Source organism: Cnephaeus nilssonii (genome assembly GCF_951640355.1).
Source record: "Cnephaeus nilssonii genome assembly, chromosome: X".
In the NCBI taxonomy this organism is placed as follows: Eukaryota; Metazoa; Chordata; class Mammalia; order Chiroptera; family Vespertilionidae; genus Cnephaeus; species Cnephaeus nilssonii.
Window position 1 is genome coordinate 82,295,180 of NC_137071.1, and position 72,089 is coordinate 82,367,268.

The following is a 72,089-nucleotide window of genomic DNA, read 5'->3' on the forward strand; positions in this document are numbered from 1 at the left end:
TGGCAGATTAATCCCATTTTCACACTCTCACTAGAATTATAGCAAGTTTTAGGCCAAAAAAGGTACTATTTCATAACTTGTAGACTTGTCTTTTTCTCAATAGTGATGGGCGTAAGAAATGAAGTTATGGGGTAAGAATTAACTTTGTGATTATGGAGGGAGAGTTGGGGAAGAGAAGGAAATAAAATGAAAAGGTAAACAAAGAGAACTTGGGTTGAGAATACAAGAGGTTTGGAAATGTTTGCAGCTGCACAGATGTGGAAGAGTGGGCTATAAGTCACACACATACCAAAAAAATCTTGAGCCTCATTCTTGTGACTTTACTCCTGCTTCCCTTATCCCCTGTCCTTCCCATATGCGTACTTCATCCTAGATTAGTCCTTCTAATCCTTACTGTCATTCAGTTTAAAGCACAAATCATACAGCAAAATGACTGCATTGCATCATCTATAATAATAAAAGTGTAATATGCTAATTAGACCAGACAGCGGACGTTCTTCTGGACGACCTTTTGGACTAAGCCGGGGCTGTGAGGGCCGCGGCTGCGTGGGCCGAGCCCCTTGCATGAATTCCATGCATTGGGCCTCTAGTTTTTATATAAAGAGCGATTTTAATGCTTTGCCAGGATGAAAGCAAGTTGAAATACTGATGTCTTTCTTTGTTGTGTTTCTTATCATAATGCTAAGCTTCTTTAATTGCTTCATTTGATATTTAATTATGAATACAAACTGCAGTAAGTTGTCAAAATACCACAAAAATAATTCCAAATTTAAAACAAAACAAAAAGCTTTGCCAGAGACTGGCTTCCTTTTGAATTATGTCTACAAAAGGGGATTTGCTAAGAAATTAATATTTTCAAGAGGACTATAGGAAGAATGCCTAAATCACTGCTTTAAGCTCATATTTCAAAAAACATTTTAGCACCTTCTATTTACTAGTAAATAAATATTTCAAGCATTATAGAGCTTCAAAAATCTTAGCTATTATCTATTCTAATCCTCTCATATTGTAGATAAGGAAACAGTATGCTTAATGACAAATCTCAGAGCAAGTATGCTTTGACTCTGTTTGCTGGGAATTTCCTCTCTATTCCATCTTATCCTTTCAAAGCACAATCATAATCTTATTTTTACTAAAACAAATCCTATCAATTTCCAAAAGTTGGTTAGTTTTTTTTTAATTATTACACTGCTTGAAAGTAGCTCAGCTATATTTCTTTTAAAATGTGTTTTCACTATATCAGAATTGCCTCCTTCCCAATTATTCTTAATTACTGAAATTTTATCTGTAGTTGAATCTTTTAAAAAATATTTTTATTAATTTCAGAGAAGAAGGGAGAGGGAGAGAGAGATAGAAACATCAATGATGAAAATCATTGATTGGCTGCCTCCCGCACACCCCCCACTGGGGATCAAGCTCACAACCTGGGGCATGTGCCCTGACCAGGAATCTAATGTGACCTCCTGGTTCATAGGTTAACGCTCAACCACTGAGCCACACCAGTCAGACTGTAGTTGAATTTTGAAGCTTTGCTATTTTTCAAAGTAGGAATTTAGTAAACCATGGTAAAGTTTTGTATATATTTGCTGTCCTGGTATTTTTATTACCTCAAAATAGTTAATAAATCAGTGTCTCTACCATGGATATAAAGAAAAAGGATGTTAACTATGAAAAATTATTTTTAGAAAAGTGGATGTCAACACTTTTACTCTGGATGTGAAATCACTTTATATCCATTATCTGATTTGAGTTTTTTAAATTAATTACTCTCCAAAGTGCATGCATTCCTGTGCAATTCAAAATATCAAAATAAACACATGTAGAAGCAAGCCATAATCCTCTCTAATAAAATGGTAATATGCAAATTAACCATCACTCCGCTACATAAGCCACGCCCACCAGCCAAGCCATGCCCACCAGCCAATCAGGGCGAGTATGCAAATTAACCCCAATCCAAGATGGCTACAGCCACAGAGAGCAAGGTTTCCCAGGTAACAGAGTAAGCCAAGCTTTCCATAGCCATTGCAGGCCTAAGCCTCCACTCAAGCTACAAAGTTTCAATTATAGAAGGTAAACAAATTCAAACAAATGGCGGCAGAATGGAGCTTGAGAGAGCAGGCCAGGGTTGCCGGCCGCAACAGGGGAAGCAAAGCTTTCTGCACACCCTGGCTGGGCTCACCCGCTTAAGGCTACAAAGTTTCAATTGTAGAAGGTGAATTAACTGCTACAGAAATGGCTGCCGGAGCCCCAGGCTTGGCTCCGCTCCAGGTTACAAAGTTTCAATTGTAGAAGGAAAATAAATTCCAGATACCAGGGCCTCTGCTTGGGTTGCCAGGGGGCGTGGCCGGCCTGCAAACCACCACAGGCCCCTCGCTCAGGCCGCCCCACACCCCAAGGGAACCCCCACCCTTACCTGTGACACCCTTCAGGGCAAACCAGCTGGCCCCCACCCGTGCACCAGGCCTCTACCCTATCTAATAAGAGTAATATACAGATTGATCATCACTGCAACACACAATATAGCTGCCCCCATGTGGTCAAAGATCCTGCCCCCATGTGGACACAAGATGGCCACCACAAGATGGCCAGCAGGAGAGGGCAGTTGGGAGGCACCCGGCCTGCAAGGGAGGGCAGTTGAGAGGGACCAGGCTTGCAAGGGAGGGCAGTTGGAGGTGATCAACCCTGCAGGAGAGGGCAGTTAGGGGTGACCAGGCCAGCAGAGGAGGGAAGTTGGGGGCAAACAGGCTGGCAGGGGAGCAGTTAAGCATCAACCAGGCTGGCAGCGGAGTGGTTAGGGGGTGATCAGGCTGGCAGGCAGAAGCGGTTAGGGGCAATCAGGAAGGCAGGCAGGCAGGCAGGCAAGCAGTTGGGAGCCAGCAGTCCTGGATTGTGAGAGGGATGTCCGACTGCCCGTTTAGGCCTGATCCCACCAGGATCGGGCCTAAACGGGCAGTAGGACATCCCTCCAGGAGTCCCAGATTGGAGAGGGTACAGGCTGGGCTGAGGGACAACCCCCTGCCGTGCACGAATTTCGTGCACCGGGCTTCTAGTTATGTTTATAAAAATGTAAAACTTTCTGAAATACTTATTGAATGGTTATTTTTTTTGTTTGAATGAGTGTTAATTTATTTACATTCCAGTCAATGCACATGGTCATTTAAGCCCTCCCTCCCTTCAGTGTAGTGTCCTTATGCCTCTTTTTCACTATTCAACATGAATGGTGCCCTTCTTGTTATACCTTTCCTGTCATAGCTTTCCATGTATGTGTTTTATTCTTTAGAGACCTGTAAGATGAATAGCTGGCAGATTTATTGATTATTCCTTTGCATACATTGTATTTCATCGGTTCTAAGATACATGTTGTTTTCCTACATTCAACATCTTTGATATGGCAATGCAGCCTAAAAATCTATGGCATCTTATCATTAACTGGGTGTAAATTGGTTGTCATTGTCTACAGGGTGAGATTTGATCATAATGGTTCATATAGTCATCACTGAAATGTGTTGTTTACTTACTTGGTACTATATACATTGTTTTTTAAATGTCTTCAAAAAGACTATAATGTGATTTCTTATTGAGGCAGCAGTTAATGAGTATGCAGAAAGGGACAGAAAAAAAACAACAACCACAAAACCAGGGATCTTGAACTTGATATTAGTGATTGTAGGAAGCAGAGTAATGCCTACCTGCACCAAGGAGTCCACATCTTAATCCCAAGAACCTATTAATATGTCATCTTATATAGCAAAGGGTAATTAAATTTTCTAATCAGAAGACTTTAAAATAGTGAGATTATCCTGGATTATCAGGGTAAACCTACTGTATTCATAAAGATACTTAAAAGTGAGAGAGAGAGGCAGGAGATGAGTCAGTCAGCGAGAAATATTACAAAAGAGAGAATCAGATGGATGGCAGTGGGAGAATTTAGCCAAACATTGTCATTTGTCAATGGAACCATGAGGCAAAGAATGTGGGCAGCTTCTAGTTGCTGGAAAGGGCAAGAGAGTAGATTGTCCAGTAGAGCCTCCAGAAGGAATGCAGCCCTGCTGACAGCTTGATTTAGCCCATAAAGATCAATGTAAGACTTCTGACCTCCTGAATTATAAGATAAAAAAATTTGTGTTAGTTTAAGCCACTAATTTGGTAGCAACTTATTATAGCAGCAATTGGAAGCTAGTTATAGTAGTGATTAGTAGAGAAATTAATCAAAGATCTTATATGCATATATGCATAACCCATGGACACAGACAATAGGGTGGTGAAGGCCTGGGGTAGGGAGCAGGGGCGGGCTAGAGGGGATCAAGGGGGGAAAACAGGGAGCATATGTAATACTTTCAACAATAAAGATTAAAAAAAATAAATTCCTAAATTTTCTTTCAAAGAACAAACCAAAAATTTTACGAAACTTAAGAAATAAAGATGCCTACATGTATATGCACCCCCCTTACATTGTAGTACATTATGTTTTTATATATATGGAAAATTATTATTTACCACACATCATGTAATGCAACTGAAGGCAGAAGACAGAAAAAATTGCCAAAATTTTTGGAGTGGATAAAAGGAAGTGTAAAGTAACAAGAGACTGATGCAACCAATTCAAATAGTACACAGAACTATCATTGAAGTATTAAGTTATCATTTAATTTACTACAGTTGTTCTTTCTTAAGGGTACATAAAGTAAAGGTGTTTCTTATAACCTTTCACTCAATGAAATCTACCTAATTAAAAGGATAACATGCTAATTGACTGTACCTTCGCAACACCCACCAGCCAATCAGGAGAGACTATGCAAATTAGCCCAACAAATATGGCGGGTTAATTTGCATACATGGGCACAGAGTGGCCGGGGGTGGGGAATTCTGCACCACCCCAGCTGCTCCAGGCCTCTGGGAAGCATGGGGAGGTGGAAAGGCAGCTCTGGGCTGGAGGGGAATGGCGGCTCCGGCCAAAGTGAAGGCGGTGCCAGCAGCCAGGGGAAGGAAAGCCCATTCTTGCATGAATCTTCATGCATCGGGCCTCTAGTAAGTTAATAATAAGGAATTTTTATAGCAAATGATTAATGCAAGTTCATTATGTATATTTTAGAAAATACAGATATATATCAAGAAGAAAAATGAAATCTTCCATAATCTCCCAGTGTTGGTTAGGATAGTCCAGTTTATGTTATAACTAGCAACCTCAATATCTCAGTTTCTAAAATAACAGACTTATTGTTTGCTCATTTTGACCTTTCAATTATGATTTGACAAGAAGAGTCTGCTCATAATAGTTACTCGAGGATGAAGGTTGATGCAGCAGCAACTGAGTCAAACATTACTGTTAGACATGTCAGAGGGCAGAGAGATTTTGGAAAGTCTAACAAGGCCAACTAACTGCGGCATTCCAGAGGTGACATATTATTATTTTGCTCACAACTCACTGTCTAAAAATAGTTATATGGCTCCATATAACCAGAAGGAAGCCTGGAAATTCAATTCTTTCATGTTTTGGCAAAGCCCAAATTTTAACAAACAATTAAAATGATTCAGCATTTAACACTCAAAGATAACCACCATTATTATTAAGATACTAATGTATTTTTATCCAATTTAAAAATGTATATTTATGTCTTACTAATGAAATTGATATTCAATCTATATATATAAATGACTAAGTGACTGAATGACTGAACGACCGGTCGACTGGTCGCTATGATGTGCACTGACCACCAGGGGGCAGATGCTCAACACAGGAGCTGCCCCTGGTGGTCAGTGCACTCTCACAGCGGGAGTGCCACTCAGCTGACCGACCCATCCTGGTGACCCACCAGCTGGGTGGCAGCCATTCACTCCCTCAGTAGTCCTGCAGGTCCAATCTCCAGAGAACAGGCCAGGCATCAACTTTTGCCATTGTAATCATGTGTCTTGGTGTGGGCCTCTTTTTATAAATCTTGTTTGAGACTCTTTCTGCTTCCTGGACTTGGGTGTCTTGTTCCTTCACCAGGTTAGGGAAGTTTTCAGTCATTGTTTCTTCAAATGGGTTCTCAATCCCTTTCTCACGCTCTTCTTCTGGTACTCTTATGATGCAGATGTTGTTATATTTCTTGTTTTCCCAGAGATCCCTTAAACCCATGGTTGGCAAACTGCGGCTCGCAAGCCACATGCAGCTCTTTGGCCCCTTGAGTGTGGCTCTTCCACAAAATACCACGGCCTGGGAAAGTCTATTTTGAAGAAGTGGCATTAGAAGAAGTTTAAGTTTAAAAAAATTGGCTCTCAAAAGAAATTTCAATTGTTGTACTGTTGATATTTGGCTGTTGAGTAATGAGTTTGCCGACCACTGCCTTAAACTATTCTCCTTTTTAATTTTTTGAGTTTTTGCTCCTCTAATTGGTATTTTCTGCTACCTTGTCTTCCAAATCACTGATTCAGTCCTGTGCTTCATCTAACCTGGTGTTGATTCCTTGTAGTGTATTCTTAATTTCAGAAATTTTGTTCTTCATTTCTTACTGGTTCTTTTTTATGATTCATATGTCTACTTTTATGTTTATTATCTCTTTGTTGAAGTTCTTTCTTTCCATTTTGGCTGCCTCTCTATATTTGTTTCTTTGTATTAGGTAGATCTGCTACCTAATACACCCAGTCTTGGTAAGATGGTCTTATGTAGTGGGTGTCCTGTGAGGCTCAGTAGTACAGTTTCCCTGATCACCTAAGTTAGGTGCTCCAAGAATGTCCCTTATGTGGGTTATATCAGTTTTTTGTTGTAGTTAATTCCTGATTGCTGCTTGTCATACTTGTGGTTGACCCTCAGACTGGCTAACTGTGAAGAATGACCCCAACCACAGTGTATGAGCTGGTGTGTGGAGGCTGACCCACAAATGGGATTTTGTCCCATCAGAGTCTGGCTCCTGCCAAGATCTTCCTTTAAGTAGCCACTGGTGGAGCTAATTGGTCTTGCTCTAATGTGGTGTGAAACAGCTCATTGGATGTGTTTGTTCTGGGGCCTCCTGAGAGGGATTCTGGTGCAAGTCAATGCCAGATGCTGTGGGATGATCTGGGATGCCTGGGATGCCTATTAAGAACTACAAAGTGAACCATGGTTGGTGGCTGCCTCTACTGAAACTCGGTACATGTGGGAGGGGCTAACTGGGTACCAAGGCCATCTTCTACCAGAAATGAGCCTGGGACAGGTCTGCAAAGGCCCAAGGCACCCCTAGATTCACCTCTGCCTGTTGCCTTCCTTTTAGGCTCAGTCACTGAAAGAGCTACTGGCAGTCCATGAGTTGTATGAGGTAGGTTCTCAGTGAGTCACCAGTTAGGGGTGAGTGGTGTTCACATTGATACGGACTCAAATTCTGTGCTAGTGCTGGGTCTGCTGCCACTGATCAAATGTCTCAGGGTACACCCAGGCTAACCACTACCTGCCTGGGCCTGCAAACCTTTGTGCTGGGCAGGGTCTCAGAGAGTAGTCAAGATGAGGCCAGTACTATTCATCAGACTAAAACAGATTAACATTTGGCAATGTGGAGGGAGGGCTCTGCACAGGAACTGTGGTATAGCTCCATGAGTGTAAGGGGGAAAAATGGCCTTCACCCCAGAGAAACACAACTAAGTCTCTCCCTGTGTGTCTCTGAGACCCCCTGAATCTGTCCAGATTTCCTTGAGTGCTTTCCAAGAAAAACCGCAGCGGGCCCAGGCTGCCTACAGCTAGCTGATTCCTCGTCATGGTGCAAGCATAGCAGTGCGGTGCTACAGAGAGTCAGGAGGTTAGGGCTTGTGTATATACCAGGTTGATGCATTGGGGTAGGGGGACGGTGCCATTTGGGCATGTGGGGAAAAATGTTCCTTGCCCCCGAGTGAATGAAGTCACATTTCGCCTGGTAAGAACAAAAGAGCAATGTATCCCTAAAGATGCAAAACGGCACTGAAGGTAAATGTAACTTCTGTGATTTTGCTGAGGCTGCCCCTGATAACATATCATTGAAATGTATTAAAGCAAGCAAATGAAGTTGCAGGTGAATTTCAGCACTATATAGATATAGTATGAACACTAGCATTTAATTTTTCCCTTCTGTTTATAGAGTGCTGATATCACCACAAATGGTAAATAACTGAATGGAAATAACTTTTCTTTCTTTATATAAGGCCAGAATACCTAGGTGCAAAATCAAATATTCAGTCTTCCAGCTGGATAGTATATCTCCATGATTACAAATATTAAACTACTTGCAAAGTGCTGAGCTATTGATGACATTTTTTGTGTGTCTTTTTGCAGCGTTTTGACAATGGCAAGGCAAATACTTTGTCCAATTAGCAGCTTTATTCTTCAGCAAACTGCTCAATTACATCATTATCCACCTCCACTTCACTGGGTCCTGCTCATCTACTGACAACTTAGTATAATGGTAAAAATTGTGGGCAATGTGGGTATTGCTAGGGTCTAAATCTTCTTTCAGCTACTCACTAGCTGTGTCACCTTACAGGAGTTAGATAACATTTCCTTGACTATTTCTGAATCTTCAAAATGAAAATAGTAAGCATACCTAATAGAATTGTTGCTGTAGTTAACTCAGATAAATGTAAAGTGCCAGGTATATAATGAGTATTCAATAAATAGTGGTGTGTTTTTTTTGTTATTCCTCATAATAAATCATCCACTGATATCACAGAGCTACCTTAGAATAAGGAAGGGAATGGATGACCCTGGAGGCTGCAAGGTTCCCAAATTCTTCTCTTCTATTTGTTAAATAAGAACTAAAGGTACTTGAATGGTATGAATGCCAAGCCAGATGGGAGGTGGACATGCATGACTTTGCAATTCCCTTCAAGCACATGCTGGCTTGCTAAGATATGTGATCCCATTCTTTCCTATGTTTTTACAACATAAGCAAGGCAAGAGGTCTTCCTTCATTTTGTTTAAAGTGGCTGCATGATTATAAAAAGGGATAATAGCTACTGATAATCTTTTTCTCTATAAAATGCCAGAGGAATTTCTTACTAAGGAACTTTGATTTGGAATTTGGATTTAAGATTTATAACCTAAATGGAACAAGAGGGGAAAAAATAAGCTATTTAGTTTTGTACAGTTCCAGGCAGAAATAATTGTCCTGCAGAGGTATACCTTATGGACACAGCTGTTTATTAGAGAGGTTATTTTTGTACAGGGGTCAGTCCTTAACTAAACTATGAAGGAGGCAATTAAATGTTAATTCTTAGAGTTGTTCTGTCATCATTTTGAGTGATATTTGGCCCCTGTGTAATGCCTCAGCCCCAGGTGTCCAGTGCCTTCCAATTGGCCTGGATTTTCCCAGTCATGAAGGAATGGGATCTGGTAAATTGTCAATATGGTGTCAGATTAATCTATTATCTCTCCCAGAGAATTTTTGAAATCAACTACTCATAAAGGAGAATTCCTTAATGGTGGGAATTGCATTGTAAGGAGTCTAGAGGACAGAAGGGGTACACACACAGATTAGGAGAGTCTAATCTTTATATCCAATGGCATATTGTACTGCATTGTAAGGCCAAATTTACCTTGAGGTCTTATCAAGTAGAAATGGTCAAAAAGCTAAACTGTTCAAGATTCAATAATTATAACTACTATTTCCCAAGTGTCAGTGAGCCTCTGGAGTTGAGATAACCTTGAAAGAGAAATAATGTAAGGTTACAAGAAAAACAACTTCGGTTTACAAGCCTGTCGATCAATTTGACTACTGTGTAAAAAGCTTTCAGTGTTGTTAAGGCACCCACAACTTATCAAGATCAAGGGAATTATATACTTTTAGTTCAAATACTTGTAATCAATTGGAATATATAGTTTTAGGAAGTCACTAACTGAATTTTTATGATCAGAACCCAGTCTTCTAACTTGACAATGCCATTGCCTTTTTTTCTATATAAATCAAGTGTAGCATCTTTTTATACACAATTTTATATAACTAAACTTAATAGGAAGTTCAACATATTTATATTATGCTTATTTTAGTGTATATATATAAAGATCTTATAAAATAATTGCTTACAAACAAATATTTTACAAATAGCAACCATTGTGAGTTAGGAAACATTTTATATTTCCCATTTTCCCCCTGCTTATAGAATTCTGAATACATGTCCAAAACCATTTTACCATGGTCTGTATATCAGGCAAAATAGTTGTGACATGATTTAAAATTTCTATTATGTGAACTAAGTCAACATATATTTGAATGAAAGTACTATGTGGTTTTAAAAGAAATAGGACTGAAAGCTTTACATTTCAAAAGCATGAGATTAGATGGATGGGCCTTGAATTGCTTAAATAGCGTAATTTATTGCAGAAGGAATATATTTAAATATTTTTTTAAAACCTCACTGGATATAGACATGCATTTTTCAAAACTTAAAATGTTGAAGCAGGCCTGGCCGCTGTAGCTCAATGGTTGAGCATTGTCCCATGCACCAAGAGGTCACAGATTTGATTCCCAGTCAGAGCACACGCACAGATTATGGTCTCAATCTCCAGTAGGGTGCGTGCAGGAGGCAGCCAATTAATGTTTCTCTCTCATGGATATTTCTTTCTCTCCCTCTCCCTTCTTCACTCAATAAAAATCAAGTAAAAATACTTTTAAAAGGAGAGTTCTTTATTAATATGTGCTGTACATGTCTCCCTACTCTTAGATAAAAGAACTCACTTTCTCCAAGGAAAGTGAAATACAAGCTTCCCTATTATGGTTCAACTCCTCAGGCAAAATTGTATTCAAATAACACTCATGTAAATTCTGCCCCAAACTACTTTTCCATTTCAGGAAATACATTCCTAGGGAACTGTTGATCTGTCCCTACTTTTACGGGGCAATGCTGCTATGAGAAGAATATCACATGTCAATGAACTCAACTCAGTGTGTAAGAGTAGAAAATATAGTATTTTAAAATTGTATTTATGTAATTTTATATATACAGTTATCCACTGTGTCAAAATAGGTCTGTTTGTACAAAAGAGATAATGTGCTAAGTGATTTACCCAGCCTTACTTTAAGGGACATAATTTGAAGACACTTCTCCCAAGAAGACGTACAAATGGGCCAACAGATACATGACAAGATGCTCAACTTCACCATCTACTAGGGAAATGCAAATCAAAACTACAATTAGATACCACCTTATACCTGTTAGAATGGTTATCATCAACAAGACAAGTAATAAGTGTTGGAGAGGTCCTGGAGAAAAAGGAATGATCATTTGCTGATTTTGGGAATGTAAACTGGTACAGCCACTATGGAAAATAGTATAGTGGTTCCTCGAAAAATAAGAATAGAGTTACCATATGACCCAGAGACCTCTTTTTTGGGCATCTATCACAAATTTTGAAAACATTTATTCACAAAGATATATACACCCCTATGTTCATTGTAGCATTATTCATGGTGGCCAAGACATGGAAACAACCAAAGTGTCCTTTGATAGATGATTGGATAAAGAAGATGTGTTAGATATGTGCTATGGAATACTACTCAGCCATTAGGAATGATGAAATCATGTTATTTGAGACAACCTGGATGGACCTTGAGAACATTATGCTAAGTGCATTAAGTCAGTAAAAGTTAAGAACCATATGATTTCACTCATATGTGGAATATAAAACTGAAACTTGTGGACACAGACAGCAGTGTGGTAGTTACCAGAGGGAAAGAGGGTAGTAACGGGTAAAGAGGGCCAAATATATGGTGATGGAAGATAACTTGACTTAGGTGATAGGCACACAATGCAATATATAACAGATCATGTATCAACAACAGATCATGTATCATAGAAATGTACACTAGAAACCTATCCATCTACACTAATAAAAGAGAAACATGCAAATTGACCGTACCTCCACTATGCCCACTAGCCAATCAGGAGCGAGTATGCAAATTAACCCAACAAAGATGGTGGTGGCCACGGAGCTGGAGTGAGCAGGAGGCTTGGGTTGCCCCCAGCAACGGAGGAAGCCAAGCTTCCCACCTGCCCTGGCTGCCCTCAAGGAGGTGCTGGAGAAAAAAAAAAAAGAAGGGGCTGGGAGCTTGGGTCGCTGGGGGCGTGGCCAGCCTGAAAACGGCCCTCAGCCCCTTACCCAGGCTAGCCACGCCCCCATGGAGTAAGAGTCTCCGCTGGGGGGTCTGGCCAGCCTGCAAACAGCCATAAGCCCCTCACCCAGGCTGGCCAGGCTCCCCAGAGAGACCCCCCCACCCTGAAAATAGCCCTTAGCTCCTTACCCAGGCTGGCCACATCCCCATGGAGTAAGAGTCCCCGCTGGGGATGTGTGGCCAGCCTGAAAACAGCCATCAGCCCCTCACCCAAACTGGCCATGCCCCCATGGGGTGAGCATCCCTGCTGGAGGGCCTGGCCAGTCTGCAAAGAGCCATAAGCCCCTCACCCAGGCTGGCCAGGCACCCCAGCAGGAACCCTCACCTGAAGGGGGTGTGGCCAGCTTGAAAAGAGCCCTCAGCCCCTCACCCAGGCTGGCCATGCCCCCCCAGCAGGGACCCTTACCCCATGGGGGCATGGCCGGCCTGCAAACCACCACAGGCCCCTCGCCCAGGCCACCCCATGCCCCAAGGAAACCCCCACCCTGATCTGGGACACCCTTCAGGGCAAACCAGCCGGCCCCTACCCGTGCACCAGGCCTCTATCTATACTTATAAAAGGGTAATATGCTAATTAGACTGGGAGACCTTTCAAGAGACCTTCCGGACATTCTTCTGAACAAAGCCATGATGGCAAGACCGAGGTAGAGGCGGTTAGTGGCCAAGAAGGGAGGGCAGTTGTGGGTGATCAGGCCAGTGGCGGGGGGTTTGGGGTGATCAGGACAGTGGGGGGGGCAGTTTGTGGTGAGCAGGCCAGCAGGGGGGCAGTGGGGGGCAAGCAGGCCAGTGGGGAGGGAAGGTGAGGGTGAGCAGGCCAGCAGGGGGGGGGGGCAGTTGGGGGTGATCAGGCCAGCGGTAGGGGGCAGTTGGGGGTGAACAGGCCAACAAGCAGAGTGGTTAGGGGCAATCAGGCAGGCAGCCAGGTGAGCGGTTAGGAGTCAGCAGTCCCGGATTGCGAGAGGGATGTCTGACTGCCGGTTTAGGTCCATTCCCTGTAAACCGGCAGTAGACATCCTTTGAGGGGTCCCAGATTAGAGAGGGTGCAGGCTGGGCTGAGAGACAGCCCCCCACACACACATATGAATTTCGTGCACCGGGCCACTACTCCTACCTAATAATAGACAAATATGCAAATTGACCGTACCTTCGCTATGCCCGTGATTGGCCAGGAGGCGCAGGGGGGCAGGACTCGGGGTAGCCGGGGTGGCCGATTGGGCCAGCGGGATGCTGAGCTCATGTCGCCAGCGGCGGCTCAAGCTCAGCGTCTGCGCCATGGCTGTGCTGTGGCACAGAAGGGGCCTCTGGGGCAGCGAGCTCACGACCCATCGCGGACCATCAAAAGTGGGGGAGCTGGGTGCCTGTCCGCTCAGGCACCAGGCCTTTCAGAAGCCTCTGCCGTGCTGGAGGCTTCTGAAAGGCCTGGTGCACCAGCGATCAAAAGCAAAAGCTTGGGAGCTGGGTGCCTGTCCGCTCGGGCACCAGACCTTTCAGAAGCCTTCGCTGCGCTGGAGGCTTCTGAAAGGCTTGGTGCACCAGTGGACAGATACCCAGCTCCCCTGCAATCAAAAGCAAAAGCGTGGGAGCTGGGTGCCTGTCCACTGGCCTGACAAATATGCAAATTGACCGTACCTTCGCTATGCCTGCGATTGGCCAGGAGGCGCAGGGGGGCGGGACTCGGGGTGGCTGGGGTGGCCGATTGGGCCGGCGGGACGCTGAGCTCGCGTCGCCAGCGGCGGCTCGAGCTCAGCGTCTGTGCCATGGCTGTGCTGCGGCACAGAAGGGGCCGCTGGGGCAGCGAGCTCACGACCCATCGCGGACCATCAAAAGCGGGGGAGCTGGGTGCCTGTCTGCTCAGGCACCAGGCCTTTCAGAAGCCTCTGCCGTGCTGGAGGCTTCTGAAAGGCCTGGTGCACCAGTGATCAAAAGCAAAAGCGTGGGAGCTGGGTGCCTGTCCGCTCATGTAGCAACGCCCGGCTTTCTCTCCTTAGCAACTAGCCTCTTTGCAGTTTCTTCAGCCCAGGATTACAATTTGCTTTATAGCCAGGTGGAAACATTTACACTTTAACCAAATGTCTGTGAAGGGTTTTCCCATACCTCATCTCATTTGATCCTCAAAGAAGTCCTAGAGTAGGTAGATAGGAGACTTGGTAGAATCCTATTTTCTTTTCATTAGTTGGAAAACGGAGATTTAGAAAGCTTAGAAACTCGACCCGACTGAAAAGAAGTAAGAAATGGTGGACCTTGAAAATGACTTCAGGTTTTCTCACTGCACAGAATATAGTCAAACATGACTGCGGTTAAATATTTTACCCTTTGTTCTCCCTGCATGATCTACAATAATAATCTGCTTCATGTTGATATTAACTGCTGTGTTCCTGACAATTACCTGAAAGAGAAGTTGGAGTGCTTCACTGGGCTGGAAAAAGTTTAGCTAAATCAGAAAGCAGGTGTAATTAAGCAAGTTATTCTATATATATAAAAGGCTAAGTTGACTCCTGCATGCACGATACATATAAAGCTCTCGCTGGCATCAATCGCACCTGTGGGTTTTGATCTGTCATTGCCGAACATGAATTTGGTTGACACTTCTATTATAGAGAATGGGCGAATAGTGATATTAAAATGTTCCTTCTAATTAATTTCCTTTCAATGTGCACAAATCCATGCACTGGGCCACTAGTATATCATATTAAACAATGTCACCCCAACAAATTTAATAAAAATAAAAAAATAAGGGAGATGATTTAAATAAGCTCAGATAGAAATGTTACCATAGCTTCCATTAGCAATTCAGAAGAAGCAAAGGTTTGACTGAAGCCCACATCTGAACACAAACCATAGAACAGAGGCTTCATTTAGAGAGAAAAATTGCTTCAGACCATTCTGAAAATAGGATGGTCTTTTATTCTTAAAACAAAAGAAGTTAGTTTCCTTTGTATTGTGGGTTTTCACAAAGTAATTGCAGAAAAAACATGTACAAATTCAATTTTGTTATAAAACCATGAATAGGCTGAGAGAGGAAAACAGAGAGTGAATAAAAATAATTTTATAAAGTAAGAAAAGAAAGTGATGCTTAGTTACCATTTATTTTCTTTTTATTTTCAGTTGAGAAACTGAATTAATTGCCTTACCAAAAGGTTTACATTGTCCATGCACATGCATGCACATGTGTAATTAGTTTTGTTACAATAATATTAAATGGTATTTTTCAAGAAGTTCTTAGTTGTTCACTAATAAGAACCATACAGAAGCAGACTATTGAGCAGCAATAATGTAAGGACATACAGAAAACTTACTAAATCAATTAAGTTTTTCCCAATATTGAAAGAAGTTCAGACAACACATCAGACAGGAAGGAACAGGAGAGTTAATATTTGGAGAGGTAGGGAACTTATCACAGTAGGAAGTCACATATCTAAGTGTAATATCTCCCACCCCAGAGAGGATATGAGGTTTCATGTATGTGATTTTTATAATGGATCCATACTTTGTGGTAACATTTCTACTTTAAATAAGATGTAATAGTTTTCATTTTATTAAAAGGACTATTAAAAAGGAAGTTCATAGTTTTATAACATGAAAATATCTATCATTTTCTGTGACTTTTTTTCATAGAATTTCTTTAAGATGTTCAGATGTGAGACTCAGGTCAAAAATTCTAAGAGATAGCCTTTAAAACTTGATCATAGATATGTCTTTCTAAACTGTCACTGATAATTGATACTCAATTACTGCTGATATAACTCAGTTTAGTAACGTGTATGATACTATCTTCAAAACCTTGTGGTAGACCAAAAGCCTAGCAATACAGGAACAGTAAGATGGGTGTCTTATGATTCCTTTTCCTCTATTGCAGGTAACTACTCTGACAATTCCGATGAGTCAGGATACTCTTTGAAATCTGGGGACACCACCAGAAAGCATAAGGTATGTCTATCAAGTGTATATATTAACTACTTGGGGAGTTTCTGCACACAGGTACTTCCATTTTCCCACTAATGTTGACTCTGAAATGTTTATATTTATGCAACGAAAACATTCTTTCTTAGCAGATATTGGGATAATATGAAACACACACACACACACACACACACACACACACACACACACACACACACATTATTTAAAAAATACCATAAGGTGATACTGCAATGAAATTAGGTGTGCATATATTATTTCAAATTAGTGTTTTGGGTTTCTTTGGCTATATTCCCATAAGTGGAATTGCAGGGTTATAAGGCAGTTCCATTGTTAATTTTTTGAGGTAACACCATACTGCTTTCCACAGTGGCTGCACCAATTTGAATGCCCCCCCCCCGCAATAGTAAATGAGAATTCCCTTTTCTCTACATCCTCCCCAAAACTTTTTGTTTGTTAATTTGTTGATGGTAGCTATTCAGACAGGTGTGAGGTGATATCTCATTGTGGTTTTAATGTCCATTTTTCTGATGACTAGTGATGATGAGCATTAATGTCTATTGACCATCTGTATGTACTCTTTGGAGAAGTATCTATTCAGGCCTTTTGCCCACTTCTTTACAATAGCCAAGATTTGGAAGCAGCCCAAGTGCCCATCAGTAAATGAATGGATAAAAAATCTGTGGTGGGGGAGAGAAACCAAGATGGTGGCAAAGGTAAACACCCAAACTGCTGCCTTGCACAATAATTTCAAAACTACAAGTAAAAGACAAAATGGACATCATCCAGAACCACAGGAAGGCTGGCTGAGTGGAAATTCTACAACTAGAAGGAAAGAAAAAAGCACACTGAGACTCACAGGAGCTGCAGAAGGCAGAGGTACAGAGGCACATGCGCGGAGAGGGCTGGCAACTGAGTACGCGACTGTCTTTTTCAAGCCGGAGGGAGACACAAGCTCCCAACTGCTCTGAACTCCAGTTCCGGGAGAGACTCTGGGGACCCAGACTCATACGGGGAGAAACTGGACTGTCTGGCAGCGGGCGAAACTCGAGGGTGGCTTTCTCTCAGAGGTGCTTGCAGTGATTACAGCGGGACACTGAGACCCAGGGGCCTCTTAGGGCAGGGCTGACAGGAAGCCATTGCTGTTTGCTCCACCCTGAGACTCCGCCCCATCCAAGCTGAGCGCAGAGGCATTTGCATATGAATAGCCTGGTCCTTTAAATTATAAACTTACCTAACAAACTACAGCTGAGTCAGTGAGACACAGACCATCTAAAAGAACGCCCAAGGCTCCGCAGCAGCTTGCATTGCTTCACAGCTGAGTCTCATCTGGGCACCCCCAAAACCCAAACGAAGAAGAGGAATCTGCAGATCTCTCTGTAGCTACTGCTGGGTGGCCTCAGGCAGAGGCTAAATTAGCACCTCCTTAGAGATCCAAGAGCCAGTGTACTCAAGGGTCAGAGTGGGACCATCCAGATTACAACTCCTCAGATCCATAAGGGACACACTCAGGGGGTAGACTCAGTGAGCACCAAAGCCCCACTGAAGCAAGTCTTGTCTCATAAGGGTGTCTCCAGGACAGAAGCTCTCCCATCGTAGACACAGCTGATCCTCACAGCCAATTGGCCAGGAGGTCAATTCCTCCCACTGATACCAACAACAATCAAGGCTTAACTACAACAAGACTGTGCATACAGCCCACAAAGGGGTGCACCAAGAGTATCCACCTCAGGAAACCTGGAAGGTTGAGCCACTGGGCCCTATAGGACACCTAGCACACAAAGCCACTCTATCAACTCAGAGAAGCAGCCAAAATGCAGAGACAAAGAAATAGGTCACAAATGAAAGAAATGGAGGAAAGCAAATGACTGGATATAGAGTACAAAACCATGATTATAAAGTTTTTCAAGAATTTTCTAGAAAAGGCCGATAAATTTAGTGAGACCCTCCAGGATATGAAAAAGGAACAATTAGAAATTAAGCATACATTGACTGAAAGAAAAAATAATAGACAGAGATCCAACAGCAGACTAGAGGATCGCAAGAATCAAGTCAAAGATTTGAAATACAAAGAAGCAAAAAACACTCAACTGGAAAAGCCAAAAGAAAAAAGAATCCAAAAATATGAAGATAGTGTAAGGAGCCTCTGGGACAACTTCAAGCGTACCAAGATCCGAATAATGGGGGTGCCAGAAGAGAGAGAGCAAGATACTGAAAACCTATTTGAAGAAATAATGACCAAAAACTTCCCCACCTGGTGAAAGAAATAGACTTACAAGTCCAGGAAGCACAGAGAACCCCAAACATAGGAATCCAAAAAGGACCACACCAAGATACATCATAATTAAAATGCCATGAGCAAAAGACAAAGAGAGAATATTAAAAGCAGCAAGAGAAAAACAGTTAGTTACCTACAAGGGAGCACCCATACGATTGTCAGCTGATTTCTCAACAGAAACTATGCAGGCCAGACAGGAGTGGCAAGAAATATTCAGAGTGATGAATAGCAAGAACCTACAACCAAGATTACTCTACCTAGCAAAGCTATCATTCAGAATTGAAGGTCAGATAAAGAGCTTCACAGATAAGAAAAAGCTAAAGGAGTTCATCACCGCCAAACCAGTATTATATGAAATGCTGAAAGGTATTCTTTAAGAAGATGATGAAGAAGAAAAAGGTAAAGTTAAAAATTAGGAACAACAGCCAAAACCGGTTTGGCTCAGTGGATAGAGCGTCGGCCTGTGGACTGAAAGGTCCCAGGTTCGATTCCGGTCAAGGGCATGTACCTTGGTTGCAGGCACATCCCCAGTAAGGGGTGTGCAGGAGGCAGCTGATCGATGTTTCTGGCTTTCTATCCCTCTCCCTTCCTCTCTGTAAAAAATCAATAAAATATATTTAAAAAAATTAGGAACAACAAATACATATCTATCAACAAGTAAATCTAAAAATCAAGTGAATAAAAAATCTGATGAACAGAATAAAATGGTGAATATAATAGAATCAGGGGCATAGAAAAGGAGTGGACTGACAATTCTCGGGGAGATAGGGGTGTGGGGAGTGCAGGAAGAGACGACAAAAATTGTACACCTATGGATGAGGACAGTGGGGAGGGGGGGATAAGGGCTGAGGATGGGGTTGGAACCAGGTGGAGGGGAGTTATGGGGGAAAAAAGAGGAACAATTGTAATAATCTGAACAATAAAGATTTATTTAACAAAAACAAAAAGAAAATAAAATAGCTGTGGTGCATTTACACAATGGAATACTATTCAGCCATAAAAAGAAGGAAATCTTACCTTTTGCAACAGCATGGATGGACCTAGAGAGTATTATGCTAAGTGAAATAAGCCAGTCAGAGAAAGACAATACTATATGATTTTATTTATATTTGGAATCTAATGAACAAAATAAACTAACAAAGTGGAGAGAAACTCATGGATACAAAGAACAGACTGACAGTTGTCAAAGGCGAGGGGTGTTGGGGGATGGGTAAGAAGGGCAAAGGGATTAAGCAAAGAAAAAAAGAAAATCTCATGGACACAGAACAAAATTCTGTTTTTGTGGTTACTTGTTCAGCCAAACATTATAAATATAGGAAATATGAATGTTGCTGGTAAGTTAAAAAATGCTCATTACTCACCATTTTTTCTCATACTGTCTGATCATATTGTGAAAAATTAATACATGTCTGATCTATCTGGAAAATTATGAATATTCATGTGTACTTAGAAACCAGAAACTGTCACAGAACTAGTGCTTTCTCAAAACTGAATTTTAACTTGGAAATGTATTGGGCCATTGGTCTAGTCATCTAATTCACCAAAATAAATATTTTATTCATATTTGAAAGATATATTTATGCACATAATATATTTTGTTTGAGGATTTGAAAATAATCAAAATTATTGCATTCACTACTATAAAATATTTTTCTCTTTAAATCTGATCTTCTGAGACAATTGAGACTAAAAGTCTACCCCAATTGCTAAGTTTCTATTTCTTAAAAAAAGAATAAAATTCAAGAATTAGAAAAAAAAATGCTATTTTATTATAGTTTATTTTTCTACTTTATTAAAACAAATACTTGCTTTTATAAACTGGTCACTGAAAACCAAATTTAAAAGTGTTAACGTAAAAAACATTTGGTTGTGCCCCAGGAGCTCCAGAATAAGGGAAGTTACAACTTACCCAGACATTTTAAGGGTATGTTATCATAGATGCAAAAAGACAGATAGGCTCAGTTAAGGTAAAGGTTGACCTTCTCAGTGAAGATACCAGCCTAGGATGTAACTACCTACCATAACTGCGTTTAGTTAAAGTTTAATTTCAGACCATCCTTTGGTTACTTTAGGTCTCTTGAGTTTGCAAGACTGCCATGCAGGCCTCCCCTGAGCTTGTCAGGTCAGCATGTGGCCCCTTTCATCCACACATCCCCCTTTTGGTCATAAATCAATCCAAAGGATGCATTGATGACCAAACTTTTGATTGGATAATTTAGTCCCATAGTGCTAGGATTGCTCATTCCTAGTATGTCTTAGTGTCAGCATGTCTTGCTGAACAGGTGGACCACTGAGGATGGGGCAAGACCATAACCTTAGATGGCATTTAAGATCGAATTATTATTATTCAAAAAGGGCAGGTAAATGGGAGGCAGTCAGATTCTATATGTCCTTGTTAAAAAGTATTCTGGATCATTTATAATTTTTGAGCCACCATGATCCGAGTCTTTTGCTGTTTGTCAAGTTTTGTTTTTCTCCATCTAGTATAACATTTGCAGACTAGGAACAAAAGTAACAATACTAAACCAATAACATTGATGAGTAAATGTCTGAGGGGAACAAGCATCTTAGGCTGTTACATGTATTATAATTTTTTATTAAGCTAATTATATGTTTTCCTTCTTCATTCACTGTCAGTTGTACCTTATGATATGTTTGGCCAGATAAATTAAGACTCTCTACTATTTCATTATCTAGAAGCTCTCATTTTCTTCTGGCCAGTTAGTTTCTATAGAAATGACTTCATGGGGAGGAGTTCAATTTCCTAATATATTGGTTTTTCAGTATCAATATTATCACAGATTTTATGAACATCAGGGAGTCGTTCTGCCTATAATTTCAGTACTACACCATATTTTAGTATTATTAAATGTAAACTTGGTGACATTACAGTAAAAATTGCTTAGTATAATAGAAGAGGTTTTTTTTAACCCTTCCCAGCAAAAATGCCCCTTTCCCATATACCATATATTGTTATTCGTTGGGGCAGATACAATAGGCCAGGACTGGGTGACTTCAGTATTCCATATGGATTGGGGGCATAACCATTCACCTTTCTGACTTTCACAATCATACAGTGAGATGGGTTCACATTGTTTATTATTTTTAAATATGGCACATCTACTTCCCATTGGAAGTATTCTGGTATTATTGAGGATGGTCCCCATGCCAGCCAGTTGAACTACTGGGAATTTAAACTTAGGATTTAACTGGCACCTGGGCTTTTAAAACACAATGTCGTAGATCGCATTTCCTATTCAAAATTTTCCAAATTCCTGGGGAACCATATGAGTCCCATAAGTGTCTGGCCTGGGCTTCTGCAGCCATTATAGTTGGCCATTGTTTCATAGCCACTTCAGATTCCTTGCATTAGCATAGACAGTAGGCCCTGTTGAGTTAGGGCATAGGCATGTTCCCATTGTTGGGTTTGTGCATGAGTTTTTATAGTCTGTGGAGTCTGTTCTATCCATTAAACTAAGGCTTTATTGTTTTTCCATGCTGCATCCCACTCTTTTTCCTTCTTCCTGAAACAGCATTCCCTCTATATGACCTATTTGAGATAAAAACCTTTGTCTAATGATTGACGTTCTTCATTAGCTGCAAGTTCAGCTTGTCCCAGGATACTAAGGCCAGCCCCTACTCCTCCAAGTATTCCCCTTTGGCTTCCTTTAGGGAGGGGCCAATGTTGTTGGATCCACCAGGAATGTTGTTGCCATTGGGTAGTTATGGCTTGGGAGCAGTTAGGTAGACTGAGTGGACCCAAAAATGTTGAGTTTCCCATGCCATAGTTAAATGGGTGAAGGTGACCCCCAAATGAGCTAGAGTTTGAGTATTCCATAGGGCTCCTCACAAGCATCCAGGACGCAAAGACGGTGGGGGTAATTATAGACATATCTACCCATCAAATGATCCCAATAATTTCTGAAATGGGATGCATTGATTTCTTTCTTGTTTCACAGACATCCAGCCATAAGAGTATGGCTGGTGAGTCCAAGGACATGATATACTATGACAGATAGGACAGGCTGCTGCAAGCCTTTTGCCATCATATCCAGGTGTTTTTCTTAGCTATTCATCACCCATCTCTATAGCCATACAATATTCATCCAGATTACATCCATATACAATTCTAACCAGTGGAATTATCAGGGAGGTATTCTTGGAGGTATCTGCCTAAAGTGGGTCTTTTATATATAGGAAAAAAAGATATAGCCAGGAAAAAAACAACAACAACAAAGCTTATATTGATAGTAAGAGAAGACCTATGCATGGCTAACAAAGCACTAATTTCACTATCATACCTGATAGTCAGAACATCATTGTGTAGTAGGTGGGAAAGATTAGCAGGTATCCAAGTTAAATTTTTCATATCTAGTAAGGGAGGAGGTCTGGGGAGGTAAATATTGTTTCCACTAGGGAACCATAAGGATAATAATAATATGAAAATCATTTTATGTACATTCAATCAATGACAATCAGATGATATAAAAACAAGGTTCAAGCAATATCAGTTTGTGAACATACAGGCCTTGTTGACGTCGTCTTGGGATAGCTGTCTGCCTCTGTGGTCAGCGACTTCTCATCCTTGAAAAGTCTTTGATCTCCACTGCAGATGGAGATGGGTGTCAGAGATGGGAGTATATGCCCATTCAGTTAGGTGCCTTTTTTAAATGAGAAATGTGAATCCATGAGCTAACTTCTTTAAGTTTAGCTGCACATGGATTAGTTAGTAATATGTGGTAAGGTCCCCTCCAATGAGGTTAGAGAGTCTTTTATTTGGTGTCTTTTTCCAAGACACCAAATCTCCTCTTTGTAAGCCATGATCTTTGAAAACTTCATCTCCCGGGAGCGCACTGTGAAATGAATCTGTTACCAATTTGTTAGTTCCTATAATGCAGAATGTCTGCTCTTTACTTTTCCTTATATTTGGGAAACAAAAGATTTAGAAGTCAACAATATTTTAAACAGAGTCATAAGAATAATTATCCTCAATTCATTTAGTCCCATAGTTATTTTTGTTTATCCTCATTATTTGCCAGTAGTTTTTGAATTCAGTTACTCTTTGAAGTTTTATAAATTTTCATTTAGTTCAAAAATATGACCTGCTTAGAAACCTGCAACTTAGAGTAAGTTTGAGTCCTTTTCATGGATTTTTCTAGACATATAATATACCTACAAATGCATCAGAATAAAGCTGTGCATGAATGACAAAAATTTAAAAGTGGCATGGTTATAGATTTTATAAAAAACTTTGCTTTTCTGTAAAATATAATATTCCAAGACAACAACTTCTTGGTAAGTAATAATCCCTGTAAAATGACATAGAGAATAATATAAAATTTGTATACCTTTAGATTCAATTATAATTTCAGCATATAAAGAATAAATACTACGTAATATTTTAAAATGAGGCACATGGCTTATTGCAAGCAGTGTATTGAGAGTTGAAAATAATTCACAAACTCCCAATATGTGAAATGAAAGTACCGAGAGTATCACTGGCAGACACCCCCATGGGGAATCAATACTCTTGGCTTGCTCAGTGTCCCTGACTGGACACATGCTACCCCCTGAAAGTTTCCTGTTTGAAATTGGCTCTAAATCTTTGCAAGTTCCTTTCCGAAGCAGAGTGCCTTAACAACGCATGTGACCTGTCCCTTGCTCTTTATTGGAGCTCAGGTGCACTGTCTTTCCCGATTGGCTAATTCAAAGGGAGGGGTTGGCCTTTGCTGTTTTAAGATGGTGACCCCCATGGGAGCAGCAAGCCATGTGGCCAACATGGCGGCTGCCAAGTCACACAGTCCAAAATGGAGGCTGTCTAAACTATTCTTTGACAGAAAAGATGATTTGTTTATTCTTACAATAAACAAGGAAAGAGCAAACCGAAATCCCTAAAAGATAGAAAGCCAAAACTACACTGCAGACAAACAGAACTCTCATTAGCTGTTTCTGGTGGCTGAACCCTGAGAGGGAGAGCAAGAAGATCCCCCAAGATTAAGAATTCTTGGCAGCTGTTGGGACGTTCTTGCAATCTCTCTCACGCTTTCAACCCCACCACACATAACTAAGCTTCCCCTAAGCAGGACTTGCCTCTATTTTAAATAAATTAAACAGCAACAAAGAGACACACAAACATCAACATTCTTATACAGGTGCGCAGAACACACTAAAAGTTTACACCAGAGAATGTCCAGCATTAAAATTACCAAAGCAATGTCTTTTGTCCCTGGTTCAGGAACTGCCCTCTCTCAGTATGTACCCAATGGACTATTAAAAAAAATGGGTTGGTCTTTTCTAGTTGCCTCTACCTCCCTTTGTCTGGGGGAATCTTCTATGAAGATAAATCAGAGGCATGTTTCTGACAGGGAAAAATGGGGTGTAGACATTTATTAACTTCAGAGTAGTTCTGAGACAGTCTCTAAATTTTTTTATTAATTTCCATCTTATTGGAAGAAATTTTTTTCTATGCTTTTCCTTAGAAGCTTCTAATTTCAAAATCAAGATATGCTTCCCATATACTCATTCAGTTTAATTTCAGAGCCGGCATTTTCTAATTTCTGCATGCAAAATATTAACATAGGTACCCAAAACAAACTGCATTTTTGGCCATTTCTCAGTTAATATTTTATAGTTAAATCTTCCCATATCTGTAAAGTACTTGCAAGTAAAGGCTTCCTATCAGGAGTGTTAAATGAGGGCTGGGGTTTTGGGAGCTTCTAGCCTTGGAGGCACACTTTCCCATGTTATTTATTTATTTATTTATTTATTTTTTGATATCTGTAGTCTGAGCAAACTTTCTAGACATGTTATGTAGTGGGTCAAATGTGGCCTCAGTTTCTCTCCCAGCTATCTAAAACCACAGGAAAGGTTCGGGGCCCACGCAGACCAAGCCTTATGGTGGCCCACTAGATGAGCCATTTAGTTAAACACAGTCACATTGGGATTTCCATATGGGGCTCCTACATTTCTGACACCTCCACAAAGATTCTTAGTCATCTAAGAACACCCCAGAATCAGGTTATTAAAAGAAAATGTTTCCCCTTTATCTTCAGAGCTGAATGAGTTCATCTCATTTATACGGCGAAGGTTATTTTTGCTCAGACTCTCAGCAATTCCAATTGAAAAGCCAAAATCAAAACCAGCCACCCATTTTTTTTTCCTCCAGTCCCGCCTTAGCCTGGGTTCTGTCAACCCTTAACCTGGGGTTCTGTCAACCCTGGTTCCACCTCGAGGATTTTAAAACACAGCTCAAATAAAGTCAGACCCTCTACCAAAGCAAAGGGAAGGTCCTGGATCCAAGAGACAACTCACTCATGTTCACCCAGTGGGCAGAGAACTGGTGGGCTCAGTGGGCCCTTTGCTGGATCCTAGCACTGAGTCCAAGTCCAAGAGATGGTCCTGGGTGTGTTTTCTTTGGAATCCTGCTACGACTACGCCAAGTAATGTTAACTTAAAAAACCATTGAAACCTGTAAAGAATTTTTGTGACTTTATTTGAGCCAAACTGTCGACATATGCCGGGAAGCAGAACCTCAACGAATTGAGATAATGCTCTGGAGAATGGCGGATTACATCTGTATTTATACATTACAATCAAAGGAGGGACATAGGTGGGTTACATGAAATTCATTGGTGATAGATTAAGGAAGTGGGATAAAGCAAAGCTGGGAAAACCCCTGGGATTGGATAAAAAGTGAAATGATGGACACATACTTAGGTGGGTGCAAGAACAATTAACATGATAATGAAGAAATTTTTGTGGTATCTGTCCTGGTGCCAACCACATTTGGTTGTGCCCCAGGGGCTCCAGAAAAAGGGAAGTTACAAGTTACTCAGACATTTCAAGGGTATGTTATCATAGATGCAAAAAGACAGATAGGCTCAGTTAAGGTAAAGGTTGACCTTCTCAGTGAAGATACCAGCCTAGGATGTAACTGCCCACCATAACTGCGTTTAGTTAAAGTTTAATTTCAGACCATCTTTTGGTTACTTTAGGTCTCTGAGTTTGCAAGACTGCCATGCAGGCCTCCCCTGAGCATGTCAGGTCAGCATGTGGCCCCTTTCGTCCACGAAAGGATTAGATATGTCAGTATATTGGCAATAAAAAATAATCTCAACTCTTTTATGACAGTACCATGCTCTTGTTTTTTTTTTAATCTTTATTGTTGAAAGTATTACATATATCACCTTTTTATAGTGTAGTTTGATATCAGATATGGTGATTCCTACAACTTTGTTCTTCTTTCTCAAGATCCCTGTGGGTATTCAGAGTCTAATCTTAACTCTTTATTGGGTCATTTGAAGCTCAAAAGGTTTTTATTCTTGTGAACTCTATTAATCTTTTTTTTTTTTTCTGTTGTTATTTGTGCATTTGGTGTCATTTCTAAAAATCCATTGCCAAATTCCAGGAATATTTTCAGTTAAGTTTTCTTCTAAGACTTTTGTAGTTTGAAGTCTTACATTTAGATATATGATTGCTCATTAGTTAATTTTTTATATGGTGGAATTGGGTGTCGATCTTCATTTTTTCACATGTGGATATCTAGTTGTTCTATCACCATTTGTTGAAAAGACTATTCTTTCTCCAGTGAGTTTGCATTGGCACCTGTGTCAAAACTCAATTAACTATAAATATATGGGCTTATATCTGAACTCTCACTTGTATTCCATTGATATATATGTTAGTGCTTATGCCAGCACCTCAGTGTACTGATTACTATAGCTCTATAGGAAGTTTTGAAATTGGGAATTTTGAATCCTCCAACTTTGTTTTTATGGTTTCGTTGGGTCTTTGAACATTTGTATAATAGCTGATTTAGTCTTTGTCTAGTATGTCTACCATCTTGACTTCCACAGGGACATTTTCTGATGACTACTTTTTTTCTTTGTATTAGACATTCATTTCTGTTTCTTTGTATATTTTCTAATTTTGTTTGACTACCTGATTTTTCCCCAAAACCATGGAGTTTTTATCCTATCTAATAACAGTAATATGCAAATTGACCATACCTCGGCTACACCCACAAGCCACGCCCACCAGCTAATCAGGAGCTAGTATGCAAATTAACCCAACCAAGATGGCTGCGGCCACGGAGCGAGCAGGAGGCTTGGGTTTCCCCAGCAATGGAGGAAGCCAACCTTCACGCACACCCTGGCTGGCCCTGGACTACACTCAAGGCTACAAAGTTTCAATTATAGAAGATAAATAAAACCCAACAAAAATGGTGGCAGCCACGGAACTGGAGAGAGCAGGAGGCTTGGGTTGCCCCCGGCGATGGAGGAAGCCAAGCTTCCTGGACTTCCTTGGCCTACGCTCAAGTCTACAAAGTTTCAATTATAGAAGATAAATAAATTCCAACAAAAATGGCTGCAGCCACTGAGCAAGCAGGAGGCTTGGGTTTCCCTGGCAATGCAGGAAGCCAAGCTTTCCACCCACACTGGCTGGCCCTGGCCTCCGCTCAAGGCTACAAAGTTTCAATTATAGAAGATAAATAAATCCCAGATACCAGGGCCTCCGCTTGGGTAGCTGCGGGCATGGCTGGCCTGCAAACCACCACAGGCCCCTCTCCCAGGCCACCCCATGCCTCAAGGGAACCCCCACCCTGATCTGGGACACCCTTCAGGGCAAACCAACTGGCCCCCACCCATGCACCAGGCCTCTATCCTATCTAATAAAAGAGTAATATGCAAATTGACCATCACTCCAACACATAAGATGGCTGCCCCCATGTGGATACAAGATGGCCACCACAAGATGTCCAGCAGCAGAGGGCAGTTGGGAAGGACCAGGCCTGCAAGGGAGGGCAGTAGGGTGGCGATCAAGCCTGCAGGGGAGGGCAGTTAGGGGTGACCAGGCTGGCAGAGGAGGGAAGTTGGGGGTGACTGGGCCTGCAGGGAAAGGCAGTTGGGGGGTACCCAGGCCTGCAGGGGAGAGTAGTTGGGGGTTCCAAGCCTGCAGGGGAGGGCAGTTAGGGGAAATCAGGCTGGCAGGGGAGCAGTTAGGCATCAATCAGGCTGACAGAGGAGTGGTTAGGGGGTGATCAGGCTGGCAGGCAGAAGCAGTCAAGGGCAATCAGGAAGGCAGGCAGGCAAGCAGTTGGGAGTCAGCAGTCCTGGATTGTGAGAGGGATGTCCGACTGCACGTTTGGGCCCGATCCTTCCGGGATCAGGCCTAAACGGGCAGTCGGACATCCCTTGAGGGGTTCCAGATTGGAGAGGATGCAGGCTGGGCTGAGGAACACACCCCCCTGTGCAAGAATTTTGTGCACTGGGCCTCTAGTTTATGATAATTAAATAAAAAGATTTGCAGATATTATATTAAACAAACATATTAGAATTGAATTAAAAACATTTCATTATATAAGACATATAAAAGGAAGCTATCAACCATAACTTCAGTAATGATACTAGTTATATATTTTAAATAAAAAATAAATGCTGAGAATGTACATGAACATGTCTTACTCAATAGACATACTAAAAATATGTGGATACTTGACATTTCAAATAATATAATGTGGTCATTGTTCTTGCTATTAACTGTTGTTGTTTTTGTTGTTATTCTTCATTTGTTTAGTGACTTTATTAGACTAATTTGGTGAAGTATGTTTTCTTTGTCATATGCGACCAATAAAATATCTGCTTGGTTAGCTTAGGGTTAGCTAATATCTAGAGATTTCTTTAAATGCCATACATCACTAATTACCCAGCCTTTGTCAAAGGATTTTGTATGTCCTTAACATACCTTCAATACTCCTTCAGTTTAAAATTTTACCTTAGCCTTACTTTCTGCTTATTCAGAGCTTTAAGATTGGAGGTGAGAGTTTAGGGCCTTCTGTTGTTGTTTTTTTGTTGTTTTGTTTTGTTGTGTTTTTTTTTTTTTTTTTGTGTGTGTGTGTGTGTGTGTGTGTGTGTTTATTGTGGTCATACCTACAGCCTTGCACATCCATGGTGTCTTCTAGAGTCCTTTAAATATATTGAGCTTCAAAGCCCACTATAAACATCTCATTCACCAGTTTCATTTTGTTTTAAGATTTTTTAGTCAACCTCTTCTTAAATGCAACTTGTATCACTGTCTCAGGTAACAGTAGTGTTAAAAAATTACCACTACTTTTTCAATAAATTATCTACTTATGAGCTTATTTGCACAGAGAGAGCTCTCACTCAGGTAAATTAAAGACCACGCGTAAATGGAGCTATGCAAGGAACTATCAGACATGTCAAATAGTGACAATTATCAGGAGATAGATTTTGTGGAACTCCAATTTGTTTCTCTTCCTTACAGTGGTTGCTAGAATGCTTGTTTTTGTGGCTTCCATAGTCATGACACTGTTAGTTTTCAAGGTCTCACAGATATAGGGAGCTGTGGATAGCAATAGGGCAAGCTAAAACATCACAGACTGTGCTGTGTTCACTGATTCAACAATGTATCTGCAAGAAATACTCATTGGACTCTTGTGAGGCTGTAGTTCATTTTCAGAGTTTTTAAAAAGCTTATTTTGAATATTTTTCCAGTGTTCTCATTGCTTTATGGAGAAGACTTTGGAAGAGCTTTTTTATTAGGACCTTTGACAGCTGCCTTTGAGTTTGTTCTGATCCACAGAACACTGTCTTCTCTCACACAGTAATACATTCTAATAAATATCCCCAATCCAATGTGGAGAAAAAGTATTTCAACAGTTGAATTATTTGGGAATATAAACAAAGCCATCTCTTCTATTTAAAGTATACCCTCATTTAATTTTTATTTTTTCAGAAAATATTTGCTGCCCCCCATAGATAGCATATCTCATATTGAGGCAGGGAAATATAATTCCATGATGGCAGTAATAGGTTTCTTTTAATCTTTATTTTTGAAAATATTACATAGGTCCTCTCCCCTCCCCCCATTAACCTCTTCCAGCCATCTCCGTTCTCCCCCTCCCCAGGCCCTCACCACCCCATTGTCTGTGTCCACGGGTTATGCATATATGCATACAAGTACATTGGTTGATCTCTTCCCACCCACCCTCCACTGCCTTCCCTCTGAGGTTCAGATAGTTTTCATTTGACAGCACCCTTCCCACCTCATATACATATATACCTATTCACCCCCTCTGGACATTAGTCACCCATGCTAATTCCATTGCAAGCCCCTGAAGCATGGTTTGTTTACTTTTGTTTAAAATTACCTAGAGAGATACAGAATATTTATCATAGTCTACTGAAGTCAGAAGACACATATTTCAAATACTATGATTACCCATTCAGCATTATTCAGATCAAATGGGTCTGATATGTAACATCCTAGCAGGTTAGAAAGACCACCATTCCCAGATTCATTTCAGTTTGTCTATTTTCCAAGGAAATTTTAAGTTATCTTCTTTGAAAGTAACCAAAGAATAACACTCAAGTTTGTTCTCTGAGTGATGTGTTCCAACCCCACATTTTGCAATGCTATTTTCCTTCATAATGACCAACAAGAATGGTCATTACATTTTAAAATTATGCTTGCAGATCTGCAAATTGGGTTTTTTTCTTTGTGTATTCCACAGAGTGTAGATACCTTGGCACCTATGGCAACATGAGAGAATTCTATCTTGCCTGTTGCAAATAGATTTTTGAACTTAAATTCCCATCTCTTTCTCTTTAGATACTTCATTGAGCTGTTCCAGGTTTACTGCTAATTAAATGGGATAGCATTAGAGCTTGCTTTAGCCAAGAAAACCTGGTGTGAGAGTGAACATTAGCAGAGCCATTGTTGTACTTCAAATTCCATTTAAATTACTCTAAATGTGATATTCAAATGTAAAGTGTGAAAATCAAAATTGTTAAAGAGATACTGCAAAACACCATTTTGAGATCTTTGGGGAGTTACTTTACTCCCATATGATTCCATCAGCTGCACCAAATGCATAATGATAGTAGGAAAATCCTAATTTTTTTATTATTTATACAAGGCTTTACTATGCTAGTTTGGGAGTTGACAGACTAAATGTACATTGTTCAAAACTGTGTATTTTTCTATGATTTTTTAGTAGTTCCCAGCAACACAATTCCTCAACAGAGTAAATGAATATAGATAAACTGTGTTAACTAGCAAAAATTATTAACTTAGCAGTAATTCTCACAGGAGAATAGTATCATACACCTCTGGGGGAGTTTGAAGTGTCTGGTAGTATTTTCCATTGTTCATTGACTAAAGTACCACACTAGCATTTAGTGAGTTTTGGCCAGGGGTTCCAAAAGTTCCCAAGAAAAAAAGACTGATCCCACCCCAAATTCTTATATGGCACCCTTTAAGATACAGTGAGAAATGGAATGGCACTCTAGTTATGATTGCCAGTATACTGCAATGATAATGCATTTTCTTCATGCTTACTTGCCTCCAAAATGAAATCCATGGCCACATGCTAGAATTCATTGAGTGCTGCATTAGGATCATTCTATATTTAAAAAATGTTAGATTCGGGGCTGAATAAATTGTGAACTCTTAATAAAGAACAATTGTACCATATCTATATATATATAAAAGCCTAAGTGACCGAACGACTGATCCACCAATCACTATGACGTGCACTGACCACCAGGGGATAGATGCTCAACGCAGGAGCTGCCCTCTGGTGGTCAGTGCGCTTCCACAGTGAAGCACCACTCAGCTGACCAACGGGCACCAGATGTCGGGCTCACGGCTGGCAAGTGCACATGGCTGGCAAGTGCAGCTGCAGCAGCACGAGCCTCTCCTGCCTCAGCAGCAGCACTACTGAGCAGCAGTGGCAGCAGGTGCAACAGGGCTGGGATGAGCTGGAGCAGCGCCCAGCGCAGGCTCAGGCTCCTCCCCGGCCACCTGCTGCTTCCCGCACTACTACTTCCCTTGGGGGATGTCAGACTGCCAGTTTCAGCCCGATCCCTGCAGGGGTCTAGGATTGCGAGAGGGGGCAGGCCAAGCTGAGGGACCCTACCGGTGCATAAATCTGTGCATTGGGCCTCTAGTATATAAATAAAACTTGTAACTCCACCTTATAAACTATTGATGGCCTTTGTTCAAATTTATTACCTTGCCTATAGAAATGTCTCTGTACTATCAAATTAAGAATAGGGTTTGAGATGGCACTGGATTCTTTTCAGTGATTGTAATGATGAGGTGAATTATGCATCCAGGTTGGTGGGAGGCAGAATATAGATTGATCACGGGTACAACGGAACTGGAGAATGGGACAGATAATACACAGAATGTATAAGGAATTATCAACTACTGTGTACTTCTCAAAGAAACATAGAATTGAATATGATATAGGATAGTTAATTGCCCTTATAGTGGATTTAGGTTGGATTGTAAAGCCAAGATTAAACAAATAATAATATCTATATATATAAAAGGCTAAGAGACTGGCTGACCGGTAGATTGGCTGACGAGCCAGTAGGTATGACGTGCACTGACTACTAGGGGGAAGATGCTCAATGCAGGAGCTGCTGAGCAACAGCAACTTTGCAGAGTGCCCTTTCACACTCTGGGACCCCTCGGGGCTGTTGGACTGCATGTTTTGGCCGATCCCTGCAGGCCAGGCTGAGGGACCCCACCTGCCAGAGGGACCCTGCTCACTCCGCAGACGTCCTTTGAGCCCTGGCACCACCCCAAGTATGGCCGGCTGGGGAGGGACTGTGCAAGGTTGGCTTCAGGGTGTGTCCAGCCTGTCTCGCTCAGTCCCACCCCGCCGGCCACCTTCTAATTACTTTTCACTGTGCACGAATCCATGCACAGGGCCTCTAGTGATATAATAAAAAACATGCAAAATGGCCTCATACATTATTAAATGCCGTGGTGCTAAGAATGTGTACTCGAGGAACATAGAGATAGGGATATACTATATACATTTAGGCTTTTTAGCTAAAAATGGAGGTATGATAGCTGTGAACATTTTCTGAGTCTTGAGCACTGAGCACACAGCAGATGGTTAATTAAAATAACATATCTTTGACTTATTAGGAAATGATAACAAGTACATCTTTGATTAACCCAAATCTGTATACAGGTTTTTCTGAGTCAAAATCAGGTTCACTGTTGTTAAAGACACCAAAGCTATTATATTTTAACAGAATACACAAAGATGGTCTGCAACTCAAATTTATCCAGGCCTTACCATCCAGTAATATTGTTGAATTGATAACTATGATCTGTGTTATAAGCTTATGACCTCAATTACTAATGCAGGACCTTCAAATCTCTTAGAAATGTATCCAAACTGAGGTGTCTTACACATGTTCACAAGCCATATTTTTAATTACATTCCCACATATTTTTGAAACACATCCAATAAAAAACTTGAGAATAGCCTGGCTGATGTGGCTCAGTGGTTGAGCGTTGACTTATGCACCAAGAGGTCAGCGGTTCGATTCCCAGTCAGGGCACAAGCCTGAGTTATGGACTCAATCCCCAGTGAGGGGCGTGCAGGAGGCACCTGATCTATATTTCTATCTCTCTCTCTCTCCCTCTTCATTCATCTCTCTCTTAAAAAATCAATTTAAAATGTTTAAAAAACAAAAAAAACAAACCTTGAGGATAGTACCTGGTCACTTTGTCTGCTATGAACTGAATGTTTGTGTGACCCCCAGAATTTATGTGTTAAAATCCTAATCTACATTGTGATAACATATGGAAATAAGATCTTTGGAATGTGATTAGGTCATTAGGGTAGAGCTCCCATGATGGGATTAGTGCCATATAAGAAGAGACATGGGAGAGCTCTCTCTCTCTCTCTCTCTCTCTCTCTCCCTCCCTCTCTCTTTGTTCCTCCCTGAGAGGATACAATGAGAAGATGGCTATCTGTAAACAAGAAGGCTGTTCTTACCAGATATCTAATCTTTTGCCACCTTAATCTTGGACTTCCCAGCCTCCAGAACAGTGAGACATAAATATTTATTTTTTAAGTCACCCTGTCTATGGTAATTTGTTATTGCAGCTCAAATTCACAATTTCATTTTCCCAAATCCATAATATGAATGATAAGGAGCTATTTTCTAATTATTTTCCAGCTGCAAAGGTGTGGGTTGCTAAGGTGATACACTGACCTTTAGAATCTTGAATGAGTCAAAACTGTCATGCTTCTTTCAGAAATTGGAAAATGTCCTTCCTCCTGATATGTGTTATGCTTTGTCATCCAGGCCCTGAAATAATATTACTGATTACCACATTTCTTAGAGCCTCCCTAGAAAACAGCTACTTGAGCTGCTGCCTAAAGCCCATTTCTCTACAAAGCTCAAATGCTAACTCATTTGACAAGATCAAGGGACCAAAAAATGTTACATAACCTCCATTTCTATTTCCTTTCATACACACACACACACACACACACACACACACACACACACACACACACAAACAAAAAAACCTCTCATGACTTTGTGTAAATCATGTTCTCTCAAGCTTGCTCACCAATCATTACCAGATATGCTCAGATGATCTTAATCCCAAGTTAAGTGAAAGCTGTTCTATGGGTACATTGTTGTTGTTGTTATTATGACTCATACTTCATAGACATATGTTGTTTATGTGGACATATTCTGATACCATTTTCTCACTAACTTTCTATGGATTTCAAACCAGACAAATTGTTCCAAATTTGATATTCCTTATGTACAAAATGAGGATAGGATTAAAACTAGATATTATCTAAGCTTGAGGTCTTTTCATTTCTGCTGTTTCATTGTTCTGTGAATTTCAGGACAGAATCAAAGAAGATGTATCCTTAGCCTAAGGTAAATTTCTTTTAATATTCCTTGATAATAATTCACATACTATGCTCATGAGTCAGTCAAACATCAAGATTTTATGGAGCAAGCATCTACTATTTAATTAATAGGCAATAAAGAAGCTACAAATTCGAAGATAGAGATAAAGAGCAAGGCATTTTTTGTGTGTAAAAGACCATAGTAAAAGATTTCTGGAACAGAAGACATCTAAGCAGAGTTCCAAGATAAATAGGAATTTACAGATTTTAAAAGATTGGGGAGATGAGATATTGCAATGAATTCTGTAATTTCACATAGTTCTATTATGGCTATTGGAGGGATGGGAGAAAGTGAAGATGCTGAGAAAAGCTTGGTAAAAAGAAAAAGAGCCTTATATATCATAGCATATAGTTTGTACAGTATTTTACCCAGAAGGTAATGAGGAACAATGACAGGTTTTGAGCAAGAAATAAGATGATCAAATTAGCATTCCAGGGGGAAAACAATTCTGACAGTAGTACAGAGAATGGATTGGAAAAGGATAGGATTGGCAGCAGGTACTCTGGGTAAAAGTTTGTTGGCAACAATTCAGGAATAAATAAGTACATGAACTAAGGCATTAGTAAGGGAAAAGGTGAAGACCAATAAAAAAAAATATATATATATATATAATTGACACGCTGTTTGACATGTTGATATGAGGAGTTTTAGTAAAATAAAGAAGTTCTCACTTCTTACTGAAAAAAATGTATTTCTAATATTAATTTCAGGAATTCAGGGAGAGTTGTGACTGTGGAATGGTGTGGGCAAGGAGTCGAAGGAATGGATTTGAGCCACCTGGGAAACATCTCTGTGAGGCGATGCTGAACCTAGACTAGAAAAAAATATATCTGGACATCATCATCATATAAGATGTAGTTTAAACTCATAGGACTAGATGAAAATGTTCTAGTGCATACTCTGAGTACCATTTTTCAATTTATGGTCTTCACATGTCTTATATCAGCATTCATGAAAATGCTGCATCCTAACTTACTAAATTAAAATCTTTAGGAATGGGCCCTGAATTTCTATATTTTGAAAAAACAATTATTTAGCATACTAAATTTTAAAACTACTGGTTTATGGTAAGAAGCAAAGAGGATCAGGAATAGAAGTATGGTATGTTAGCCAGCCTCCAAATTGGCCCTTAATAAACCCCATCTCCCAGTTGATCAGGTTTGGTCTCTGTCATAAATAAAATATGGCACAAGTGATAATACATGGTATGTTGCTGCCTATGTTAGATTACTGAGGCATTTCATACTTGGAGTTCTCTATGATCATTGGCTTTGGAAGAAGCCACCTAAGGACACTCAGGCAACCTATGAAGAGGCCCACTTAATGGGTAATCGAGGCCTCTGGCCAATAACTGGTAAAGAACTGAGGCCAGCCAATAACCATATAGTGAGCAAGTGAGCTTAGTAGAAGATCCCAAAGCCCAAAGTGCCAGTCAAGATATCTGATAACTGCAGTGCTAGCTGCCATCTCAACAGCGATCTCATGATAATCCTGAACCAGAACCATGAATGTAAACCAGTCCTAGATAACTCCTGATCCTCAGAAACCGTGAGAAAATAAATGCTCATTGTTTTTTTAACTCACTAACTTTTGGAATAATTTGTTATGCAGCAATACATGTGATCATTTCCATCTGAAAAATCACAAGGCAGGATTCAGGTTCATTAACTGAGCTTTTAAGAAGTATGTAAAGGCTTTTTTCTTCCTTATTCAATTAGCATTGTTTTATTGATGAAACAGATTATTGATATTTATTGCCTGTTTCTTTCCTTGGAATTATAGTGATCAGCTCACCCCAGTTTTTAACACTGAGATTTTCTAAATTTTAGTACTAAAAATTTCATATCTAAGGAATCCTCTTTTTCCCATTTAAACCAGGACAGTTTGTCACTCTAATAAAATGAACCACGAAGTCACAGACATTTTCTTGTTTATCACTATACCCCATTATTTAGAACAGAACCTAGCATACAGTTGATGTTTAATAAATATTTTAAATGAAGGAATTAAGGAAATAATACTTGTTTTATCACACCCTATTGTGACTGCATTTGAATGGTACACTGTAGATATACTAAATCTAGATTGGAGGGAAAGTGGGTAGAGGAATGCTAATCATGGGATTTAAACCAATTAAGGCTGACGCTTAATATCGTTTTCCACTTTGATCACAAAGGTCATAGTACGAAGATGTGATTTTATTCTACCTGTGATAAGAGGTGATTGAAGGGTTTGGAAGCAGGAGAATAGAATACTGTGATTTATGATTTTAAAAAGATATTTCTAGATACTCTGTGATAATGGACTGTCAAGGGACAAGTGTTGATTAGCTAAGCATTGACTAGACCAGTGATGGGCAACCTTTTGAGCTTGGTGTGTCAAACTTCGCTAAAAAACTGAGCATAACTCGGGTAGTGTGTCACTTTGAGGAAAAAACTAACTCCAAGACTCTAGTCGCAAATGTTTCATCCTCAGGAGCAGCAAATGTTTCATCCTCGGCATGCGGCCGCGTGTCATCAGAAATGGCTACGCGTGTCAGTGCTGACACGCGTGTCATAGGTTCGCCATCACTGGACTAGACACTATGGAGGATTTGGAAGCAGACATACACAATGTAGTTGGAACACAGAATTAGTTAATAGAAAACCCCTAGTTATCAATAGAAGATAAGCATGCAACCATGCTGTATTAGTGATGAATGCTGTAAATATTATAGAACTTAAAAGGAGGAATATCCTTGTAATTGATATTTTCAGGAAAGCCATGGAAGTGGTGGGAATTGACTTGATTCAAGACAGACCAATAAGTAGGAGAGAGAAGGGATGGTATTCCTGGCAAAAGAAAGTCACAGAAAGAATAATTGAGATAGACTAAAGTGATTAAACTTGAGAGTTATTTTTAGTGAGAGATAGGCTAGTGAATAGTTAGGCCAGTCCTAATTCACATTAGGATGATGTTGGCCATTCATGGATTTGACATGGAGAAAGAGGATTGCAACTATCTGTTTCTCTTATTGATGTGATGGAGTGTGTCTAAATTAAAGGCTATGTGGAGTTAAGGATATCAAAGAAAGAATACCTAAATCTCCTTCCCTCCTTTGACCGATATTGTGATACTGATCAAGCTCACTGATCCTCTTCAGTAGATATCAAAGGTAAGATCTGGGCAGGAGACAACTCTAAGTTGATGAAAACACTCAAGAGTTCTTGTTGCAGAACAGAGATCAGAGGGGGGATTTTGGCTATGAGCAACCCCATGGGAGAGGACTAGATTTGAATATTTAAATTAATGGCCAACAGGCTCTGACATCACTAGGAAGGTACTTGTGACTATTCTACTTAAATTTGACAGTGAAAAATACCCATTAGTGAGCTTGCCAAATGTCTATTATTTATCATCTCATAATGAGTTTTTTAATAATAACTTTAATGAAATTAATAGCCAATAATATCTTTTGAAAAATCACCAGCAGTAATATCTTCTTTAGTATGAAAAGGTCACGATTCCTTAAATAAAGTAAGAGTTTCATTATGAACAATCATTTATTTATTTTTATTTTTAAAAAATATATTTTATTGTTGTTTTTTTACAGAGAGGAAGGGATAGGGATAGAGAGTTAGAAACATAGATGAGAGAGAAACAGATCAGCTGCCTCCTGAACACCCCCTACTGGGGATATGCCCGCAACCAAGGTACATGCCCTTGACCAGAATCGAACCTGGGACCTTTCAGTCTGCAGGCCGACTTTCTATCCACTGAGCCAAACCAGTTAGGGCAATCGTTTTATTTTTACTTAGAAATTTGCTAGCGGAAAATAAATGTTTGAGATCAATAGGGAAAGACAGAGAGAAACATCAATGTGAGAGAAATACATCAATTGGTTGCCTCCTGCATGAGCCCCCATTAGGGGCCGGGCTGAGGAGGAGCCTGCAACCAAGGTGCATGCCTTTGACCAGAATCGAACCTGGGACCCTTGGGTCTGCAGGCCGATACTCTATCCACTGAGCCAAACTGGCTAGGGCAAACATGTCAAACTCAAAGGCTAACACAGGCCAAATAAACAAGGTTTAAGTTTATGTGGACTGCAAAAAAAAAAAAGCTTCAATTTTCATAGAAACGTAGGTTTATTTCAATAGAGACATGTTGAATACAAAGGACTGAAATAAATGAATAATTGTTAACATAAAATAATGGAAAATTTTAATAAAACTTAATATATTTTCTTGAACACTAACTTACCAGACATTGAATAACTGCCAAATTAATAAGCATAATGCAAATAAACCTATATTTCTTGTTCTCTGAAAGCGAAATATTTCCTGTTGCCCACACCAAACAAGTCAGTCCAAGACTAATGAACTAGCAATCAGCTGCTAAAATATTCGCTGCTAGAAATGGTGCTCCTGTGCGTAAAGTGCGTAAGGGAAATAAATGCAACACAATTATAGTAATCAGTCATTAATGAATGTTGTAGTTTGTTATTAATAATGATGTATAACAGGATATTGTAAAAATTAAGTTACAAAACATTTATTAAAATTTATCTTACATACCATTATATTGGCTGAGCCGCAAAAATATTTGTTGTGGGCCACATGCAGACCGTGGGCCACGAGTTTGACATGCTTGGGCTAGGACTTACTCTTTAATTTCAAAATTATTTCAATAATTCATTTGTTTAAAAGTATTCATCTTTATCACTTTTGGGGATGCTACTGAATCACTTTTGTAATTGCTTGTATCTTCTTGACAGTGTTATTCCAGTTCCTCTTTTATATTTTTACTAGTGGCCCAATGCATGAATTCATGCACATTGAAAGGGAATTAATTAGAAGAAATATTTTAATATCACTATTTGCCCTTTCTTTATAACAGAAGTGTCAGAGATTAAAGAAAATTAGAAAAATGTATATGAAAGTAATATATAAATTTATTAATAAATAAACAATAACAACATGATATAACAACAAACACATGATATAAAAACAACAAAAACATGATATAGAAACAACATTGATACAAACAATGACTAATAAATTGATTAAACATATTCTAATATCTCCCTGTATACCACATTAAGAGTAAAACACGTTCAGAGTGCTTGACTAATTTCCCTTGTGATGAAGTATTTACAACTTTAACTTTCACGTCACATGCTCTTCAAACTTGAGAGAAAGCAACATATAACTGACCATGTCCGAAAATGGGTTCAGGTAGGAATATTCCTACTCTGTCTAGAGTTTGTCCTTGTGATTTATTAATTGTCATTGCAAATGCTGGCATCACGGGAAACTGTCTTTGAATTAATTTAAATGGGAGGCCAGTGTCAGATGGGGACAAATCAATTCTTGGAATCAGAACAACCTCTCCTTCCGCAGATCCTGTTAATACTTCAGCTTCAATTATGTTAGGTTGCAATCTTTTGATAATAAATCTAGTACCATTACAAATACCCCATTTACTATTAAGATTTCTCAGTAGCATGATGATTGCACCTACTTTCAATTTTAATTTATGACACAGCATTTCTGAAGGAGTAATACTATTAAGAAATTCAATGGGAAAATTTTCCTTTTCAACATCATCTGTTGAATCGATGGAATCATCACTCAAATAGGTGTGAAAATCTCCATCGAGTATATCCAAAATTTCTTCATTTAATTCATGAACGTGCTCATTTTTAGGACAAAGAATTGCACGTTTAGATATATTTTTAATATTATCTATAGATATACTATTTCCAAAGGTAGCTTCAATAATAGATCTGTTAGAAATCATTTCATGGGGGATTTCAATAATGTCCATCCCTAAATAAAAACTGCTATCAAGTTTACCATCTCCAAGTTTTATTAACCATTCACTATAAGCAGAATCCTCTGATCTCATATTTGTTTTAAGAGACAACTTTCTGAAACATCCCCAAACACTACAATACTTTAAACTCGCTTGTACTATGGCAGATCGCATAGCATGTGGCACAACACTGAGACACTGTCGAAAATCCCCTCCAAGAAGGAGAACTTTCCCACCAAATGCATCATTTAAATTCATAATTTCTCTTAGTAATCTATCTGTGGCATTTAGAACATGACTGGATGCCATGGTGCATTCATCAATAATGAGAAGTTGGGCCTTTTCAATGGTCTTAGCAACTTCACTCTTTATATCAAGTCTAGAAATTGAAGTTTCATTTAATGGAATTGGTCATTTATATTGGGAATGAAAGGTTCTTCCACCGAGAAGTAAATTTGCAGCAATTCCTGTAGACGCTGTGGGTAAAACAGTACTACCATGACCTCTAATATAATGTATTAAAACTTTATAAAGATGTGTTTTTCCACTACCGCCTGGACCATCCAAGATAAAGCATTTGGGCTATACAGTTTGATCTTTGATGGTGGAAGTTATAGTCTGAAAGGCTGCCAACTATTCATCGTTCAGAGAATTTATCAAAACCTCTGCCTGTTGTTGCTCATACGATTCATCACATGTAGTTGTATTCGTCAATAAAGGATAGACTGGAAGTTTGAAATGCAAACATTGCATTCCATGCAATGTGAATACTTCTTGAATTTCATTAAGGGCATGCATTTCACAGTTCACTTAGGCACCTCCTCTTCGGTGTAATTTCCAACAAAAATCTTCAATTAAATGAGATTTGTTCTCATCTCATAATTTGTCTGCATCAGAAGGACATCCAAACATGCATATATATGCAAAAAGTTGCCTTGGTTGTTTGGGCATATTAAGGTTGATCGCATCGTCAATAGTATCTTTCCAGATAGTGTCGTCAATTAATAATCCTTTATGTTTAGCAGCTTCATGAAATGTATCATAAATTACACCTCCTACAGTTTGCAGATAAGCAAAACTTATCACACCTTTTACATGCAGAAGCAAAAGTCTAAAGTAATATCGTTCTGATTCTCTAAAGCTCACAGTGAACAGTCTACCTAATACTTTATTCCCGTCCTTTTGGCGTTTTCTCCACAAAGAATTATTAAACACATAATGTTGTGGAATCTACCAATAATAATAATTACGTGTGTAGGAATCTTCTCTATTCAATAAAAATCAAGCCATCAAAGTCACCTTATGCCGTTTAGCCCTATCTATAACTTCAGCAAAATTATCGGTATGAAAATACAAATTCTGATCATTTGGCAAATGAATAGCTAATCTTGTGATTGCATGAGATTGGTTATGCATTCACATTGCAAAAAGTTTCCAAACAGCCTCCGGAGCGCTCACATACCTGGAATCAATGAAGTTCTGTACTTCGTCATGATTGATCATATTTTTTTTCAGAAATTTGAATATTTGCACAATTGTGCCCTTTATAGATGTATTTAAATAAATATTTGACACTCTTAATCGATGCACAGACTTTTATATGACAGGTATATTTTAGGCACAAATACGTTTATATGACAGTTATATTTAAGGCACAAATACAGGTTATAAGGGACAATCCAAGTGTTATCAACAACTTTATTTCCAACAGACATGGTGCTACCAGATCTTCCTTTGTATTTGGGATATCCATCAATATTTCCAATGGTTGCATTTTGAAATTCTTTCGGATATCCCTTTGAACATTTTCCATTTTCCATACATGGATTATTTGGATTTTGTATTCCAGATGGTCCATGTACCATATTTGATTTTATAATTTGAAAAAGTCGAGCACACTGGTCTTCATCCAGAATTTCTGCCTTAACTATACAGCCAATGTCATATTCCATTTGTAATTTGGATTCACTATCTAATATCAATAATATGTGAGCGTGAGGCAGTCCGCGTTTCTGAAATTCAATGACATGAGTTTTAGCTGTAACTTTGCCAAGTAAATCAAATTTACATATATCATTTAAAAGAGCATTCAGCTTAATATTAAAAACTCTGGCTACCAAGTCAGGTCTGTTTTCAACTTTTTGCCAGCATTGTAAATTGTTTGTAATATCTGCCCATTTTGGGTTGCATGTCATGGTTATGAATAAATCGGGCTTGCCATACTTTGTTACAATTGCCATAGCATCCTGATATAGAGAAACACCATCCTAAGGATGTAAAGTTTCAGTATGGTGATAAACTTGTCCATGTATTCTAAAACAGTATGGCCCATATCTTGATGGCAATGCAATATTTGCAACCATTGAAACAAAAGCAAAAGAACTATTTATTGAACAAATATTTTCCATGAAATTTTGACTGTCAGAATCTTCATTTATCATTAATTTTTTAAAAATATGCCGGGTATTCTGGAAAATATATGTCATTTGGACAAACCTTACCTTTGTTACAACATAGAGTAGATTTTCCATCAGATGGTTTTTCATTAGAGAAATTTAGTGATAGGCAAAATTGACATGTAATAGTCATTCCACCACAACTATGTTTGATAATTGCATCCTCATTTACTACATTTTCACTGTTAAGGCAGTTCCTACCAGTATTGGTAGTACTTGTTGATGACTGTTCTTTAGACATATTCTGTCGCCGCCACCTCCTTCCTTCAGCTTCAGAGGTACGTTTTGCCAATAGTTGGTATTCAGACATTTTCTGTCAATAACACCGGCTTCTTTCAGGGGCAGAAATATGTTGTGCCAATCGTTGGTCTTCAGATACATTCTGTCGCTGATGCTGGCTTCTTTTGGCTTCAGAGATATGTGGTGCCAATAGTTGGCCTTCAGACATATTCTGTTGATGCTGCTGCTTTCTTTCGGCTGCAGAGGTACATTGTGCCAATACTTGGTCTTCAGACATATTCTGTTAACGACAACACTTTCTTTCGGCTGCAGAGATACCTTGTGCCAATAGTTGGCTTTCAGATACATTCTATTGCCAACAATGGCTTCTTTCGGCTTCAGAGGTACTTTGTGCCAATAGTTGGTCTTTATATATATTCCCTCCTCCCTGCTGTCAGGGTCCGGGTTGCAGGTGAATGGGATTCCTGGCTGGCAGGCCGCTGACAGCAAGCTGACCAATGGATGACTCCACAGGGAATGGGGCCCCCTCCTCCCTCCTGTAAGGATCCGGGGTGCAGGTGAATGAGATTCCTGGCTGGCAGGCCACTGACAGCAAGCTGACCAACGGCCAATTCCGTGAGGAATGGGGCTCCCTCCTCCCTCCTGTCGGATCATGGCGGGGTTGTCCTCTGGAGTGCTGGACCAGCCTGGGCAAGGGGCACTTTGCAGGCCAGCCACGTCCCCAATCTGTGTGGGGGGGTTCCCTCATGGTGACCAGTTGTTTGGTTTTTTTGGTCGTGATACCTCTTGGCCTTTTATTATTATGATATTTTTGCTTTCTCTCTCTTCCTCTCTCTCTAAAAATCAATGAAAAGGCTTTTTTAAAAATACCTTATTAAAAAAAATTAAGACATTACCAGTATCTAGCAAACATTTCTCTTTTTTATTGAGTTGATTGGCATTGCATTGGTTAACAACATTATATAGGTTTCAAATGTACAATTCTATAATACATCATCTGTATATTGTATTCTGTGCTCATCATACAAAGTCTAGTCTCCTTCCATCACCATTTATCCCTCATTTACCCTCTTCTACCTCCCTCCAACCTCCCTTTCCTCAGGTAATCACCATACTTTGTCTCTGTCTATGAGTTATTTTCATTTTGATAAATCCCTTCACCTATTTTAAACAGCCCCCCAGACCCCTTCCACTCTGAGAGCTGTCAGTCTGTTTTATATATCTATGAGTCTGTTTCTATTTTGTTTGTTTATTTTGTTCATTAGAGTCCACATAAAAGTTAAATAAATCATATGATATTTGTCTTTCTCTGACTGGCTTATTTCACTTAGCATAATACACCCTAGTACCATCCATGCTGTTATGAAAGATAAAATTTCCTTCTTTTCTAAGACTGAGTAGAATTCCTTTGTGTAAATGTATCACAGCCTTTTATCCACTCATCTACTTGATGGGCACTTGGCGTACTTACAAATCTTGGCTATTATAAATAGTGCTGTAATAAACTTAGGGGTGCATATATTCTTTCGAATCAGTGTTTTGGATTTCTTCAGATATATTCTCAGAGGTGGAATTGCTAGGTCAGAAGGCAGTTCCACTTTTTTTTTTTTTTTTTTTTTTGAGGAAGCTCCATACTGTTTTCCACAATGGCTATAACAATCTGCATTCCCACCAACAGCACATGAGGGTTCCCTTTACTCCACCCAACACTTGTCATTTGAGTATTTGTTGATGATAGCCATTCTGGCAGGTGTGAGGAGATATCTTGTTGTGTGTTTTCTTTTAATTTATCTTTATTTTTAAAATTTTATAGTATTATTAAATCACTCCCGGAGCAACTGGCTCTGACGTGGAGACCGTGCCAACTTTAAGGGGATAGTGGCTGTTATCAGAAGTCTAAAAATCATGGGAATCTACAACAACAATACCCAGGGAACAGCTGCAAACCCAGGAACACTGGAACCCAAGCAGCGTGAATATGCAGACTCAGAGGAGCTCTGCACCTTCTCGTGGAAAGGTCAAATTTCACCTAGGAAAAGGAGAGACAGAACTACATAACCAGATAACCGGAGAAGAGAGATCATGGGGAGACAAAGAAACAGCCCACATATGAAAGAAAAGGAGGCAACACCAGAAAAGGAAGTAAACAAAATGGAGGCAAGCAATATGTCAGAGAAAGAATTCAAAGAAATGGTCATGAGGTCACTGAAAAGAATGGAAGACAAATTCAACAATATGTGTAAGAACCAAGAGGAAATGAAGAAAAACCAAGAATAAATGAAAAATGACATTTCTGCTATAAAGAACTCAATAGAAGGTTTAGAAGATGGCGGCTGGCAGGATGGAGTAGAGAGAGAGAAAGTGAGTGAGTGAGGGTATAAAAGGAGAGTGTGTGGTTGTGCGTGGGGTGTGTGAGAGTGAGTGAGGGAAAGTTAAATCTCGCAGGAGCAGCAGGAGCTGGCAGAAAGCCTCTCCTTGACAAAGAGAGACTACCACTGCTGTGAGCACTCCCGGGACAGCGGGACCCTAGCACAGAGGGAGCCCACGCCATCTTGAGCGGAGAACGGCCTCAGGTAGAAACTCATCAACACCACCAACAAGACAGGCCTTGGAACTGCCCCACGACCCAGCACCCACTCCAACCAATATCCTGCTACCCTAGCTGCAGAATCGCGGAACCTGGGACCTCCACCTCAAAAGACACAGCTTTCCGCAGCTGTAAGTGCAACTCCCCCTCCCCAACAGCAGAACCGCTGGTTCTCGCCCGTTCGCACGAACACGCACTCGTGTGGTCTCATCCCCAGGACACTTCACTCCGGGTTTGCACCCAAGGGTGAGATTCTGTGCAGATGGGGGCCTGCGGCCTCGCAGTGGAAATTCCCTCTTCCTTCTTCCTGGAGGGTTGCCGACATTAACTCCAGCTGCGCACACACTTGCGCATCTTCAGCCCCAGGTCAGTTTACTTCGGGTTTGTACCCCAGGGTGTGATTCTGCGCAGACAGGGGCGCACTCAGTGGAAATTCCAAACTCCCCCATCCTGGAGGGCTGCCCACAGTAACCCCAGCTGCCCCCAGCTGTGCACGCACTCACGCGCTCTCATTCCCAGGACACTTTACTCTGGGTTTGCACCCAAGGGTGAGATTCTGTGCAGAAGGGGGCCCATGGCCCTGCAGTGGAAATTCCCTCTTCCTTCTTCCTGGAGGGTTGCCGACATTAACCCCAGCTGCGCACACACTAGCGCGTTCTCAGCCCCAGGTCACTTTACTTCGGGTTTGCACCCAAGGATGTGATTCTGCGCAGACGGGGGCGTGCTCAGCGGAAATTCCAAACTCCCCCAACCTGGAGGGCTGCCCACATTAACCCCAGCTGCCCCCAGCTGCATACACACTTGTGTGCTCTCATCCCCAGGACACTTCACTCCGGGTTTGCACCCGAGGGTGAGATTCTGTGCAGACGGAGCCCGTGGCCCCGCAGTGGAAATTCCTTCTTCCTTCTTCCTGGAGGGTTGCCCACATTAACCCCAGCTGCGCACATACTTGCGTGTTCTCAGCCCCAGGCCACTTTACTCAGGGTTTGCACCCAAGGGTGTGATTCTGCGCAGAGGGAGGCGCGCGGCCCCTTAGTGGAAATTCTGCATTCCCTCTTCCTGGAGGGTTGCCCACATTAACCCCAGCTACTCAACCTTAGTGCCAGGACCCCTCGGAATGCATCAGAGCTCTGCGACCACAGAGCACGCCTCCACAGATACTAACACACTGAGCCCAACCAACCACAGGGTGCTATGGGAGCCACTGTGAGCTCTCCTTGGGTGTGATCTTGAACAAGCAGGGGGCGCACGGCCCTCCAGCAGTAGAAGCTTTGAACTCACTTACCGTGGACACCAGCCCATAGGCATCCCAATTGCCCGGCTACACTGCCAGGGCCCTTCAGAGCCCTTCAGTGTGCCTCACTGGCAAAAGTATCGAGGGTGCTCCTGTAAAACACCGCTGGGAGTAAGAAACTATCCACCACAGGTGCAACAGAAAAAGCTGGGTCTGCTCACCCCACGACTGCAGATCTCAGGGCACCACAGCAACACCTTTCAAAGACCAGATCCTCTGAGCCCCAAAACCCCAACAGAAGGTACCTGGGGGCCACTGTGAGTCCCTGCTGGGCATGTGTGATTAAAATAAGGGTGCAAGACAGCAAAAATTGAGACACTCCCACACACAGCTGCTGACATCTAGACGCCGCAGTTGTGCCTCTCAAGCTTGCAGGCCTACATCAAGAAAACCCAAATAGTTCGAGTAGGAGCTACACTAGATTAACAAACCCAGGAAAACTGAGATTAATCCAGTAGCACCATCCCCAAAAGAACCTAGGCAGCAAAGCAACTGGATCTACAATTAAAACATTACAGGAAAACATGGGGAGACAAAAAGGAAATCCCCAAAGGAAAGAAAAAGAAGAATCACCAGAAAGAGAGTTAAATGAACTTGAGGCTAGCAGCCTAACAGAGAAAGAATTCAGAGTATTTGTTATAAGGATGTTTAAGCGGATGGATGACAAATACAAACAACTCAATGAGAACTATAAGGAGCTGAATGAAAATGTCACCAACATGAAAAGAAACCAAGAGGAGATGAAGAATGACATAGGTGCAATAAAGAACACAATGGAAGGCCTAAAGAGTAGAGTAGAAGAGGCTGAGGACCCCATCAGCAAATTAGAAGAAAAGGTAGGAAAAAACACACAAACACAGCGGCAATTGGAAAGAAGACTTAAAAAGCAAGAGGAGAGCCTAAGGGAGCTATGTGACTACACAAAACGAAACAACATTCAAATAATAAGGATAAAAGAAGGAGAGGAAGAGAAACAAGGAATAGAAAACCTGTTTGAAGAAATAATGACAGAAAACTTTCCTGATATTGGCAAGAAAAAAACTATCCAAGTCCAAGAAGTACACAGAGTCCCAAACAAATTTAACCCCAAAGACCGACACCAAGACACATCATAATTAAATTGACAAACACCAACGACAAAGCAAGAATATTAAAGGCTGCCAGAGAGAGACAGAAAGTTACCTACAAGGGATCTCCTATTAGAATATCAACTGATTTCTCAACAGAAACACACCAGAAGGGAATGGAATGAAATATACAAAGTGGTGCAAAGCAAGGGACTGAATCCAAGAATACTATACCCAGCAAGGCTATCATTCAAAATTGAAGGTGGAATTAGAAGCTTCACAGATAAAAAAGGGCTAAGAGAGTTCATCACTACCAAGCCAGCAATGCAAGAAATGATAAAGGCACTGCTGTAAAAAGAAGAAAGAGAAAGGAAAGAAGAAAAACAAACACTAAGAAAAATATGACAACAAACAGGTACTTATCAATAGTAACATTAAACGTAAATGGATTAAATGCACCAATCAAAAGACATAGGGTAGCTGAATGGAAAAGAAAACATGACCCATATATTTGCTGTCTACAATAGACCCATCTTAGAGCAAAGGATTCACACAGACTGAGAGTGAAGGGATGGAAAAACATTTTTCAGGCAAATGGAAATGGGAAAAAAGCTGGGGTTGCGATACTTATATCAGATAAAATAGACCTCAAAGTAAAGGCCATAATAAGAGATAAGGAAGGTCACTACATAATACTAAAGGGAGCAATTCAACAAGAAGATATAACTCTGATAAACATTTATGCACCCAATGCAGGAGTGCCCAAATACATAAAAAATCTCCTGGAAGATATCAAGGGAGAGATCAACATCAATACAATCATAGTAGGGGACTTTAATAAACTACTGACATCAATGGATAAATCCTCTGGACAAAAAATCAGCAAAGAAACAGCAATTCTAAATGACACACTAGATCAGATGGACCTAATTGACATCTTCAGAGTATTTCACCCCAAAGTCATGGAATATACGTTCTTCTCAAGTGCACATGGGACTTTCTCAAAAATAGACCACATATTGGGTAACAAGCAAAGTCTCCCTAAATTCAAAAAGATTGAAATCATATCAAGCATTTTCTCAGACCACAATGGCATAATATTAGAAATAAACTACAATAAAAACACTCCAAAAAATTCAAACATTGGAAACTGAATAGCATGCTACTAAACAATGATTGGGTTATCAATGAGATCAAAGAAGAAATTAAAAACATCCTGAAGACTAATGACAATAAAATCACAACATTGCAAATCCTATGGGACACAATGAAAGCAGTCCTGAGAGGGAAGTGTATAGCTATACAGGCCTACCTCAAAAAACAAGAAAAAATGATAATAGATGATCTAACTCAACAACTCAAAGAATTAGAAATGGAGCAACAAGAAAAGCCCACAGTGAGCAGAAGAAAGGAAATAATAAAGATCAGAGCAGAAATGAATGACATAGAGACCAAAAAAACAATACACAAGATCAACAAAACCAAGAGTTGGTTCTTTGAAAGAATAAACAGTATTGATGAACCTCTAGCCAGGCTCACCAAGAAGTAAAGAGAGAGGACCCAAATAAACAAAATCAGAAATGAAAGAGGTGAAATAACAACAGACCCCACAGAAATACAAAGGATTGTCAAAAAATACTATGAACAACTCTATTCCAACAAACTGGAGGAAATGGACACATTCCTAGAAAAACACAATCTTCCAAAACTTACTAAGGAAGAGACTAAAAATCTCAATTGGCTGATAACTATGGAAGAAATTGAAGCTGTCATCAAAAAGCTTCCAGCTAACAAAAGCCCGGGGCCAGATGGCTTCACAGGGGAGTTTTACAAAACATTCAAGGAAGAGCTAAAACCTATCCTCCTCAGACTATTCCAGAAAATTCAAGAAGAAGGAACACTTCCAAGCTCCTTCTATGAAGCCAGCATCATCCTAATACCAAAACCAGATAAAGATAACACAATGAAAGAGAATTACAGGCCAATATCCCTCATGAACATAGATGCGAAAATCCTCAACAAAATTCTAGCAAATCGAATCCAGCAGTACATCAGAAAGATCATACACCACGACCAAGTAGGATTTATCCCTGGGATGCAAGGATGGTACAATATTCGCAAATCAATAAACGTGATACATCACATAAACAAATTAAGAGATAAAAACCATATAGTCATATCAATTGATGCAGAAAAAGCATTTGACAAAATCCAACACCCTTACTAGATAAAATCTCTCAGCAAGCTGGGAATAGAAGGATCATACCTCAACATAATAAAAGCCATATATGACAAACCCACAGCCAACATCATACTCAATGGGCAAAAACTAAAAACATTTCCCCTAAGAACAGGAACAAGACAGGGATGCCTGCCGAAACCGGTTTGGCTCAGTGGATAGAGCGTCGGCCTGCGGACTCAAGGGTCCCAGGTTCGATTCCGGTCAAGGGCATGTACCTTAGTTGCGGGCACATCCCCAGTGGGGGCTGTGCAAGAGGCAGCTGATCGATGTTTCTCTCTCATCGATGTTTCTAACTCTCTATCCCTCTCTCTTCCTCTCTGTAAAAAATCAATAAAATATATTAAAAAATAAAAAATAAAAAAAGAGACAGGGATGCCCACTCTCACCACTCCTGTTCAACATAGTGTTGGAAATACTAGCCATTGCAATCAGACAAGAAGAAATAAAAGGCATCCAAATTGGAAAAGAAGAAGTAAAACTGTCCTTATTTGCAGATGACATGATACTGTACATAGAAAACCCTAAAGACTCCATCAAAAAATTATTAGACTTAATAAATGAATTCGGCAGAGTAGCAGGATACAAAATAAATGCTAAGGAATCTATGGCATTTCTATACACCAATAATGAACTTAAAGAAAGAGAGACTAAAAAAGCAATACCATTTACTATCACGCCAAAATAATTAAGATACCTAGGAATAAACTTAACTAAGGAGGTAAAAGACCTATACGCGGAAAACTATACAACACTGAAAAAAGAGATGGAGGAAGACATAAACAGATTGAAGAACATACCATGTTCATGGATTGGTAGAATCAACATCATCAAAATGTCCATACTACCCAAAGCAATCTATAATTTCAATGCATTTCCCATTAAAATACCAATGGCATACTTCACACACCTAGAACGAACTTTCCAAAAATTCATCTGGAATAAAAAAAGACCCCGAATAGCTACAGCAATCCTGAAAAAGAAGAACAAAGTAGGAGGGATCTCAATACCAGATTTCAAGCTATATTACAAAGCCACTGTTCTCAAAACTGCCTGGTATTGGCACAAGAGCAGACATATAGATCAATGGAATAGAATAGAGAACCCAGAAATCGATCCAAATCACTATGCTCAATTAATATTTGACAAAGGAGGCATGAACATACAATGGAGTCAAGACAGTCTCTTCAATAAATGGTGTTGAGAAAATTGGACAGATACATGCAAAAAAATGAAACTAGACCACCAACTTACACCATACACAAAAATAAACTCAAAATGGATCAAGGACTTAAATAAAAGACAGGAAACCATAAAAATACTAGAGGAATCTACAGGCAGAAAAATCTCTGACATATGCCAAAAGAACTTCTTTGCTGATACTGCTCCTAGGGCAATGGAAGCTAAAGAGAAAATAAACAAGTGGGACTCCATCAAAATAAAAAGCTTTTGCACAGCAAAGGAAACCATCAATAAAACAACAAGAAAGCCCACTGCATGGGAGAACATATTTGCCAATGATGTCAACGATAAGGGTTTAATCTCCAACATTTACAGGGAACTCATGCAGCTTAACAAAAAGAAGATAAACAACCCAATCAAAAAATGGGCAACTGATCTAAATAGACACTTTTCGAAAGAAGACAGAATGAAGGCCAAGAGACATATGAAAACTTGTTCAACGTCACTAATAATCAGAGAGATGCAAATCAAAACAACAATGCGGTACCATCTCACACCTGTCAGAATGGCCATTATCAACAAGTCAACAAATGACAAGTGCTGGCGAGGATGTGGAGAAAAAGGAACCCTCGTGCACTGCTGTTGGGAATGCAGACTGGTGCAGCCACTGTGGAGAACACTATGGAGTTTCCTTAAAAAACTAAAAATAGAACTCCCATTTGACCCAGTGATCCCACTTCTAGGAATATATCCCAAGAAACTGGAAACATCAATCAGAAAGGATATATGCACCCATATGTTCATAGCAGCACAATTCACCATAGCTAAGATTTGGAAACAGCCTAGGTGCCAGTCAGCAGATGAGTGGATTAAAAAACCGTGGTACATCTACACAATGGAATACTACGCTGTGGTAAAAAAGACGGAGCTCTTACCATTTGCAACAATATGGATGGAGATGGAGAACATTATGATTAGTGAAATAAGCCAGGCAGAGAAAGATAAACATCACATGATCTCACTCATTTGTGGAATATAATGAACAACATAAACTGATGGGGAAAAAATAGACCCAGAAACAGAGAAACATCAATCAGAACGTCAAACCTCAGGGAAGAAATTGTGAGGTAACCAGAAACCCAAGAATGCCTGAGAACGCCTTTCTAGACACTCTAGCAATCATCAGATGTATGGTAATTTTACCTGGGATAAGGGGGTAAGTATTTTGGTCTTATGCTCCTGACCCTTCAATGTAAGACCCCTTACGTGGGCTGATCCCCTGACTAATGTAGTTACCAATAATACCAAACACCTTGGTCATCCAGGAAGCCCATGGGTGGGGCAAGAAAGTATAAATACACAGGGGTCTCCACCCAGCTTCCCTTTTGTATGACACAAAATCAAAATAATGCCCCTTTGTGTGTACAATTAAAGAGAGGTTTCTGGCTTGTGTGGACTCCAAAGAAAGGGTGTCACTACTATCACTACTTGCCCCTAGAAAATATAGAAAATATTCCTTTATTAACTTTTGTTTGAGAATATGTTTGTATATTTTCAGAAAACAACTCCGAGACCATGTGGATTCTAGCAACAGAGAGGAATCGACAGGACTACTCTAGCCATGAAGACAGAAGAGAAGCAGTCCAGAGATGGAAGATGCTGACGTGGTCTTCCCATACTAGCAGTTAGCAGCTGTGCATCACTGCAGGTTGCCCAGGACCAAACAGAGAGAGTCGGACCTGCATTACCACCATTTGTCCACCATCCAGAACTGTAATGTCAGTGCTGACATGTACACATAAGGAACTGTTGGACATTGTAATTCGGTCTCAAAATAACTGTTGGCCCAGAAAGAAACTCACTACAGACTGATTCATTTCCTGTCACCATAACCATTATTGCTTGTCTCATTTTCGGTTCTTATAAGTGTATTTCTAATAGCACATGATCTCACTCATCTAGTGGAAATAATGAACAACATAGACTGATGAACAAGAATAGACCCAGAAACAAGGAGGCACAGATCAGACTGTCGGGCCTCAGAGGGAGGGTAGGGGAGGGTGGGGGTAAAGGGGAGAGATCAACCAAAGGACTTGTGTGCAAGCATATACGCCTAACCAGCAGTTGGGGGCAACAGGGGGGTGGGGGCATGTGTGGGGAGGGGTGTGGGATGGGAATGGGGACATGAGGACAAATACGTGATACCTTAATCAATAAAAAAATTTAAATAAATAAATAAATAAAATTTAAAAAATTTAAAAAAGAAAAAAAGAACTCAATAGAAAGCATCAACAGTGGACTAGAAGAAACAGAGGACCGCATCAGTGAACTAGAAGACAAGGTAGAAAAAATACCCAAGCAGAGCAGCATAGAGTAAAATAACTTAAAAAACAGGAGGAGACCCTAAGTTAACTTTGGAACAACATGAAACGAAACAACATCCGCATAATAGGGATGCTAGAAGGAGAGGAAAATGAGCAAGGAATAGAAAATCTGTTTGAAGAAATAATGACAGAAAACTTCTGAGATAGGGAAGAAAAAACTCACACAAATCCAAGTAGCTCATAGAGTCCCAAACAAAATGAACCCCAAAAGTCCAACGCCAAGGCACATTATAATTAAATTGGCAAACACCAACGACAAAGTGAGAATCTTAAAAGCAGTCAGAAAGAGAGAGAAAGTTACCTACAAAGAATCCCGCATCAGACTAGCAACTGATTTTTCAACAGAAATACATCATGTAAGATGGGAATGGAATTAAATATACAAAGTCATGCAAAGTAAGGGTCTGAATTCAAGAATATTGTACCCAGCAAGGCTATCAATAAAAATCGAAGGTGAAATCAGGAGCTTCACAAACAAAAACAGACTAAGGGAATTTATCACCACCAAACCAACAATGCAAGAAATGCTAAAGGGTCTGCTGTAAAAAGAAGAAATAGGAAGCGAAGAAGGAGCTCAGGTGTAAAGAATAAAAATGAGGACAAACAAGTACCTATCAATAATAACTTTATTTTTTTAAATTTAGTAAATCTTTATTGTTCAGATTATTACAATTGTTCCTCTTTTTTCCCACATAGCTCCCCTCCACCCGGTTTCCACCCCACCCTCTGCCCTTACCCCCCCCCCCCACTGTCCTCATCCATAGGTGTACGATTTTTTTCCAGTCTCTTCCCACAACCCCACACCCCTTTCTCCCTGAGAATTGTCAGTCCACTCCCTTTCTATACCCCTGATTCTATAATATTCACCAGTTTATTCTGTTCATCAGATTTTTTATTCACTTGATTTTTAGATTCACTTGTTGATAGATATGTATTTGTTGTTCCTAATTTTTAACTTTACCTTTTTCTTCTTCTTCATCTTCTTAAAGAATACCTTTCAGCATTTCATATAATACTGGTTTGGTGGTGATGAACTCCTTTAGCTTTTTCTTATCTGTGAAGCTCTTTATCTGACCTTCAATTCTGAATGATAGCTTTGCTGGGTAGAGTAATCTTGGTTGTAGGTTGTTGCTATTCAGCGCTTTGAATATTTCTTGCCACTCCCATCTGGCCTGCATAGTTTCTGTTGAGAAATCAGCTGACAGTCGTATGGGTGCTCCCTTGTAGGTAACTAACTGTTTTTCTCTTGCTGCTTTTAATATTCTCTCTTTGTCTTTTGCTCTTTGCATTTTAATTATGATATGTCTTGGTGTGATCCTCTTTGGATTACTTTTGTTTGGGGTTCTCTGCACTTCCTGGACTTGTAAGTCTATTTCTTTCACCAGGTGGGGAAGTTTTTGGTCATTATTTCTTCAAATAGGTTTTCAGTATCTTGCTCTCTCTCTTCTTCTGGCACCCCCATAATTCTGATGTTGGTATGCTTGAAGTTGTCCCAGAGGCTCCTTACACTATCTTCATATTTTTGGGTTATTTTCTCTTTTGGCCTTTCCGGTTGAGTGTTTATTGCTTCTTTGTATTTCAAATCTTTGACTTGATTCTTGTGATCCTTTAGTCTGCTGTTAGATCTCTGTATAATATTTTTTTTTATTTCAGTCAGTATATGCTTAGTTTCTAGTTGGTCCTTTTTCATATCCTGGAGGGTGTCACTAAATTTATTGGCCTTTTCTAAAAATTCTTGAAAAACCTTATAAACGTGGTTTTGAACTCTATATCCAGTCATTTGTTTTCCTCCATTTCTTTTATTTGTGACCTGTTTCTTTGTCTCTGCATTTTGTCTGCTTCCCTGAGTTGATAGAGTGGCTTTGTGTGCTAGGTGTCCTATAGGGCCCAGTGGCTCAGCCTCCCTAATTACCTGAGGTGGACAGTCTTGGTGCACCCCTTTGTGGGCTGTGTGCACAGTCTTGTTGTAGTTAAGCCTTGATTGTTGTTGGTATCACTGGGAGGAATTGACCTCCAGGCCAATCGGCTGTGAGGATCAGCTGTGTCTACGCTGGGAGAACTTATGTGCTGGAGACAACCTTATGATACAAGACGTGCAAAAGCTTCTTTCCTCAGCTTGGATGGGGTGGAGTCTCAGGGTGGTGCAAACAGCATTGGTTTCCTGTCAGCCCTGCCCTAATAGGCCCCTGTGTCTCAGTGTCCCATGATAATTGCTGCAAGCACCTCTGAGAGAAAGCCGCCCTCGAGTTCCGCCCACTGCCAGAGAGTCCAGTTTCTTTCTGTATAGTCTGGGTCCCCAGAGTCTCACCCGGAACTGGAGTTCAGTGCAATCAGGAGCTTGTGTCTCCCTCCCACTTGAGAAAGCCTGCTGCGTACTCAGTTGCTCCCCCCCCCCCACGCGCACGCACCTCAGTACCTCTGCCGTCCGCAGTTCCTCTGAATCTCAGTGTGCTTTTCTCTTTCTTGACAGTCCAGTTTCACCCCATATGAGTCTGGGTCCCCAGAGTCTCGCCAAGAACTGGAGTTCAGTGCAGTTGGGAGCTCTTGTCTCCCTCTCGCTTGAGAAAGCCAGCCGTGCACTCAGTTGCCAGTCCTCTCTGAGCTTGTGTCTCAGTACCTCTGCCTCCTGCAGCTCCTCTGAGTCTCAGTGTGCTTTTCTCTTTCCTTCTAGTTGTAGAATTTCCACTCAGCCAGCCTTCTTGTGGTTCTGGATGATGTCTGTTTTGTCTTTTAATTGTAGTTTTGAAATTGTTGTGTGAGGCAGCATTTTAGCTGTTTACCTATGCTGCCATCTTGGTTTCTCCCCCCAATAATAACTTTAAATGTAAATGGATTAAATGCCCCAATCAAAAGACATAGGGTAGCTAAGTGAATCAGAAAACATGAACTATATATCTCCTATCTACAGGAAACCCACCTCAGAAAAACGGACACACACAGACTGATGGTGAAAGGATGGAAAAAGGTTTTCCAGGAGAATGGAAATGAAAAAAAAAATCTGGGATAGCAATACTTATATCTGAGAAATTAGATCTCAAAGTGAAGGACATAACAAGAGATAAGGAAAGGAATTTCATAATACTTAAGGGAGAAATCCAACAAGAAGAAATAACACTGGTAAACATATACACAACCAACACAGGAGCACCAAAATACATTAAAAAAAACTTCAGGAGGATATCAAAGGAGAGATTGACAGCAATACAGTCATAGTAGGGAATTTTAATACCCCACTATCACCATTGGACAAATCCTCTAAACAAAAAAATCAGCAAAGAAACAGCAATCCTAAATGACTCACTAGATCAGGTGGAATTAATTGACATCTTCAGAACATTTCACCCCAAATCCACAGAATATACATTCTTTTTCAGTGCACATAGGTCATTTTAAAAGATAGACCATATATTGGGTCACAGGCAAAGTCTCTTCAAATTCAAGAAGATAGAAATCATATCAAGAATTTTCTTAGATCACAATGGTATAAAACTAGAAATCAACTAAAATAAAAACAATCAAAAGAAATCAAACACCTGGAGACTAAATAGCATGCTATTAAACAGTGACTGGGTTACCAGAGAGATCAAAGAAGAAATAAAAAACATCATTGCAACAAATGACAATGAAAACACAACACTCCAAATCTATGCGACACAATGAAAGTAGTCTTGAGAGGAAAGTTCATAGCTCTACAAGCCTACAGCAAAAAACAAGAAAAAATGGTAATAAATTACCTAACACTACATCTCAAAGAGTTAGAAAGAGAGCAACAAGAAAAGCCCAATGTAAGCAGAAGCAAGGAAATAATAAAGATCAGAGCAGAGATAAATGAAAGAGACCAATAAAAGAATACATAAGATCAACAAAACCAAGAGCTGGTTCTTTGAAAGTATAAACAGGATTGATGAACCTCTAGCCAGGCTCACCAAGAAGCAAAGAGAGAGGACCCAAATAAACAAAATCAGAAATGAAAGAGGTGAAAAAACAACCGATCCCACAGAAATACAAACGATTATGAAAAAATACTATCAACAACTCTATTCCAACAAAATGGACAACCTAGATGAAATGGACATATTCCTAGAAAAATACAAGCTAGCAAAACTCAACCAAGAAGAATAAAAAACCTGAGTAGGCTGATAACTACCGAAGAAATTGAAACAGCGATCAAAAAGCTTCCAGCAAACAAAAGCCCAGGGCTGGACAGCTTTACAAGGGAATTCTACCAAGCATTCAAAGGAGAACAAAAACCTATCCTCCTCAGACTATTCAAAAAAAATTCAAGAGGAAGGCACACTTCCAAGCTCTTTCTATGAAGCCAGCATTACCCTAATACCAAAACCAGATAAACACACCACAAAAAAGAGAACTACAGGCCAATATCCTTGATGAACATAGATGCCAAAATCCTCAACAAAATTCTAGCAAAACAGATTCATCAATACATTAGAAAGATCATACACCATGACCAAGTGGGATTTATACCGGGGATGCAAGTATGGTACAATATCTGCAAATCAATAAATGTGATACATCACATAAACAAACTGAGAGATAAAAATTACATAATCATATCAATTGATGCAGAAAAAGCATTTGACAAAATCCAACACCCTTTCTTGATAAAAACTCTCAGCAAAGTGGGAATATAGGGATCATACCTCAACATTATAAAAGCCCTATATGACAAACCTGCAGCCAACATCATACTCAATGGGTGAAAACTAAACTCATTTCCCCTAAGAACAGGAACAAGACAAGGATGCCCACTTTCTTTGCTCCTGTTCGACATAGTATTAGAAGTACTAGCAAGAGCGATCAGACAAGAAGAAATAAAAGGCTTCCAAATTGGAAAAGTAGTAAATCTGTCCTTATTCGCAGATGACATGATACTATACATAGAAAACCCCAAAGACTCCATCAAAAAACTACTAGACCTAATAAATGAATTTGGCAATGTAGCAGGATACAAAATTAACGCCCAGAAATCTATGGCCTTTTTATACACCAATAATGAACTCACAGAAAGAGAAATGAAAAAAAAACAATCCCATTTACCATTGCTTCAAAAAATTAAGGTACTTAAGAATAAACTTAACCAAGGACGTAAAAGACCTATATGCGGAAAACTACAGGACATTGAAAAAAGAGATAGAGGAAGACATGAACAAATGGAAGAACATACCATTTTCATGGATTGGTAGAATCAACATCATTAAAATGTCCATATTACCTAAAGCAATCTATAGATTCAATGCAATACCTATTTAAATACCAATGGCATATTTCAAAGATCTAGCACAAACTCTCCAAAAATTCATCTGGAACAAAAAAAGACCCTGAATAGCCATAGCTATCCTGAGAATGAAGAACAAAGTAGGAGGGATCACACTAGGAGACCTCAAACTGTATTACCAAGCCCCGGTTCTCAAAACTGTCTGGTACTGGAACAAGAACAGACAAATAGACCAATGGAACAGAATAGAGGACCCAGAAATGTACCCAAGCCATTATACTCAATTAATATTTGACAAAGGAGGCAAGAGCATACAATGGAGTCAAAACAGCTTATTTAATAAATGGTGCTGGGAAATCTGGTCAGATACATGCAAAAAAATGAAACTAGCTCACCAATTTATACCGTACACAAAAACAAACTCAAAATGGCTAAAGGACTTGAACATAAGACAGGAAACCATAAAAATCCTACAAGACTCCATAGGCAGAAAAATTGCAGACATATGTCGTAGCAATATCTTTACAGACACAGATCCTAGTGCAAGCGAGACTAAGGAGAAAATAAACAAATGGGACTACATCAAAATAAAAAGCTTCTGCACAGCAAGAAAAGCCATCAACAAAACAACAAGAAAGCCCACTGCATGGGAAAACATATTTGCCAATGTTATCACCAATAAGGGCTTAATCTCCAACATTTAATGGGAACTCATACAACTTAACAAAAGGAAGATAAACAACCCAATCAAAAATGGGCAAAGGACCTAAGTAGATACTTTTCAAAAGAGGACATTCAGAAAGCGAAGAGACAAATGAAAACATACTCAAAGTCACTAATCATACAAGAGATGCAAATCAAAACAACATGAGGTACGACTTCACACTTGTCAGAATGGCATCATCAACAAATCAACAAATTACAAGTGCTAGAGAGGATGAGGAGAAAAAAGAACTCTCCTTCACTGCTGGTGGGAATGCAGACTGGTGCAGCCATTGTGGAAAACAGTATGGTGTTTTCTCAAAAATTTAAAAATGGAACTGCCATTTGACCCAGTAATACCACTTCTAGGAATATATCCCAAGAAAACAGAAACACCAATCAGACAGGATATATGCACCCCTATGTTCATAGCAACACAATTTACAATAGCTAAGATTTGGAAGCAGCCTAAATGCTCATCAGCAGATGACTAGATTAGAAAACTATGGTACATATACATAATTGAATACTATGCTGCTATAAAAAAAGAAGGAATTCTTACCATTTGCAGCAGCATGGATGGAACTGGAGAGCATTATGCTACGTGAAATAAGTCAGTTGGAGAAAGAAAAATACCACATGATCTCACTCATTTATGGACAATAAAGAACATTATAACCTGGTGAACAAAAAGATAGATTCAGAGGCAGAGAAGCATCGAACAGATTGTCAAATTACATCGGGAAGGCTGGGGAGTGTTGGGGGGGGGGGTGGTGGTAAGAGATCAACCGAAGGACTTGTATGCATGCTTATAAGCATAACCAATGGACACAAGGCGCTGGGGGCGGGGGTGAGGGCATGTGCCAGAGGGTAGGAGAGGCCAGGGGAAGGTCAATTGGGGGTGGGGGGAAAGAGACATATGTACTACTATTTGTAATACTTTAAACAATAAAAAAGAGAGAAAAATTTATAGTATTATACATTTCTCTGATGATTAGTGACACTGAGCATCTTTTCATAAGTCTATTGTCCATTTGTATGTCCTCCTTGCAGAAGTATCTATTCAACTCCTTTGCCCATTTTTTAATTGGATTGCTTCTATACTTAATTGCCAGCATATTTTCACTCTTAACTCACTTATAATATGGATAGAGCCTGCAAGGGTTTTAAGTTACCTACCACAATATTAAGTATTATTCTTAAATAAAGAAATATTTCAGCCAACCAATAACTATTAACTTTCCATCTGAACACATACAAGTGACAGAATTAGTGAATACTTATGTATTAATTTTGGACATTCAGCACTTGATGACAAAGATGGAGTTGTACCTGGGTAGATCTATGCTTTCCCAGCAGGAACTGCTTCTTGTAACTCTCCATCCAATCAAATCTTCCTGTCATATTTCCTATAATCTGGGACCTATGAACCCCAACTGTCATATTTGAAAGTAGCATAAGACTAATTTTATTTCAGGGTATAAATGGGTGAAAGTGGCTTAATGTGTTAACTTTCATCTTAACTAGAACCTCCTAGAGACTCTGTATTGATACAGAGGATATAATTCAAATGGTACATTCAGACAGATTGTGGAAAGAGAATATGGATAGAGTGATACTCTTGATCACATTACCAACTCTATTTTTGTGGAAGCCAGACCCCAAAAAGATTTTGTGAAAAATGGGTGGGAGGCCAAAGATCAACCAATGAACTTGTATGCATATATGCATAACACATGGACACAGACAATAGGGTAATGAAGGCCTGGGGGGGGGGGGGGTTGGGAGGGGGCAGGGGCCTGGGAGAGGTCAATGGGGGAAAAGGGGGACATATGTAATACTTTCAACAATAAATATTTTTAAATGGCAACTATACAAAAACATTTACATTAAAGTGTAAAATAGATATAAGAATTGAAAGTAATAAGAGATAGCAGGTGATGTGCTTTTATATATGCAATAGCACATGTCTACCCCTACATGACTGATCAGTATTAATGTATCACCATTTGACCATTTAAGAAACATATTGTGAATCAGACTCAGATAAGGAAAAGTATCAGGAAATAGTTAACTCATTAGTTAGTTTAAAGGTTACAGTACCCTAACAAAGACATCCAGAATGTTAGTGGATTCCACAGTAGTATCCACAGTACCAGATGTATGTTAATTTTTACCTGGATATCCAAATGGCTGGACAGATATAAGGGGCAAAAATCCCTTCCATCTTATTCCTCTACTGTCTTCTAGGGTATTGATCTTATTCACAGATTCAAGCTAGCCTTTGAGAAGGATAAAAAATCAAAATCTACAGAAATCAATTCATCTTTTAGGTGAAAATGCATACATTATTTAATACACACATTCTATTTGTTTGAACTTAGTTATATGGTTATGCCTAGCTGCAAAGGAGGGTAGAAAATATAGATTCTAGCTGAGTTTGTGGCCATTTGACCAAAAAGGGGAGAATGGATTTTTTATGCATAACTAGTGGTCTAAAATGGAGAGTTATTTCATTCCATTCTAAAGTGTTTTCACTATCCTATAGACACTGGAAATTACTGAAAGATTTTGCACAGAGTAGTGCTATGAAGAACAGAATGGAGAACAATAGTACTCTGAGAAATCACTTAAAATACTTTCACAATAGTTCAAGGAGAAGCTATACTCCTTATCCAAGGTAGTTGCCTACATATGGCTTAAACTAAATTGTACATCCAAATGCTAAGTGTGTTAAAAATATAGATCTTCTCATTGGAAAGAAGGAATGGAACCCACTAAATATATTTGCATTCTCCCACCTTCTATCTCAAGTCAGAAGACTCTGAACATTTTTCCCTTTGTAACAGATATAGCTAATGACAGATGTGATCTTAGTGGCTCCTCCTTGACCTTTGCAGAACAATGAGTTTGCATTTTTTCCAACTGCAAAAATATTGTGAGAATAACATAAGACCAATACACATTTCCACAAATTCCACATGTGATTCTTAACACTTAAGTTGAGAAACACTATAAAATTCTGAATATGTGGAGATTAGTCATAGCAATGGACATTGACTTATTTGTAATATAGCTTTGAAACAAATTTTATAGGATTAAGGACTAATGGTAGAATAAAATTCTGTGATTGGTAGCAAAAATGTTGATGAGCACCTTGAGGTGGGACCCTTAGAATTTAGGATAATCAATATTTAGACCTGCTTAATATGTGCTAGCAATATTGAAAACGCCTGTCAATCACAACTATATGCCACATAATTCTTATTAACCAACTACAGGCCCGGTGCACGAATTCATGCACCAGTGGGGTCCCTCGGCCTTCCAGCAATTGGGCCAATCGGGGCCCATCTTGCCAGGTCCCAATCAAGCAGATCGGGGCCGGGAGATTGGCCAGCCAGCGGGGAGGACCACGGGAGGTTGGCCAGCTGTGGGAGGTTGGCTGTGGGAGCGCACTGACCACAAAGGGACAGCTCCTGCATTGAGCATCTGTCCCGTGGTGGTCAGTGTGCATCATAGCAACCAATCAACCAGTCATTCGGTTGACAGGTTGTAATGGTCACTTAGGCTTTTATATATATACTAGAGGCTCGGTGCATTAAATTTGTGCACAGGGGAGAGGGTGTCCCTCAGTCCAGCTTGCACCCTTTTCAATCTGGGACCCCTTGGGGGATGTCTGACTGCCAGTTTAGGCCTGATCCTGTGGGTGCTGCCATCTTGTGAAGGCATGGCAGTCAATTAGCATACTCCTCTTTATTTGATAGGCCTAGAGGCCTGGTGCACAAAAATTCATGCACTGGGGGAAGGGAGGTCCCTCAGCCCAGCCTGTGCCCTCTCACAGTCTGGGAGTCCTCAGGGGGTGTTCTACTGACTGTCTGGGGGAGGTGACTAGGCAGGTGATCAGGGGACTGCGCTGCCCCCATCACCCTGCTGTGGCCGCTACTGGCCTCCACTCTACAGGAGGTGACCGGGAGGGTGATCAGCAGACAGTACTGCCCCCATCACACTGCCACGGCCACTGCTGGCCTCCCTCTGTGGGAGGCAACTGGATGGGCTGATCAGGGGATGGTGTCGGTCCCCCATCACCCCTCTGTCACCGCCCCCCCCCCATCGCCATTCCCTCCCTCTGCCCGCTGGCACGTACCTTGGCTGGCCTGGTGCCGCTTGTTCACCAGCCCCGCCCCCTGCCACCTGGTCATTCTGCCATTTGGTCAACTTGCATATTATGCTTTTATTATATAGGACTAGAGGCCTGGTGCATGAAATTTGTGCAAGGGTAGGCCTTACTTCCACTGGCTGCTGGCAGTGGCTTCCCTCTGGGACCCGGAACCTGGGCTTTTCTTACAGCCCTGGCTTCGTCCAGAAGGAAGTCTGGAAGGATGTCCGATATAATTATCATATTACACTTTTATTATTATAGATAGATTACTGGGAACCTTCCCTTAATCTCATCATGGAGATCAAATTTCTTTTTTATGGCAGTTTTGCCACTTATTTTATTTTTAATATATTTTTAATTAATTTCAGAGAAAAGAAGAGAGAGGGAGAGAGATAGAAACATCAGTGAGAGAGAATCATTGATTGGCTGCCTTCTGCGTGCCCCACACTGGGGATTGAGCCCATAACCTGGGCATATGCCCTGACTGGGAGTTGAACCATGACCTCCTGGTTCATAGGACGATGCTCAAACACTGAGCTATGCCAACCGGGCATGAAATCCTATATAATAAAGAGGGAATATGCAAATTGAACATCACACACTAGCACAAAGATGGCCACCCTCATTTGGTCACAAGATGGCCACCACAAGATGGCCGGCAGGGGAGAGCAGTTGTGGGTGATCAGGCCTGCAGGGGAGGGCAGTTAGGGCCAACCAGGCCAGCAGGGAAGGGCAGTTGGGGGCAATCAGGCCAGCAGGGGAGGGCAGTTGGGGGCGATCAGGCCAGCAGGGGAGCAGTTAGGCATTGATCAGACTGGCAGTGAAGTGGTTAGGGGGTGATCAAGCTGGCAGGCACAGTGATTAGGGGCAATCAGGCAGGCAGGCAAGCGAGTGGTTAGGAGCCAGTAGTCCCGAATTGTGAGAGGGCTGTCCGACTGCTGGTTTAGGCCCGATCTGGGATCAGGCCTAAACCAGCAGTCAGACATCCCCTGAGGGGTCCCAGATTGGAGAAGGTGCAGGCTGGGCTGAGGAACACTCCCCCCACCAGTGCACGAATTTCATACACCAGGCCTCTAGACTCTTTATAAACAACATATTCATTGCTTTTCCATGTCCTGTCTCACTTTATAGGAGCCTTCTGTGCCTCTTCCTATTATATCCTACTAGAGGCCCGGTGCATGAAACTTGTGCACGGAGGGGGGTGTCCCACAGGGATCAGGCCTAAACAGGCAGTCGGATATCCCTTTCACAATCCAGGACTGCTGGCTCCCAACTGCTTGCCTGCCTGCCTGATTGCCCCTAACTGCTTCTGCCTGCCAGCCTGATCACCCCATAACCACTCCACTGCCAGCCTGATCAACACCTAACTACTCCCAAGTGCCCTCCCCTGAAGCCTGGTCACCCCAAAATGCCCTCCCCTGCATATTCCCTCTTTATTAGATAGGGTTTTTTATTTAACATATTGGACAGCCCTAACCAGTTTGTCTCAGTGGATGGAGCGTCAGCCTGCCGACTCAAGGGTCACAGGTTTGATTCCAGTCAAGGGCATGTACCTTCGTTGGGGGCACATACCCAGTGGGGAGTGGGCAGGAGGCAGCTGATCGATGTTTCTCTCTCATCGATGTTTCTAGCTCTCTATCCCTCTCCCTTCCTCTCTGTAAAAAATCAATAAAATATATTTTTTAAAAACATATTGGACAGTGTACCTGCCGTGGTCTTGACAAACCAGTAAAAATGTAAAAGTGTCATAAAATAAACTCCTTAAACAGAAATTTCATGAGACCTTGGAAAGGTGATATCATGTGGTTGTTTCTTCTTTTTATCCTTCTCTTCCTTTTTCTTGATGTTTCATCTTTTGTCCTTTCTTTCTTTTCTCCTTTTATTCCTTTTCTGTCCTCTCTTTCTCTTAACTTTTCCGTTGGTAGAATCATCAGTACTTGAATCTGTCTTGCTTCCAGAAGACGAAGAAGAGGGAAACACACCATCATCTGAAGAAAAAGATGATCTATGTTGGGATTGGTGGTGTTTCTGGTTTTGCTCTTTTCCTGGTTTGTCTGTCATTTCTGCCAGCCCCGGCATCTTCAGGACTTGTGCGTGGGCACTTCTTATTCATGTCTACAAAACCTCCCTGCCTTAGTGAAAACTGTAGGGGAAAAGGCCTTCCTGAGTGGGCTCAAGCCCTGCCGGAGGTGCTGAGGAACCAGGGTGGGGAGTACCTGCCACCTCCCTTGCAGCGCCAACCTCCGGACCATGGGGTACTCTCCAGTAATGTAACTGCAATGTCGCCATTTGCCTTCAGAAATTAGTTGTAAGTTACTTCCGATGTGAAGCCCTACCTCAGACATTTCCTTTGCGGTTTCTAAAGATTTTAAACAAAACCCATTTACCTCCCTAACCTGGTCAGAAGTTTATACCCATTGGGAGAGGTTTGCTGGGAAACATGGCCCAGATATCCCCCCCTCATCTCCAATCGCTTGGCTGGGGACAAGGGAAGTTCCAAGGTGGACTCTCCTAAGCTGCGGCTGGGAGCGGATCGCTCCATGGGGGTATGGGTGCTTCCAAGTCTAAGACCCGAGGTTGCAGTTGTGTGTGTGGGGGATCACTCCAGGGGGAGTGAATTTGTTTTTGTTTTTTATAAAGGGTCAGGAGGGCCTCTGGGCAGCATTCTGCTATGCCCCTTACGCTGCCGGCTCTCAGAGGCAGCCCTCCCTAGGACTGCGGGACTCCGGCGGGCCTGAGAGGACTGGGTGCCGCCATCTTGTGGTTATGGGTGCCGCCATTTTTGTTGCAGAGTGATGGTTAATTTACATATTACTCTTTTATTAGATAGGATTTAGTCCTATTTTCTGTCAGGTATAACCATAAACCAATTTACACTTACCTTACAATAGGCTTATTCTTCTCTATCCCTGCCAGCACTATACAAATTTTACTTTTCAACCATACCCTGACCAATTCTCTGCTATGCCCCATCTGCCTTATGCTAATTCATCTTGACATACTGAGTCATGCCTTGTTTTACCCTGCGTTGTTCCAAGTTTCTGAATTCTTCTTTGTGCAGGCATCTCTGCCATACCTTACCTTTCCATTGTTATTTTTCTATTTTTTATTTTATTTATTTCCACTCTAGTCATTGTTAGGGTCACTGAAGGATGAACGCACGAGGCCAAAGGGGGTAAAGAAGTATGAATTTATTAGGTCATCTGGATACCAGATGTGCTGAGCCCAAATGATGCCAACTTCCAGGGATTGGGAGTCAGAGGTTTTATAGGACTCTAGGCAGGCTTTTTCTGGGCAGAGAACTTTCTGTGCAGGTCCAGATTCTGGGAATGTCATCAGGGGAGAGATAATGGTCTTAGCAAGTGGAATGTGGTCTAAGCAAGGGGAATGTCCCTTGTGAAATGGCCTAAAGGTCATTTCCCAGGGAAGGGGGTATCAATTCAATTATTTGATCAGATCTAACAGTCATTACTATTTCTTTTGTTAGCTTGCTTTGGATTTAGTTTGTTCTTCATTTTTTCTGATTTATAAAGGTAAAAGAGTAGGATACTTATTTTTATATCTTTCTTTTTTAATATAGTCATTTACAGCAATAATTTTAGTACTAAGTGTTAGGGTTTTAGCCAGTGATAGGAGCTGTGAAAGAATTCACAACTGAGAGAAGAGATAGATGCAGAAAGGAAGTTTATACTTTCCCCGAAGGGAAAGGGCTGGTGCATTGCTAATCAATACAAGGGCACAAAACAAAGGGCAGCTTCCCCTTTTTAGCCTTGACTGTTGCTAAGCAACAAGGAAGGGAGGAGGATTTGGGACTGAGGTTGAGCAGACATCAGGGGAGTTGTATTTTGTTTTTCAGGAGAAGGTATGGGCAGATGTCCTAGGGAGGTGTCTTATCACTATTTTTCCCAAGCCTGTAAACATGCTTAGAGTAAAAGTTATAGAGTTCAAAAGAGGCTTCTTTGAAGGGGTAAGGTGTAGGGAACTTTCTACTAATTATCCCTGAGTTGTAAACACAGCAGGGAGAAGGGGTATGTATGAAAGAATGTAGCCTTGAAAGAAGCTTCTGAACAGGGATTGTTTGAATTAGAGGAGCTAACAGTCTTGGAGTTTAATTACCCAGTTCTCATAAATTTTGGAAGACCACAGCAAAGAAAAAGAAAGGCCTTTTTCTATCCTAATATTTAGTACTGCTTATTATGCATCCCTTAAGTTTTGATATGTTGTGTTTTTCTTCTCATTCATTTCAAAGTATTTTCTCATTTATCTTTTGATTTCTTCCTTGACCCATTGGTTAGGTAAGGAGTGTGGTGTTTAGTTTTCATAGATTTTGGAATTTTCCAAGTCTCCTTTCTTATTAATTTCAGATTTCATTAACTATGGTAAGAGAACATACTTTATATAAATTCACTCCTTTTATATTAATTTTAACTTGTTTTGTGGCTTAGCATATAGTCGATTTTGGAGAGCATGTTCCCAAGTTTATATTAATCTCCTGTTCCTGCTATAAAAAATTGCCACAAACTTACAGGCTTAAATTCATCACTTTTAAAAATTACATTTATGTAGTCAGAAGTCTAAATGGGTATCATTGGGCTAAAATCAAGATGTTTCCATAGCTGTATTCCTTTCTGCAAGCCCTAGGAGAGAACCTGTTACCTTGCCTTTTTATCTTCTAGAAACTGTCTGCATTCTTTTTTCAGCTTATGCCCCCTTGTATATTCAAAGCCAGAAATGGTCAATTGATTCTTTCTTGAATCACATGACTCTGACACTATCTCTTGGATAATCTCAATTGAACTGTCTTCAAGTCTTCAAGTTTGCTGATCTTTTTTTAAAAATTTTTATTAAATTTATTCCAGTGAAATCTATATATATAAAGAGTCAGGGTTGTAACATCCACAATGACTGGAGGCTTGACCGAATGCCAGGCTGTGCACAGCAGGCGAGTGGGCTGAACTGCTGACCTCTTGGAGAGAGAGAGAGGTGGGGCTGATCAGCAGCCGCAGCAGCTGCTGGTGAGGCCCAGAGAGAAGCAGGTTGATCAGACCCTGCTTCTCTCTCCAGCCTCGCCAGCAGCCAAGCCTCTCTCTGTCTCCCAGAGGTCAGCAGTTCAGCCTGCTGGCCAGCAGCCTGGGGCGGCTGCTGATCAGCCCCGCCTCTATGATCAGGCCCGGAGATGCTGACTGGCATAGAAACCAACCAATCAGAACCAAATCTGGGTGAATTATGAAGAGCCAATGGCTGCCTAGGAGGTGGGGCTTTTGACACTCACTGGCATAGAAATCGACCAATCAGAACCAAATCTGGGTGAAGTACAAGGAGCCAATGGCTCCCTAGGAGGAAGGACTTTTGATGCTGATTGGTATAGAAACTGACCAATCAGAACCAAATCTGGGTGAACTGTGAAGGCTGAACCTAAGGTGGGGGCTGAGGAGGGGTTTTAAGGGCAATAGCTATTTGGTGTAAGGTGTAAGAAAGCGATTCAATTTTTTAATGACCAGTTTGGCAGTATAGTGCATATGGTTGGCTATCAGTACAGATATAGGGATTATGTGTTTTTGTCTGCCAAGAGTATCTCCTCCTGCTGAAAAAGGCTCCCCCCGCCATTTATGCAATCCTATCATATATAATCTATCTATACTAATAAAAAGGTAATATGCTAATAAATCTGGGTCAACTGGCCATCTTCCAGACGTCCGACTTCCTTCCAGACAAAGCCATGCTTGGGGAGGCTGAGGTAGGGGAGATCAGGCCGGCGGGGGAGGGCAGTTGGGGGCGAGATCAGGACAACAGAGGAGGACAGTTAGGGGTCATGAGGCAGGCAGAGGCAGTTAGGGGTGATCAGGCTGGCAGGGAAGAGCAGTTAGGGGTGATCAGGCAGGCAGGCAGAGGCAGTTTGGAGCGATCAGGCAGGCAGGCAGAGAGGTTAGGGGCAATTAGGCCGGCAGGGGAGCAAGGTAGAGGCCATCAGGCCAGCAGGGGGGCAAGGTAGGGGCAATCAGGCTGGCAGGGGGCAAGGTAGAGGTGATCAGGCCAGCAGAGGGTCAAGGTAGGGGTGATCAGGCTGGCAGGGGGTCAAGGTAGGGGTGATCAGGCTGGCAGGGGGTCAAGGTAGGGGCAATTAGGCCTGTAGGCAGAGGGGTTAAGGGTGATCAGGCAGGAAGGCAGGGGAGGGGTTAGGAGCCAGTTGTCCCGGATTGCGATAGGGATGTCTGACTGCCGGTTTAGGCCCGATCCCCCGAAGGGTCCCAGATTGGAGAGGTTGCAGGCTGGGCTTAGGAACCCCCTTCCGTGCACAAATTTTGTGCACCAGGCCTCTCGTTGGTTAATAAAATTATATAGGTTTCAAGTGTACAATTCTACAATACATCATCCATATATTGTACTAGAGGCCAGGTGCATTGGGGGGGGGGGTGTCCCTCAGTCCGGCCTGAACCCTGTCCAATATGGGACCCCTTGGGATCAGGCCTAAACTGGCAGTCGGACATCCCTCTCACAATCCAGGACTATTGGCTCCTAACCGCTCGCCTGACTGCCTGCCTGATTGGCCCTAACTGTTTCTGCCTGCCAGCCTGATCACCCCCTATTCACTCCCTTGTCAGCCTGATTGACACCTAACTGCTCCCCTGCCAGCCCGATCGTCCCCAACTGCCCTCCCCTGCTGGCCCGATCACCAACAACTGCCCTCCCTTGCTGGCCATCTTGTGGTGGCCATCATGTGATGATGTGAGGGTGGCCATCTTGTGGTGGCCATCTTGTGATGACGTGAAGGCATCATGCAAGGGCACGAGGACTTCCTAGGCTTTTAATAGTATAGATTGTGTGTTCACCGTGCAAAGTCATCCTCTTCCATTGCCATATATTTGACCCCCTTCACCCTACTTTCACTGCTCCCCCATCCCCGGTAATTACCATACTATTATCTGTGTCTATGAGGTTTTCTTTGTTTGTTCATTTGTTGCCTTTAGTTTTATAAACCACATATGAGTACAATCATACTGTTCTTGACTATCCTTTTGGCTTATTTCACTTAGCATAGTTTCAAGATCCATTCATGTCTCAAAAAGCAGTATTTTATCTTTTCTTGTGGTTGAATAGTATTCCATTGTATGTATGTACCACAACTTCTTTATCCAACCACCTATCTAATGACACTTCAGTTGTTTCCATGTGTTGGCCATCATGAATAATGCTGTGGTGTACATAGGGAACATATATCTTTAAAAATAAATGTTTTCAAATTTTGGGGGAAGATACCCAGAAGAGGACTTACTGGGTCATATGGTAACTATTCTTAATTTTTGAGGAACCTCCATACTGTTTTCCATTCTGGCTGTACTAATTAAATGATTCTTCTCCTTCTTCATATTGAGTCCCTCTAGTAAATTTTTATTTCAATAACTGCAGGGTTGCTTTTTGGTTCTTTTAAAAATTCTTTATATCTCTTTGTTTATATTCTCTACTTGATGACATTAATCTCATATTTTCTTTAGTTTTTTGAACATATTTAAAAATGAGCAGTTTCAAAGTTTTGGTTAGTAAGTTCAATATTGGAGCTTCCGTAGGGACAGTTCCTATTGACTGGTATTTTTTCTGTGCATCAGCCATGCTTTCTTATTTCTTTGAATGTGTTGCAATTTTCATTGAAATCTGAACATTTTTAGATACTATTATGTGGAAAGTCTTCAAATCAGATTAT